Source organism: Ranitomeya variabilis, chromosome 6 (genome assembly GCF_051348905.1).
Source record: "Ranitomeya variabilis isolate aRanVar5 chromosome 6, aRanVar5.hap1, whole genome shotgun sequence".
NCBI classification, from domain to species: Eukaryota; Metazoa; Chordata; class Amphibia; order Anura; family Dendrobatidae; genus Ranitomeya; species Ranitomeya variabilis.
The window spans coordinates 401,981,008-402,053,096 of record NC_135237.1 but is presented as its reverse complement, the minus strand read 5'-3'; the positions used below and the strand labels follow the sequence as shown (position 1 = coordinate 402,053,096).

The following is a 72,089-nucleotide window of genomic DNA, read 5'->3' as shown; positions in this document are numbered from 1 at the left end:
GCCTCCTGCTCCGGTGTTGGTTGAGGGCGAGTTGGAGTACGTGGTGGAGAAGATCTTGGATTCTCGCCTCTCCAGGCGGAGGCTTCAGTACCTGGTCAAGTGGAAGGGCTATGGTCAGGAGGATAATTCCTGGGTGGTCGCCTCTGATGTTCATGCGGCCGATTTAGTTCGTGCCTTTCATGCCGCTCATCCTGATCGCCCTGGTGGTCGTGGTGAGGGTTCGGTGACCCCTCACTAAGGGGGGGGTACTGTTGTGAATTTGCTTTTTGCTCCCTCTAGTGGTTACTAGTTTTTTGACTCTGGTTTTTCTGTCATTCCTTTTATCCGCACCTGGGTCGTTAGTTAGGGGTGTTGCTATATAAGCTCCCTGGACCTTCAGTTCAATGCCTGGCAACGTAGTTATCAGAGCTAGTCTGCTGTGCTCTTGTCTACTGATCCTGGTTCCAGTTATATCAGCTAAGTCTGCCTTTTGCTTTTTGCTATTTGTTTTGGTTTTGTATTTTTGTCCAGCTTGTTCCAAATCTATATCCTGACCTTTGCTGGAAGCTCTAGGGGGGCTGGTGTTCTCCCCCCGGACCGTTAGACGGTTCGGGGGTTCTTGAATTTCCAGTGTGGATTTTGATAGGGTTTTTGTTGACCATATAAGTTACCTTTCTTTATTCTGCTATCAGTAAGCGGGCCTCTCTGTGCTAAACCTGGTTCATTTCTGTGTTTGTCATTTCCTCTTACCTCACCGTCATTATTTGTGGGGGGCTTCTATCCAGCTTTGGGGTCCCCTTCTCTGGAGGCAAGAAAGGTCTTTGTTTTCCTCTACTAGGGGTAGCTAGATTCTCCGGCTGGCGCGTGTCATCTAGAATCAACGTAGGAATGATCCCCGGCTACTTCTAGTGTTGGCGTTAGGAGTAGATATATGGTCAACCCAGTTACCACTGCCCTATGAGCTGGATTTTTGTATTCTGCAGACTTCCACGTTCCTCTGAGACCCTCGCCATTGGGGTCATAACAAGGTCTGAATGAGTCTATGACAATGGCTATTCAGATTGATCGGCGTTTACGGGAACGCAAACCTGTACACCAGTTGGCAGTGTCTACTGAACAGGCACCTGAGACTATGCAATGTAATAGAATTCTGTCCAGAAGCGAACGGCAAAACTATAGACGGAAAAATGGGTTGTGTTTTTATTGTGGTGATTCAGCTCATGTTATATCAGCATGCTCTAAACGCACAAAAAAGGTTGATAAGTCTTTTGCCATTGGCACTTTGCAGTCTAGGTTCATTTTGTCTGTGACTCTGATTTGTTCATTGTCATCCATTTCCGTAGATACCTATGTAGATTCGGGCGCTGCCCTGAGTCTTATGGATTGGTCATTTGCCAAGCGCTGTGGTTTTTGTCTGGAGCCTCTGGAGGTCCCTATCCCCTTGAAGGGAATTGACTCTACACCATTGGCTAGGAATAAACCACAATATTGGACAAATGTGACTATGCGTATGACTCCCGTTCATCAGGAGGTGATTCGCTTCCTTGTACTGTATAATCTACATGATGTCCTAGTGCTTGGTCTGCCATGGTTACAAGCTCATAATCCAGTCCTTGACTGGAAAACAATGTCTGTGTTAAGCTGGGGATGTCAGGGGGTTCATGATGATGCACCTCCGATTTCCATCGCTTCGTCTACTCCCTCTGAGGTCCCTGCGTTTTTGTCTGACTATCGAGATGTTTTTGAGGAGCCTAAGCTCAATTCGCTCCCTCCTCATAGGGATTGCGATTGCGCTATAGATTTAATTCCTGGCAGTAAATTTCCTAAAGGTCGTTTGTTTAATCTGTCTGTGCCAGAGCATACTGCTATGCGGGATTATATTAAGGAGTCCTTGGAAAAGGGACATATCCGTCCATCTTCATCCCCTTTAGGAGCAGGGTTTTTTTTTGTGGCCAAAAAAGATGGTTCCCTGAGGCCTTGTATAGATTATCGTATTTTGAATAAAATTACAGTCAAATATCAGTACCCTTTGCCATTATTGACTGATTTGTTTGCTCGCATTAAGGGGGCTAAATGGTTTACTAAGATAGATCTTCGGGGTGCGTATAATCTTGTGCGAATAAAGCAAGGGGATGAGTGGAAAACCGCATTTAATACACCTGAGGGCCATTTTGAGTATTTGGTAATGCCTTTTGGACTTTCTAATGCTCCTTCAGTCTTCCAGTCCTTTATGCACAATATTTTCCGTGAATATCTGGATAAATTTATGATTGTGTATTTGGATGATGTTTTGATTTTTTCTGATGATTGGGAGTCTGTCATGGTTCTCAATGGCAAGAGACCATAGTAAAGCATACACAAGGACTAGCTCTTGGAAGATGGGAACTCGAGCTGACTGTGAGCTAAACCTACCGCACAACTAACAGTGGCCGGGTAGCGTGCCTACGTTTTATCCCTAGACGCCCAGCGCCAGCCGGAGGACTGACTGACCGTAGCAGAGGAAAATACAGACCTGGCTTACCTCTAGAGAAATTTTCCCCAAAAGGCAGACAGTAGCCCCCACATATATTGTCGGTGATTTTAGAGGAAATTGACATACGAAGTATGAAGATAGGTTTAGCAAATTGAGGTCCGCTTACTAGATAGTAGGAAGACAGAAAAGGGAACTTCACAGTCAGCTGAAAACCCTTTCAAAACACCATCCTGAAATTACTTTAAGACTCTAATATCAACTCATGACACCAGAGTGGCAATTTCAGCTCACAAGAGCTTCCAGCCTCAGAAATATTCAAACACAGAGAACTGGAACAAAAATGCAAAACAATCTTAGGACTACAAGTCCAACTTAGCTGATAGTAGTCTAGGAGCAGGAACATGCAACAGAAAGGCTTCTGGTAACATTGTTGGCCGGCATAGAAATGACTGAGGAGCAAGGCTAAATAGAAACTCCCACATCCTGATGGAAACAGGTGAACAGAGGAGATGAAGCACACAAGTTCAGTACCACCAGTAACCACCGGGGGAGCCCAGAAACCAAATTCACAACAGGAGTCCCACGTCCAACAGGTCAGGAAGGTATTTCAGATTTTGCGGGCCAATTCTTTGTTTGTAAAGGGCTCAAAATGTCTTTTTGGGGTCCAGAAGATTTCTTTTTTGGGGTACATCTTTTCCCCTTCTACTATTGAGATGGATCCTGTCAAGGTTCAGGCTATTTGTGACTGGACGCAACCTACTTCTCTTAAGAGTCTTCAGAAATTCTTGGGCTTTGCTAATTTCTACCGTCGCTTCATAACTAATTTTTCTAGTGTGGTTAAACCTTTGACTGATTTGACTAAGAAGGGTGCTGATGTTGCTGATTGGTCTCCTGCGGCTGCGGAGGCCTTTCGGGAACTTAAGCGCCGATTTTCTTCTGCTCCTGTGTTGCGCCAGCCAGATGTTTCACTTCCTTTTCAGGTTGAGGTTGATGCTTCCGAGATTGGTGCGGGGGCGGTTTTGTCGCAGAGAAGTTCCGATGGCTCGGTGATGAGGCCATGTGCGTACTTTTCTAGAAAATTTTCGCCCGCCGAGCGGAATTATGATGTTGGTAATCGGGAGCTTTTGGCCATGAAGTGGGCATTTGAGGAGTGGCGTCATTGGCTGGAGGGTGCTAAACATCGTGTGGTGGTCTTGACTGATCACAAGAATCTGATTTACCTTGAGTCTGCCAGGCGTCTGAATCCTAGACAGGCTCGTTGGGCGTTGTTTTTCTCCCGTTTCAATTTTGTGGTCTCATACCTGCCAGGTTCAAAGAATGTTAAGGCGGATGCTCTTTCTAGGAGTTTTGCACCTGACTCCCCAGGAGATTCTGAGCCCACTGGTATCCTTAAGGATGGGGTGATATTATCTGCTGTCTCCCCAGACTTGCGTCGTGCTTTGCAGGAGTTTCAGGCGGATAGACCTGATCGTTGTCCGCCTGAAAGACTGTTTGTTCCGGATGATTGGACCAGTAGAGTCATCTCTGAGGTCCATTCTTCTGCGTTGGCGGGCCACCCTGGAATATTTGGTACTAGAGACTTGGTGGCCAGGTCCTTTTGGTGGCCTTCTTTGTCAAGGGATGTGCGTTCTTTTGTGCAGTCTTGTGAGGTTTGTGCTCGGGCTAAGCCTTGCTGTTCTCGGGCCAGTGGACTGTTGTTATCTTTGCCTATCCCGAAGAGGCCTTGGACGCACATTTCCATGGACTTTATTTCAGATCTCCCTGTCTCTCAGAAAATGTCCGTCATCTGGGTTGTGTGTGACCGTTTTTCTAAAATGGTTCATCTGGTACCCTTGCCTAAGTTGCCTTCCTCCTCTGAGTTGGTCCCTCTGTTTTTTCAGAACGTGGTTTGTTTGCATGGGATTCCGGAAAACATCGTTTCTGACAGGGGATCCCAGTTTGTGTCTAGATTTTGGCGGGCGTTCTGTGCTAGGATGGGCATTGAATTGTCTTTTTCGTCTGCATTCCATCCTCAAACGAATGGCCAGACGGAACGAACTAATCAGACCTTGGAAACTTATTTAAGGTGTTTTGTGTCTGCTGATCAGGACGACTGGGTTGCCTTTTTGCCCCTGGCTGAATTTGCCCTCAATAATCGGGCTAGCTCTGCTACCTTGGTTTCTCCTTTCTTTTGTAATTCGGGGTTTCATCCTCGTTTTTCCTCTGGTCAGGTTGAGACTTCTGATTGTCCTGGAGTGGACATGGTGGTGGATAGGCTGCACCAGATTTGGAGTCATGTGGTGGACAATTTGAAGTTGTCCCAGGAGAAGACTCAGCAGTTCGCTAATCGCCGTCGTCGTGCGGGTCCTCGACTTCGTGTTGGGGACTTGGTATGGTTGTCTTCTCGTTTTGTTCCTATGAAGGTCTCCTCTCCTAAGTTTAAGCCTCGGTTTATCGGTCCTTATAAGATCTTGGAGATTCTTAACCCTGTATCTTTTCGTTTGGACCTCCCAGCATCGTTTGCTATCCATAACGTCTTCCATCGGTCGTTATTGCGGAGGTATGAGGTACCGGTTGTTCCTTCGGTGGAGCCTCCTGCTCCGGTGCTGGTGGAGGGTGAATTGGAGTATGTTGTTGAGAAGATCTTGGATTCTCGTGTTTCCAGACGGAGACTCCAATATTTGGTTAAGTGGAAGGGTTATGGTCAGGAGGATAATTCTTGGGTAGTCGCCTCTGATGTTCATGCCACTGATTTAGTCCGTGCCTTCCATAGGACTCATCCTGATCGCCCTGGTGGTTCTCGTGAGGGTTCGGTGACCCCTCCTCAAGGGGGGGGGTACTGTTGTGAATTCTGTTTTTGGGCTCCCTCTGGTGGCTGCAGATGGTACTGGGTGACTTGCGTTCCCTACGGTCTCTGGCATCCACCTGTTCCATCAGGAAGTGGGAGTTCCTATTTAACCTGGCTTCTCTGTCATTCCCTCGCCGGCTATCAATGTATCAGTGTGTCTCTGTTACCTTTGCTACCTGCTCCTAAAGCCTACAGGACAAGCTAAGTCTGGATTTCCCTGTTTCATGTTTGCTTTCATGTTTTTAGTCCAGCTTGCAGATATGTAAATCTCTGCTGCTGGTTGCTCTAGTGGGCTGAAATTACCACTCATGTACCATGAGTTGGCACATACATGAGTTCAAGTAATTTCAGGATGGTATTTTGAAGGGTTTTAAGCTGACCGCGCAGTTCACCTTTTGTATCCTCTGCTATCTAGCTTTAGCGGGCCTCATTTTGCTGAATCTGTTTTCATAACTACGTTTGTGCCTTCCTCTCATTTCACCGTCATTACATGTGGGGGGCTGCCAGTTCTGTGGGAATATTTCTCTGGAGGCAAGAGAGGTCTGTGATTCTTCTGATAGGGGAAGCTAGATCTCCGGCTGGCGCGAGACGTCTAGAGCCCCCCCAGGAACGTTCCCCGGCTGCTGCTAGTTGTGTGTTGAGGTTCAGGATCGCCGTCAGCTCAGGTTCCATCACCCTAGAGCTCGTCCTGTTTTTGCCCGTGTTCTTTTGTTAATTCCCTGCCATTGGGAACATGACACCTAACTCTGTAGAGCATGCTGAGAAAACACTGTTGGCCCTGTGTCAGGGTCAGTAAAGCGGCAGAATTATACTGCCAGAAATTTAGAAAATGGTCTGTGCTCACTAAATGGAATGAGGATGCTCTGGCAGCAATTTTCAGAAAGGGTCTTTCTGAAGCCCTTAAGGATGTTATGGTGGGGTTCCCCACGCCTGTTGGTTTGAGCGAGTCTATGTCTCAGGCCATTAAAATTGATCGGCGCCTGCGCGAACGCAAAGTGGTGCACCATATGGCAGCGTCCTCTGAGCAGAGTCCTGAGCCTATGCAATGTGATAGGATTTTGACTAGAGCGGAACAGAGGGGATACAGACGTCAGAATGGGCTGTGTTTTTACTGTGGGGATTCTGCTCATGCTATTTCTGATTGCCCTAAGCGTATTAAGAGGGTCACTAGATCTGTTACCATTAGTACTGTGCAGCCTAAGTTTCTCCTGTCTGTGACCCTGATTTGCTCATTGTCATCTTTTTCTGTCATGGCATTTGTGGATTCGGGCTCTGCTCTGAACTTAATGGACTTAGAATTCGCTAGGCACTGTGGTTTTTCTTTGCAGCCTTTGCAGAGTCCCATACCCTTAAGGGGTATTGATGCTACACCGTTGGCCAATAATAAACCTCAGTATTGGACTCAGCTGACTATGTGCATGGCTCCAGCACATCAGGAAGATTGTCGTTTTCTGGTGTTGCATAATTTACATGATGTTGTTGTACTGGGTTTTCCATGGTTACAAGTACACAATCCAGTGCTGGATTGGAAATCAATGTCTGTGACTAGTTGGGGGTTGTCAAGGGGTACATAGTGACGTTCCTTTAATGTCAATTTCCTCTTCCCCCTCTTCTGATGTTCCTGAATTTCTGTCAGATTTCCAGGATGTATTTGATGAGCCCAAGTCCAGTTCCCTTCCTCCACATAGGGACTGTGATTGTGCTATTGACTTGATTCCTGGCTGTAAGTTCCCTAAGGGCCGACTTTTCAATCTGTCTGTGCCAGAGCATGCAGCCATGCGGAGCTATGTAAAGGAGTCTTTAGAGAAGGGGCATATTCGGCCATCTTCGTCACCATTGAGAGCGGGATTCTTTTTTGTTGCCAAGAAGGATGGCTCCTTGAGACCCTGTATTGATTTTCGTCTTCTTAATAAGATCACGGTCAAATTCCAATACCCTTTACCTTTGCTCTCTGATTTGATGGCTCGGATTAAGGGGGCTAGTTGGTTTACCAAGATTGACCTTCGAGGGGCATATAATCTTGTTCGTATTAAACAGGGTGACGAATGGAAAACTGCATTTAATACGCCCGAAGGCCATTTTGAATACCTGGTGATGCCTTTCGGGCTTTCTAATGCTCCTTCTGTATTTCAGTCCTTTATGCATGATATTTTCCGCAATTATCTTGACAAATTCTTGATTGTGTATTTGGATGATATTTTGATTTTTTCCAATGATTGGGAGTCTCATGTGAAGCAGGTCAGGATGGTATTCCAGATCCTTCGTGATAATGCTCTATTTGTGAAGGGGTCTAAGTGCCTATTTGGAGTTCAGAAGGTCTCTTTTTTGGGGTTTATTTTTTCTCCTTCGTCTATAGAAATGGATCCTGTTAAGGTCCAAGCCATTCATGACTGGATTCAAACCACATCTGTGAAGAGCCTTCAGAAATGTTTGGGCTTTGCTAATTTTTATCACCGTTTCATTGCCAACTTCTCTAGTGTGGTTAAACCCCTGACCGATTTGACGAAGAAAGGCGCTGATGTGACTAATTGGTCCTCTGAGGCTGTTGAGGCCTTTCAGGAGCTTAAACTCCGATTTACTTCTGCCCCTGTGTTGCGTCAGCCGGATGTTTCTCTTCCTTTTCAGGTTGAGGTTGACGCTTCTGAGATTGGGGCAGGGGCTGTTTTGTCATAGAGGAATTCTGATGGTTCCTTGATGAAGCCATGTGCCTTCTTTTCCCGAAAGTTTTCGCCTGCGGAACGCAATTATGATGTCGGCAATCGGGAGTTGTTGGCTATGAAGTGGGCATTTGAGGAATGGCGACATTGGCTTGAGGGAGCCAAGCACCGCATTGTGGTCTTGACCGATCATAAGAATCTGATTTACCTCGAGTCGGCCAAGCGGCTGAACCCTAGACAGGCTCGGTGGTCCCTGTTTTTCTCCCGTTTTGATTTTGTGGTCTCATATCTTCCAGGATCTAAGAATGTTAAGGCGGATGCCTTCTCTAGGAGTTTTTTGCCTGATTCTCCTGGAGTCCTTGAGCCGGTTGGCATTCTTAGGGAAGGGGTGATTCTGTCTGCCATCTCCCCTGATTTGCGGCGGGCGCTCCAGGAATTTCAGGCTGATAAACCTGACCGCTGTCCTGTGGGGAAGCTGTTTGTTCCTGATAGATGGACAAGTAAGGTAATTTCTGAGGTCCATTGTTCTGTGTTGGCCGGTCATCCTGGGATTTTTGGTACCAGAGATTTGGTTGCTAGGTCCTTTTGGTGGCCTTCCTTGTCGCAGGATGTGCGTTCTTTTGTGCAGTCCTGTGGGACTTGTGCCCGAGCTAAGCCTTGCTGTTCCCGCGCTAGTGGGTTGCTTTTGCCTTTGCCTGTCCCGGAGAGGCCTTGGACGCATATTTCCATGGATTTTATTTCGGATCTTCCTGTGTCCCAGAGGATGTCTGTTATCTGGGTGGTTTGTGACCGGTTCTCTAAAATGGTCCATTTGGTACCTTTGCCTAAATTGCCTTCCTCCGCTGATTTGGTTCCATTATTTTTTCAGCATGTGGTTCGTTTGCATGGCATTCCAGAGAATATTGTGTCTGACAGAGGTTCCCAGTTTGTTTCCAGGTTTTGGCGGGCCTTTTGTGCTAAGATGGGCATTAATTTGTCTTTTTCTTCGGCGTTCCATCCTCAGGCCAATGGCCAAACTGAGCGAACTAATCAAACCTTGGAAACCTATTTGAGATGCTTTGTGTCTGCTGATCAGGATGATTGGGTGGCTTTCTTGCCGTTGGCCGAGTTTGCCCTTAATAATCGGGCCAGTTCGGCTACTTTGGTTTCGCCTTTCTTTTGTAATTTTGGTTTCCATCCTCGTTTTTCTTCAGGGCAGGTTGAACCTTCTGATTGTCCTGGTGTTGATTCTGTGATGGACAGGTTGCAGCAGATTTGGACTCATGTGGTAGACAATTTGACATTGTCCCAGGAAAAGGCTCAGCGTTTTGCTAACCGCCGTCGGTGTGTTGGTCCTCGGCTTCGTGTGGGGGATTTGGTCTGGTTATCCTCTCGTCATGTTCCTATGAAGGTTTCTTCCTCTAAGTTCAAGCCTCGGTTTATTGGTCCTTATAAGATTTCTGAGATCATCAATCCAGTGTCTTTTCGTTTGGCCCTTCCAGCCTCTTTTGCCATCCACAATGTTTTCCATAGATCTTTGTTGTGGAGATATGTGGTACCCGTTGTTCCATCTGTTGATCCTCCTGCCCCGGTGTTGGTTGAGGGGGAGTTGGAATATGTGGTTGAGAAAATTTTGGATTCTCGTTTTTCGAGGCGGAGGCTTCAGTATCTTGTCAAGTGGAAGGGTTATGGCCAGGAGGATAATTCTTGGGTGGTTGCCTCCGATGTCCATGCCGCCGATTTGGTTCGTGCTTTCCATTTGGCTCGTCCTGATCGGCCTGGGGGCTCTGGTGAGGGTTCAGTGACCCCTCCTCAAGGGGGGGGTACTGTTGTGAATTCCGCTCTTGGGCTCCCTCCGGTGGTTATAAGTAGCATTTTTGTGAATTCTGCTCTTGGGCTCCCTCCTGTGGTTTTGAGTGGTGTGGCTGCTTCTTGGATTTAGCATCAGCAGCTGTTCTCACTGATCGTCTTTCTGGCTCAGCTATATTAGTCTGGCTTTATCCCTAATTCAATGCCAGTTGTCAATTGTTGAGCTTGGAGTCATGGCTCTCTGAGGATTTCCCTGCCACTCTGACCATTTCAGCAAAGCTAAGTCCTTGCTTGTCTTTTTGCAGTTCACTTGTTGTGGACTTTGTTGTTGGGCATTTTATATGTTTTGCTCATTTGTCCAGCTTATCAGTATGGATCTATTTAGCTAAGCTGGAAGATCTGGGCAGCAGAGTTTGCCCTCCACACCTTTAGTCAGGTGTGGAGATTTTTGCATTTCTCTGCGGTGGACTTTTTCTAGTTTTTATTACTGACCGCACAGTTTTCTGTTCTGTACTAATTCTGTCTAGCTAGTAGTGGCCTCCTTTGCAAAATCTTGTTTCATACTACGTATGTCATTTCCTTCTCCTCTCACAGTCATTATTTGTGGGGGGCTGTCCTATCCTTTGGGGATTTTCTCTGAGGCAAGATAGCTTTCCTGTTTCTACCTTTAGGGGTAGCTAGTTCTCCGGCTGTGACGAGGTGTCCAGGGAGTGACAGGAACATCCCACGGCTACTGCTAGTGTCTGTGTTAAGATTAGGAACTGCGGTCGGTATAGTTACCACCTGCTCAGAGCTAGTCGCATGTCGCTCCTTAATCACCAGACCATAACACATATCCCTGTTAAAAAAAAAGAATTTAAATAAAAAATAGTTATATACTCACCTTCCGTTGGCCCTCGGATCCAGGCGAAGCGGTTACCGACGCTCCTCACGCTCCGGTCTCAAGAGTGCATTGCGGTCTTTGAAGGTATCAGTGTACTGTTTTTTAGTGATCTATTCATTTAAGGCTGGTTTCACACTTGCGTTGGGCCAAGCTGCGGAGGGCTGCGTAGTTCCTCAGTTAAGCCCCACCCACTACCGAACCTCTTCCATTCAGCTCCACCTACATCGGCATGCGTCCTGCGTACCTATCTTTTTAGGGAACCTGTCACCCCCAAAATCGAAGGTGAGCTAAGCCCACCGGCATCAGGGGCTTATCTACAGCATTCTGTAATGCTGTAGATAAGCCCCCGATGTATCCTGAAAGATGAGAAAAAGAGGTTACATTATACTCACCTGGGCGGGCTGTCCGATCCGATGGGTGTCGCGGTCCGGTCCGGCGCCTCCCGTCTTCTTACGATGACATCCTCTTCTTGTCTTCACGCTGCGGATCCGGCGCAGGCGTACTTTGTCTGCCCTGTTGAGGGCAGTGTAAACTACTCCAGTGCGCAGGCGCTGGGCTTCTCTGACCTTTCCTGGCACCTGCGCACTGCAGTACTTTGCTCTGCTTTCAACAGGACAGACAAAGGACGCCTGCGCTGGACCTGCAGCGTGAAGACAAGAAGAGGACGTCATCGTAAGAAGATGTGAGGCGCTGGACCAGACCGTGACACCAATCGGACCGGACCGCAGCGGGACCACCCCTGGGTGAGTATAATCTAACCTCTTTTTCTTATCTTATAGGATACATCGGGGGCTTATCTACAGCATTACAGAATGCTGTAGATAAGCCCCTGATGCCGGTGGGCTTAGCTCACCTTCGATTTTGGGGGTGACAGGTTCCCTAAAAAGTTAGGTACGCAGGACGCATGCCGATGTAGGCGGAGCTGAATGGAAGAGGTTCGGCAGTGGGTGGGGCTTAACTGGGGAACTACGCAGCCCTCCGCAGCTTGGCCCAACGCAAGTGTGAAACCAGCCTTAAATGAATATATCACTAAAAAACAGTACACTGATACCTTCAAAGATTAATTTGTGGTCTGTCCGAATCCTCCCGCAGCTGTACCAGTTTGACTAGCTGCTACTTATATTATGAGCCCACTGTAGAAAGGAGCTGATATGTGACATGAGAATCACTCCATAGGACTGAGAAATATGTTGGTGCTACAAAAGCAGCAGATATAATAATCTCGTACTTAGGCATTTAGATTCCTTTTTCACCAGCCTTTTATGCTGACATCTAGTGTTCACAATAAAAACTGAAATGTATTACTAAATATTTAAATTGATATACGTATAAAAAAACACAGCAGCACATTTTACAAATAACTAAGTACTGTATATTTAATTGAAAATGTTCTGATGTTATATACGGTATTTATACATAAAAAAATTTTTTTGCATCTTAAAGACTGGTTATAACAATCCCAAATGATGAGCTTTTATTTTAGTTGTCTAATTTTGTTTATAGTCTAACCTAGGCTAAGACCAGACATGCATAGCAGGGGTTTAATGTGGCGGTGTATAATCTTTTGATACGATTAACAATGCCACGTTAAGTCTTGACCTCATGAGAAGCTGAGTGTTTTCTAAGATTTATATAGTACTAAGACCAACCCGGATGCTGCTTTGTGTGAAAACAGATGGTAATTGCTGGTTTTGTTCATGTGATCATAATAGTTGGGAGATAATGCTAGAAATAAAGCCACAGGTTCCTTACTTTGTAGTGTGCGACAGAAAATGATTTCTATCCCAGTATTCCAAAATGACTTTATATTTTTACAGAATCTAAATATTTATGTATTTATCTCTATTATTCTCTAGATTGTATAATAATAATCTTTATTTTTATATAGCGCTAACATATTCTGCAGTGCTTTACAGTTTGCAGACATTATCATCACTGTCCCCAATGGGGCTCACAATCTAAATTCCCTATCAGTATGTCTTTGGAATGTGGGAGGAAACCGGAGTACCCGGAGGAAACCCACGCAAACACAGAGAGAACATACATATGTTGACCTTGGTGGGGTTTGAACCTAGGACTCCAGTGCTGCAAGGCTGCTGTGCTAACCACTGCGCCACCGTGCTGCCCATTGTATGACCCTTCCCAAGCCTAGAATCAATGAAATTACATGTATTTACCTATCCACATTCACTATATTAAACATACAAATTATTAACTTAAAGGACCCAACTCATCAAAGCTTTTATGCAAGAATTCTGTCTTGATAAGCTTTGAAAAGTTGCAAAACTTTGTTGCAACACAAGGCCACGCTTATGACTTATGGCGTTCTCACTCTATTTTCACCCAGCTATGACAAAGTGGATGGAGATGGATCGATAGAGGGTCGGGATACTCTTGGTTTTCAAATTCATGACGAGCGTGGCATTCCTTACACCACAGATCTTACTCGAGTCCCCAACTGGAGTTAGATTAGTGGTGAGGCACACATGGAGGAGCACACCACTTGTCTGACTCTCCTGACTCATTAAGAGGTCTTAGTAATCAGGAACATCTGCCTCCAATACACTCTCTCATCAAGACAGGCATAAACATCACTGGTCTTGAGGAATGGGGGCCATACATTTGTATAAACATTGTCTGCACTAGGAGGCGCTTTTACAGACCAGCAGGCTTCAAGGGGTGTAGTTTTCCAAAGACCAGGAGGTGGGTGATGCTGAAGAAGAGCTGTTGCGTGTACAGTGTGCATAACCGAGGCAAGTGTGGCAAAGGTTATCGATGTGGAGCAAAAACAGAATACTGGCTACAGAACCTCCAAATTGGTTGATTCCATATCAGTTGTTTCAGAGCCGGAGTAGGTAAGGGAACCAGAGACATCTGACAGCAATAGGAATAGGAAGAACCTGCTGTACTGATATGCTTAACTAAAAGATATCAGTAAGATATTAAAGTGATTATCCAGGACTAAATTATTTGTTACTATGAGACAAAAATCTTGACAGGTAGTTGGTAATTAGTTAGCAACTACCGTCTGTTCTAACTGGTGCTGACCACTCCTGCTGGCGATTCAGCTGCTCCACATCAACAGAGCAGCTCTTCTTCCGGCCTGCTCTACTGACAAGCTGTGACTTCCAACGTCATGCTAATCGACAGCCATCTTCACGTAGTTATGCAGCTGGAAGCCAGCTGTCGATCAACATGACTTCCGCAGTCACTCCCTGTTAATAGAGCAGAGTGGAAGAATGGCCGCTCACTTTGTTGAAATGTGACAGCAGAAGCCTCAGAGTAGCCTGCAGAGCATTCACAGAGTCTATACCAAGTATTGTCTTGGAACAAGTACCTTCTGGAACTAGACATTCAGTAGATTAAGGCTACATTATCATTATTTGGACAGTATTTTACATCAGTATTTGTAAGCCAAAACCAGAAGTTGAACAGTCAGAGGAAAAATATAATATAATCGAAACATGTCACCACTTCTGTATTTTTCACCCACTCTTCGTTTTGACCATAGCCTAAAAAGGTTCTGAAGTATAGCCCTGAATGAAGTGAGTCTGTTGAATTCAGATCTCCTAAAAGTCTATTGTGAAGATCAGCTGGCTATATTCTTCTGAGGCGTTGCTGGTGAACAGGATGGTCCAGCCAGTAGTGTTCCTGGAGCCTACAAAATAAAACATATTATCATTCATTAAAGAAAATCTGTTATGGAGAAAGCATAAGTTACAGCAGATAAAGTTATAAAACTTTTGTAAAATATGTATCCTTTGAAAATCAGGTGATTCCCTTCAGCATTACAAGAACACAGGTTTTATTTTCACTTCACCAGTGTGAGCGTAAAATCTGGAGAGCTTCTTTTCTCTGAAAGGTTCCAATGGGAAGAGGGGAGTTGATTATATGTAGTATCTCAATGGCAAAGTGGAGTCTCCTGTTTAAACTTGGCAGGAATTGGTATGTTTTCTCAACTTGCTAGTACATACTACATGATGGGAGAATTGATTCACCTACAATTTTTTTGTATAATTTCCCCAAAAGGGAACCATTTCACCTTTGCATCCTATTGGGCAGTGAATTGGCAAAACGCAATTTAGATGACAATTTTCCTCACTTCTCACAAGGAGCCAGCACCTGACACTATACAGAATATTGGTGTTACATACCTGTCCAGCTCCAGTGCGGAATTCTGCTTACTTCCCATTTGGTCAGCTTCCTCTGTGCTAGTCCATGCTCCTCTGATGGCATCATCCAAGGCCTTTTAAGGCCAGCTCAGGCTACCTGAGGATTCAGGAAGTAGTGCAAGCTAGTACTAAGCACTTTCCAGGAGTCAAGCCACATTTCTCACTTGGTCCTGCATCAGCTAGGTACTGGATAATCTTCTCATCTGCTCCTAAGTGCTATCCAGAAACCAACTCAGTCCTACTATTCCTCGTGTTATCCACACCCTAAACTGTGTTTTCAAGGTTCTTGATAACCAACTCCTCTCTTCTATTTTTGGTGCTGTCCACAACTTCAACTCTGCTATTAAGATACCTGATAAGATAACCAAATCATCTTTGCAATTCCTGGTGCTGTCTTCACCTTCAACTATGCGAAATCAAAACACTTGATTACCTTCTAAGGCTACGTTCACATTTGCGGTCAGCGCCGCAGCGTCGGGCGCCGCAGCGGCGCCGCATGCGTCATGCGCCCCTATATTTAACATGGGGGCGCATGGACATGCGTTGTGCTGCGTTTTGCGCCGCATGGCCGCAAGCGTTGGACGCAAGAAACGCATCAAGTTGCATTTTTTTTGCGTCCAACTTTCGGCCAAAAACGACGCATGCGGCGCAAAACGCAGCGTTTTAGCGTGCGTTTTGCCGCGTTTTGTTTGCGTTGTGCGCTGCGGCGCCGACGCTGCGGCGCACAACGCAAATGTGAACGTAGCCTAATGTATTTTGGTACAATGTGCACCTTCATCTCTGCGTAATTAAAGTATCTGCCAAACGGGATGCACTGGAACTAAAATTCAGCTCTAGCATTTAAAAGCACACAAGGCCATGCCGACTCCATACCCTTCCTCAGATTGTTGTCTCTATTACTTAACCCTTTCACGACAGAGCCCGTTTTGTGACCAGGCAGATTTTTTCAATTCTGACCAGTGTCTCTTTGTGAGATAATAACTCTGGAAATAATGTTACACTATTAACATTTAAATGTATTTCCACTTTTGTATCAATTTTGTTTTCATCTTGACACGATTATGCCAGTTGTCATGTGTTACAATCTGTGTAAAATCATTTGATGGTTTTAGGATTATTCACACGTTACTTAACTAATCATCTAGTTAATTTCCACCTGTTTCTCACATTAAGGCCATGTTCACACTATTAGTATTTGTTCTGTATTTTAACTTAGTATTTGTAAGCCAAAACCAGAAGTGGGTGATAAATGCCGAAGTGGTGATGTGATTCTATTATACTTTTCCTCTGATTGTTCCTCTCCTGGTGGCTTACAAATACTGTTGGCTTACAAATACTGAGGTAAAATACTGACCAAATAATGAGCGTGTGAACGTGGCCTAATACTTCCTTCTTGTTGCTCATTCATGTCAAACTGAGTCTAAGAACACACGCCGTGTTTGAAACTCGTTCAGTTTTTCTATTGGCACCCTTCCCCTGGTTGATTCTGTTTGAGTATGTCATAGCAGCTATGTAATATTTTAATGGATACGAATAAAAGTTTATTATTTTACGTGACAAAGCTGGATCTTTTACTTTTTCTACAAGCAATTACCCCAGCGTCTGGCAGAGACACAATCCCTTGCTTCCTCTTCCAAGTTCATAAAGAACCAACTAAGGGTGAGCTGAATTACTGATGAGGGAAGGGATGTGGGAGACAGAGTATTTTGGGGGAATTTAGGCCATTCTATAATCAGTTATATTCTTTGGGATTGGGGGACTCATTGGGAGACATTTTCTTCAGGAAGCAGGGCTTCTGAGTATTAAAGACAGTGATAGGGGGAAACTGTGGAGGTGCCCATAACAAAAGAAGAGATTGAAATGGCTGTTATATCTATGGCTAACAATAGGGCCCCGGGGCAAATGGTATCCCGAGTGAAATTTACAAACAATTAATTGAGATGGTAAAACCCAGATTGCAAAAGGTTTTTGAAGAGGCTCTTCGGGAGGGTGAATTACCGGCGTCCATGAGGGAGGCAGTGTTGGTGGCCATTCCGAAAGAGGGAAGAGATCCAGGGTTGGCGGAATCTTATAGGCCCATCTCGTTGCTGACGGTAGATGTAAAGATTTTGGCTAAAATTTTGGCTAGCTGTTTGGCAAGTGTGGTTCAGAATCTTGTTCATCCTGATGAATCCAGATTTATGCCAAATAAGATTTATGCCAAATAAGTCTACTTATTCTGAATAAGACTTTTTCTGAATTTGCAGCTGCCGTCGGACAATAGGGGCAGTAGGGTTGTGGTATCATTGGACACTCGAAAGCGTTTGATAGTGTTGAGTGGCAGTATATTTGGAGGGTGTTGGAACGCTTTGGTTTTGGGCCGAGTTAACGGGCAAATGTCTGGGTGTTTTGCACTTCATAGGGGGAGTAGGCAGGGGTGTCCACTGTCCCCACTGCTTTTTGCTTTGGCAGTGGAGCCTTTGGTGCAAACAATTAGGAGGGCGGCTTCGGTTAAAGGGTTCAGATATGGCTTGGTATTAGAAAAAGTATCTTTGTATGCAGATGATGTGTTGGTTTTTTTTGAGGATTCTGGAGAGTCGTTGTTGAGAGCAATGGATATTATTAAAACATTTGGGTCTATATCGGGATTAAAAATTAACTGGGAAAAATCCACTGTCATGCCTGTAGATGATTGTGTTGTTGATTTGCCAGTATCGGGGAAGGGTAATAGGTTGGCAGTGGTGCGACAGTTTAAATACCTGGGCATTCAGGTGTCACTCCCGATTTCGAGCTATGCAGATTTGAATCTAATTCCACTGCTGAGTAAGTTTAGGAGTAAAGTAGGGGCATGGTGTAAACTGTATGTTTCAGTAGTGGGAAGAATTAATTTGATTAAGATGATTTTGATGCCCCAACTGTTGCATGTCTTGCACAATGCCCCTATCTGGTTCCCTAGGCGGTGGTTTCGTACTATTGACTCTATATTTAGGGAACTTGTGTGGGGGAAAAAGCAGCCGAGGATCAGACTTGAGATACTGCAGAGGCCTAAGGATGGAGGGGGACTGGCACTTCCGAACCCTTGGATTTATTACTTAGCTGCTCAGGGCCAACAGATGAGGGGGTGGAGGGATGTGTCTGGGGCTGGTTCAATACAAAGGGTCTTGGTCCAGGTGATGGGGAGGGATCCCTTGGTTTAGGGGTTGGAGGCAGGAAGTTTCAGGAAGATGGGTTTGGGGTATCCTACTTTAGCGCTGATACATAAAGTCTGGGAGGCAATTAAAAAGATTAGGGGTTTGGAGCACTTGACAAATTTTTCCCCGATATGGCAAAACGAGACTCTACCGGAATTTGTTAAAATGGGAGAATTTAAAAATTGTATGAGACTGGGAATACAGTACATGGTTCAGGGGCAGGATGCGCAGGGACTGGTGCCCTTTGGAAAGTTGCAGAAGGATTATGGGCTACCGGAGGTCTGCAGATTTAAATATGGGCAGTTTCGGCATGCTTATGTTACGCAGAGCAAGACGATGAATATGGAGATTCACAAGGATATATTGATTGATTATGTATGCGCAGAGGGGGGACAAAAGGGGTAGTATCGGGCATTTATATGGATCTAATGCATACTTTTATAAATAATTATCCTATTAGAGCACTGGGGAAATGGGAGGAGTAATTGGGTAGGATAGAGGAAGATAAATGGGAAGACTCTCACAGATTTATGTACTCCATAGAGTATATAGGACTCCTGTACTGCTCTATAGAGCGGGTCTTAGACAGACTTCTGAGTGTCCTTGGTGCCGGGTGGAGGGGTCTGAAATTCTCCATATGTTATGGCAGTGTCCATATCTGAACCCATATTGGACAGCAGTGCTTAATGCCATAGCAGGTGCATATAGTTGTAGGATTGAGAGAGATCCTGTGGTGTGAATACTGGGATATGTGGAGGAGGTCCGGGTACATAATAAATATAAGGCGGCAATAGCTAAATTATTATATATTGCGTGGAAACTAATCGCCAGATACTGGATAAATGAAGATCCGCCGACTTTGAGGGAATTTTTCAGACCGTTTGACTCTATTGTGAATATGGAAAAAAGCATTTATGTTAAGAGAAAAGGCATAAGAACATTTGAGACACTATGGACACCTTGGGTGGAGAGAAGATGACCCTGATCTTAGGTTATACCATGCATTATTCGCTGCTCTTGTATGTAATGGGGGGGGGGGAGGGCGAGGGGAAGGGAGGAAGGGAATTTCTGAACCTAATGACCATTGTTAATGTTGTCCTCATTGCGATTTTTGTTTAATTGCTTTGTACCTTGAATTTAGTTAAATAAAAATGTATCTGATTTAAAAAAAAATAAAAAGGTGAGCTGAATTCCATTTTTTCTTCCATGAATAACTGTGAAATGCTTCAACATATCCCAGTGATTCTGAGATTGTTTTTTCGTGACATATTGTATTATAACTTGTGTTTATTTCTGAAAATATTGACAATTTTTAAACATTTTGAAACTTTCGCAATTTTCAAACTTTTCGTTTTTATGCCCTTAAACCAGAAAGTTATGTAACACAAAATAGTTAATAAATAACATTTACTTTACATTTGCACAATTTTTGAAACATAATTTTTTTGTTACAAAGTTAGAAGTTAACCAGCAATTTATAATTTTTCCCGAAAATTAACAAAAACATTTTTTTTTTTAGACCACATCCCATTTGAAGTAACTTTGAGGGGACTGCATGACAGAAAATGACAGCGTTCTAAAAACTGCACCCTCAAGGAGTTCAAAACCGCATTCAAGTTTATTAACCCTTCAGGTGCTTCACATGAATTAAAGGTAACCTGTCAGCAGGATTGTGCACAGTAACCTACAGTGTCAGGTTGGCGCTGTTATACTGATTAACATGATACCTTGGTTGATTAAATCCGTCTTGTGGTTGTTGTTTAAACTTTAGTTGCAGTCTTGAGTTAATGATATGCCCGTGCTCTGAGGCAGCCTGTGGCGGGGGGTCTTCATGTGGTGCTCTGATAATGTATTCATGTGTTTGGCTTCTGCCCCCTAGATTACTATATATATATATATATATATATATATATATATATATATATATATATATATATATATATATATATATATATCTCTTGAAAAAAAATCTCCTTCTGCAGGCAGGTGCCAGCAGCGGCACCTGCACTGCAGCCAGATCGCATGTGTAATGTGCAGATAATTATTTTTTTTATGGTATACATTAATACATAAAAAAAATCTGTCTGACAATGGCACCGCCTGCACAGTAGCACCTATCGGCGATCAAATAGCTGCTACTGCGAAGGCGCCGGTGGCACCATCTTGGATGAGTAATTTTTTTTAACTCAAGTAAATTTTTATTAAGAATATCAGCACAATTTACATTTTATATTCTTGTTTTCAATACAAACTTTGCCCCCTAACCAAACCCCATCATTCCCAACTTTTCCCACCCCGCCCAAGAAGATATTGGGAGCCCATCTCTCCCAATATCACCACCAACAATAATACCGAATGGATATCATCCCTTGTAGGACCGCAGACCTCTTATTTTGTTCTTGCCAAGTCAGGCCTTAGACTCTCCCATCCCACATATCTACCTATCCCATTTCTAGCCACGGAGACCACAGCTTATCAAACATTTCTATTTTCCCTCTTTTCTTATAGATCCCTTTTTCCAATGTCAGACCCTGCTTCACATATTGGAGAAATTCTCTTCTTGTAGGCAGTTCAACCTTAATCCAGTTTCGTGCTATTACCTCTCGGGCCATATACAACAATCTGGCAACTGCTATCTTCTGGGTGTTATCCACTCCAATCTCATCCACATACCTCAACAAACACACTAATGGATCCCTTGGTACCTTGCATCTATACGCACCTTCCATACGACTCAAAACCACCAACCAAAAGGCAGCCAGTCTCGGACACGTCCTCATCATATGAAATATACCAGCATCTGCAGACCCACACCTTGGACACTCAGAGTCAGCACGAAGACCTGCTTTATACAATACCTCCGGGGATTTGTAGACCCTATGTACTATATAGAGCTGTGACAGCCTATACGGTTCGCTCAGGGATAGCCGTGGAACCCACTCCAGCACCGACTCCTAAGTTTCATTCTCCAATGGGCCCAAGTCCCTCTCCCACTTAGCTCTCGCATTAATTGGAAATCCCAAAAGGTATGCATGCAGCAAATCTTTATAAAGAGTGGAGATAACCCCCCTAGTAGTCCCTTCACCGCACACATATTCCAGTACTATATCTCTTTGTACTCTCATGCATCCATCCTTATTCTGAGCTCCAAATGCGTGTCTCATCCGCAAATACTGATACCCCCCCCGAAGACCCAAGATCAAACTCCCCCTGCAGTTGGGAAAAGGATTTCAGCTCCTGCTGCTCAATTATTTGATACACATATTGAATTCCCTTGGCCTGCCACTCTGGTAATACTCCCAATGCCTCAAACTCAGGTAGATTGTTATTATGCCATAGCTGGGAGAACCTGGTCAGAACCGTAAGGCCACGATTTTGTTTCAATCTACCCCACAGCTTACCTATCAAAGATATAGAAAAACATCACAGACTTGCAGTCAAAAATCCCATAAAATCAACAAGTTTATTAGATATGCAATATCTGCACCCCTCACTGCGACATCACCAGGTAGCTATGATTTATACAAGGGCGCTTTGGCCATGATTGATGTGGTGTTACTATTAAGTGTGATATGGGGTTACTTATTATTGTATTTAGATGGCCATAGGTCTTGCATGTGCTAAATAACAATTAGTGTTGTTGCAGTGATGGGGCTACGAGTCCTTGGGCATTATGTACCGCCACATAGTGTTTGATCTTTTTTCCCTCTGTTTGCCATTTATCTGTTCCCTTTTTTTGTTATTTTATTGCATATCTAATAAACTTGTTGGTTTGATGGGATTTTTGACTGCAAGTCTGTGATGTTTTTCTACATGTAGTTTTGGCAGTTTCCCGTATTTAGGGTCCTGACGCACATGCATGCGACATATTCTGGGCGATTATTACATGATTAACTTTTCGTCGGTGCATGAAAATGTGTGTAACCACCCTGTTATTCTCTATCAAAGATATAGTTGGATACAATTTCCCCAATGCCCCCAAGGACCCATCTTCTAGACACTGTACTACTGGCCTCCTTTTCGTCACCTTTTCCATCAATTGCTGTACCGCGCTGGACGATCCCTCCCGCGCCCAGCCCTTTAAATGCTGACACTGGGCTGCAAGAAAGTATAATTCAGGATTAGGCAAAGCCAATCCTCCATCCTCCTTGGGTCGCTGAAGCGTCTCCAGTCTGATACGTGGATAATTTCTCCCCCATACCATCTTCCTAAACATGGAATTAATCTGCCTAAATTTTTCACGCGGTATCCACACTGGCGCGTTATGGAGAATATATAGTATTTTCGGCATCAAAATCATTTTAATAAGATTAACCCTGCCCACCACCGATAAATGCAGCTTAATCCAAGCGTCCACTTTTGCCTTAAGATCACCTAAAACCGGAGTCAGATTTCTAGGTATGTAGTCCGTAACAGGCAAAGAGATCCATATCCCCAAGTATTTAAATTGACTTACCACCTTAAGTCGCCCATCCTCAGGAAGCTCACTCCCATCCTCCCCCACGTCATCAACTCTAAACAGAGTCGACTTACTCCAATTTATCGTCAGTCCCGACAAAGCCAAATCTTTCAATAAGTCTAACAGCACCCCCCAAAGAAGCGGCCGGGTCAACCAGAAACAGTAGAATATCATCCGCGTATAGCGCTATCTTCTCTACAATTGTCGAAAATTTGAACCCAGACACCTCATCAGACTGTCGAATTTTGGCGGCCAACGGTTCCACAGCCAGGGCAAACAAAAGAGGAGAGAGCGGACACCCCTGCCTCATCCCTCTAGCTAGATGTATAGTCTGAGACAGCTCCCCATTCACTCTAACTCTAGCTACCGGCTGCGAATACAACAGCCGAATCCAGGACACAAACTGCGAGCCAAACCCCATACATTGCAACACCTGCCAGAGATATCCCCATTCCACACTGTCGAACGCCTTATGAGCATCTAAGGATGCGATAACTCTCTGGCCACAGTTGTCAGACCTAAGCTGCAAATTCATATACAGCCTCCGCAGGTTAACCGCTGTGGATCTATCAGGCATAAAACCAGCCTGATCTGGGTGTACCAGGCTGGAGATAACACCAGTCAAACAAGTCGCCAACACCTTGGCCAGGAGCTTGACATCCACAGTTAGTAGAGAAATTGGCCGGTATGATTTAGGTTGCCTCAAATCTTTACCTTCCTTAGGAATTACCAATATTATGGCTTCTCTCATTGATGCTGGCGGACACCCTCTACTCTTAGCCTCATCTAAAACCGCTTTTAATCTGGGAATCAGCACCTCATCCATATTTTTATATATTTCAGCGGGGAACCCATCCACCCCAGGAGCCTTCCCATTAGCCATAGACTGTAATGCCCGACTCAACTCCTCCTCCGTGATGGGAGCCTCCAAGCCTTCTCTGTCTACATCACTCAGCTTCGGGAGTCCCAGTCCCTCCAAGAAGGCCACTGTGTCTCCCGCCAGCGCGTCCACACGAGAGGAATATAGGTCCGCGTAAAAGTCCGCGAAGACCTTCACAATCTCTGAGCTTTCGGAGACTCTAGTGCCACTCCCAGAAACCAGAGAATGGACAAACGAAGGACTCCTCTGGGCAGAAGCCACCAGCGACAGCATGTGTCCAACAGTTTCACCCTCCTGATAATAAGCCAATCTCTGAAACTCCCGCTTCCTTTCCGCCTTTCCTAACAAAATTTCTTCAAGATGATTTTGAGCTGTTTTCAATCTGTTCCCGGCCTCAAGAGTGCCCTTTATTACCATCTCGTCTTCCGCCACCCTCAGCCCATCAGTCGCCACCTTCTCTGCCTCTCTTGTCTTCCGCTTACATCTACTGATCTCTCTGAACAGCAGCCCTCTTAAGTACGCCTTCATGGCTTCCCATACAGTAAGAGCATCTGTACTCCCATCATTCAACAAAAAGAATTACGTCACCTCCTGTTTTATTTTATCTAAATCTATACTGTTCAACCAGTTACGGTGAATCTTCCACTCTCTCTTGTTCGCGGCCTGTGTCCCCAGCAACCGGAACTCCACCTCAATTGGACTAAGGTCCAAGAGGGCCCTAGGCAAGTACCGCATATCCCCCACCATCGTATCCAATAGACGATTGCCCAGAGCCAGATCAATTCTGGATAGAGCACTATGAGCCGGCGAATAACATGAGTATCCCCTTTCCCCAACATGTCTAACTCTCCATAGGTCAATCATACCAATTTCACGAATATAAGTCCCAAACGTAGTAATGTGTCCCACCGTCCTATTCTGAGGGGTTTTATTTTTGTCCCAAAAGTCATCACATATATTTTTAAGATCCCCAATGATTAGAAATGGTGTCGGGCTCCAACGTTCCACCTCTCTAATTTTTTTACTTGAATATGGGGGCGGAATATACATTGCCGCTATACACATCACCACTCCATTTATTTTGCATTTTACAACCACATATTGACCATCCACATCCACCTTCACTTTTACCTCTTCGTAATGCACTCCTACGGGTACCAACATTAACACACCCCTAGAATACGTGGAAAAGGTAGAGTGGTATGCCCTCTGTATCCAGCGAGTATTTAATACATCCACTTTCTCCCGCACCAAGTGCGTCTCCAGCAGGCATATCATTGAGGCTCTCTGATCTCGAACATAACAGTACATTTCAACGTATATTAACATGTGGAAAAACTACAAACTTGCAGTACCCCACATAACTCTCCTCTCCCATACTAATTAACCATTACTGCCCCAGCCGACCCTTCCCTCAATACGACCCAGCTCAGCCCTCAACAGTTGCCCATTCCTTTAGCAATTATGCTGTTAAACCATTATGCTATTAAACACGGGTCCCTCCTCCATCGCCAGGGAGATATCTCCTATCCGAATCTCCCCTGAAAGTCAATCGCCTTTTCCTTTAAGTTTTTTAGCATTAATGTCAATCCACTGGGTAGCGTCCTCAGGTGTCAGGAAAAAGTGGGTTTTGTCAAAAGCCACCACTCTTAACTTTGCAGGGAACAACATAGAGTATTGTACTCCCAGTTCCCTTAGTCGTCTCTTGACCCCAGTGAACTTCATCCTCTGTTTCGGAACTGCAGCAGAATAATCCGGGTAGATAGCAATCCTTTGACCTCCAGTCGTCAGATCCTCCGTTTCTCTGGCCTTTCTAAGGATAATGTCTCTGTCCCTGTAGTTTAGTATTTTGGCAAGCATGGTACTGGGATTCGCTCCAGGGGCAGGGGGCTGCTGCGGGACCCTATGAGCTCTCTCAACAGCAAATACCTTCGTCAACACTGTGCCACCAATTTTCTCCATCAGCCAGCTTTCAATAAACTCAGTGGGGTTTCTCCCCTCAGTTTTTTCAGGCAGACCCACTATACGTATATTGTTCCTTCTGGATCTGTTTTCCAAATCCTCATTTTTGGCGGTCAGTTCTGATATTGCTTGGGCGAACTTTTTCTCCGCTTTTTGCAGTTTTACTATGTGGTCTTCTGTAGTGCTCACCCTGTCCTCCATCACCCCCATGCGTCTGTCCATTTTTTGCAGGGCTGCATTTATCTGTGCTGTTTCCCCTTTTACCTCCTGCATCTGAAGGGTCAGAGTATTTAGGGACTGCTTGCATGAGGAGACCAGTGCAAAAACATCTCTGAGGGTCGGCTCCTCTTCCTGTGTCATATCTTCAGGTCCCCCTATTGCCCCCGCCATGCTGCTCTTCTCCCTCCCCTTCTGTATGGAGCGGCCCCCAAACGCAGGGCAGTGGGGTACTCGGTACCTGGTCCCTTCAGTCTCGGTTCTGGGGATGTCACAGTGGCCCAACCCGGTCCGTGGCCCTGCTAAGGGGCGCCCAATTAAAGGTGTAGGTGAGAGTTTGTCAAGTGTTCGTGACGCCACCTGTGGTGTTCGGTCAGGGTGACCGACGCTGCTAGGGGTCCGCTGGGGTGATGGAATGGCAGCTAGATGGTGTAACTTCCCACAGGTGAAGTATGTCCCCAGGGCTTCCCTTGATGAGTAGGTGGTGATGGTGTAGGTCGCAGTAAATGACGAGGACACAGGATAGCAGTCTCTTTACCTTTTTACTGAAGGCTTCGGCATCCACAATCCAGAGCACTGCTAACAGGGCTGGCTGAGACCGGCCGGTCCGAAGGCACATCCAGAGTTCCCTTTGCAGGTGGAAATCAGTAGCTCTCCTTCCAGGTCCTGGGTGTTGTAGTACCTCCCTGCTGAGCACCACGAGATAGTCCTCACAACTGTCGTGTATGTTTCTGTTCTCTCTCTCTCCGTCCCCCAGATGGTTTGGATAGGACGCACCCGTATGACGGGGTAGGCCTGGAGTTATTTTATAGGGACCCTAGAGACGCCCCTCTCCCACAATTGCCTCCGTTGTCTTCATTAGGTGTAAAGGTGAGACAGCCAACCTAGAGTTAACTGCCCTGCCGTAGTTCAGAGTAATGTGTAGAGCCTATTACTCCCTCGGCGTTCCGGCCGCCGGCTACGCGCCTCAGAAGGATGTTGCCGATCTCGGGGCACGACTCCTTCTGGTTCTATCTCCTTTGTGCTGTGATCTCGTTTCTCACTTTTCCACAAAATACTTCGCTTCTTGTCCTTTCTTAGGATGCTGCCGCAAGGAAGTGCAGGCGCAGCTCCGTAACGATCTGTCTCGTGCTAGGCCACTGTCAGGATCCCACCCCTGACAGGGACCTCCCTGAGTCTTCCCAAGCAACGCTCTCCTTTCACTAGATGTTACCTGGGCAAAACCCAGTCAGCTTCTCTCTAACTTCCTATCCGACCCCCCAGTTTTACCAGAGTGTGAGGAGTGGCCTAATACATAGAACCTTTTGCTCCCCCTGGTGGCCGGAGTGTGAAGTGTAGTGTGTGACTGTGATACCTGGTCAGGTGAACTCCTTTAGTGCCATCAGACGTACCATCACTCCCCCTTGTGGAAGAGCAACAATACTGCAACGACCAGGACTCTGGGGCGCTGCATGTACCTCATGCTTCCCTGCCGGGATCACATCCTCCTCCTCCATATCATCTCCAGCTCCGGTTCCCTTCTCTGCCTCCTCCGCTCCTTCCACTCTGGCAAACTGCTGCAGCTTCGCCGCCACCTCCATGCGTCTCTGACATGCGGCGTTCACCTTATCAGCGTCCTCTCTGGCCTCGACGCCATCTTGGCTGGCTCCTGCATCGCCAGCTCCTGCGTCCCTCTGCCGCCTTCTGGTCATTTCCTCCAACATCGGGACCACCACTCAGCACAGCCGCACTCCTCAGACCCTCAGCCAGCCGGTATGTGGCAGAAAATTGGCAGCAGTGTCTGCACAGGATTTTAGCAGGTTAGCAGCAGGAGCGCTCTTCTATGCGTCCGCTCACATAGGCAGTCAGGCCACGCCCCCTTGGATGAGTAATTTTATTTTCTCTAGCAAAATGGCATCACCATTTTCAGAGTTTTTTTTATGAATTAATGTATACTATAAAAAAAAATTAACTGCACATTTCACATGCGATCAGGCTGCAGTGAAATTGGCTGGAATCGATAGCGGATGCCATGTCTGGTGAGAAACTTCAACCCTCAGGGGCTTTACAGAATTTCATAATGTTGAGCCATGAAAATGAAAATAACAAAAACAAATTTTTCACACAAAAGGAAAATATGTACCCCAAAATTTCTTGTGCAATTTCTCGTGAGTACGCCGATACCACATATGTGTAGGAATACTAGTGTTTGGGCGAAGGCCAGGGCTCGTAAGATAAGTAGCGCGATTTGACTTTTGGAATGCAAAGTTGGCTGGAATTGAAAGCGAACGCCATGTAGCATTTGGAGAGCAGAAAGAAAGATATGTTCAGCTCACCCTTTAGATGAATTTCCTTATGAGTCCAGGAAATCTTGCGAATTCGCGTCTCTGACAGAAGCTCTCACTTTAAAGCCATTTCAAATATTATACATCGCAATTTGAATATTCTCAGAAATGATGCTATTGACAGTGTTTAAAAAAAATGGCATTAAAATATTGGCTAGACGTGCACCGACTTTAGGGAGTTATTTGTCTCCAAGCTTTTACAAACCATACAGGAATTCCAAACCATCTCATTGGTTGACCATGACAGGTTTTTATAAGTGTGGACAATTTCCATGTAAAACATGTTCACATTCTAGAAAAAACTTCGACTTTGGCCGGGGTCACACTAGAGAGTTTTACGGACGTATGAGAGGCGCAAAAACAACGCATTGCACACGGACCAATGATTCTCTATGGGGCAGCTTCTATCTGGCGTATATTACGCAATCCTATTTTACGGCCGTACAAAATTGCAGCATGCTGCGTTTGTCAGCGTATTGCACAAAAAAATACGCCAATGAAAGTCTATGGGTGCGAGAAAACTACGGATTACACACGGACCAACAGTGTGACTTGCGTAAAATACGCAAGAGTACAGCAGGTGACAGGAAATCTTTCAAGCCTTCAATCAGGAAGCTCATACATGCTAATTAGCTGAAAAAGCCAGACAGACATCCCGGAAGTCTGCCGCACGCCTCCACGGAGTCTTCAGCATCATAGCCAATATTATAAATGTGGAAATGCTGCTGGTCCTGGTGCAAGAGAAACCCGAAATTTGGGATCAGAGAGATGCCCATTACCCCAACCGGGCCAGAAAAGAGGCGGCATGGAGGAGCATATATGGGATCCTTTTCCCAGAATATGAGCAGCGGCCACATGAGGTCCAGAGGCAGTTAAGTAAGTACACTCATGTTTCTCACACTCTGAATAATATTGCAAACTGCATTACCAACAGGAATGTGGTCATAATGTTCTTTAAATTAAGATTAATCTCATTTATTTATATAGCACCATTAATTACATGGTTCTGGACATGAGAAAGGGGTTCCGTTCATATTTGTTTACATGCCGTTTACATTTTACAAATTTACAATCACATACAGCTACAGAGGGGAGAGGACCCTGTCCTTATGGCAAGAAAATATATGTATTTTACATTATATCATATTGTACTGTTGGAGGTTACAATATTTATGTTGATGATCTTTTTTGAAAAATGCAGGTTATTAGGCCACATTAAAATCTGTAATATCAATGACACATTGTGGTACCACTGTGCACAATGGCCTTATACATTTTTTTTGCCCTTTCATTGCAGTGGAAGATGTTATGACATGATGGCGCAGCATACGCAACCAATATAGGCGCGAAAGACAGCAGAGGGCCAGGAGTGGGTCAGCAGCGCCTTCCAAGAGGAGAAAATATATATATTATGACCAACTTTCCTTTTTGGACCCCAGTATGGATCTGAGACCGTAAGTAAAAACATCATAAAACATAACACATATCTTTAATAAAGGTAAAATTGTAAATTTAAAATGTGAGCCGAGCCTTACTGCGATCTTTGGGAGGCAGAAAGAACAAATCAACCGCAGGTGAAGAATTGGTTTATTGATTTTTTACATCATTCTTCGTACAGTATAAGCAATTAGACAACTTTATTCTTCAGGTCAGTGCAATTACAGCGATACCAGATTTATATTGTTTTTTAAAAAAAAAACAAGTTGTTGATCGCCATATTTAGATGGCTATAATTTTTCCGTATTTCAGCTGACAGTCATGTCATGGCTTGTTTTTTGAGGGGCGAGTTGACCCTTTTATTGGTACCATTTTTGGTCACACAACATTTCTTGATCACTCTCTATTTAGATTTTTTGGAGGCAGAATGAACAAAAAACAGCAATTCAGGAATTTATTTATTTAGTTTTTTTTATTGTCATTCTGCCATGGGCGGACATATCGCATGTGCAGCCTGTGCGGCTGCACTGGAACCCGGAGGTGGAGGGGGGCCCCTGAAGGGTGGCTAATAATGAGAGAACCCTGTAGCTCCACTGCCTACAAGAGAAAATAGCAGCGGAGCTGCAGCAATCTGTCATGCTTCCTGCCCGCACTTCCTCTCACACAGTGCCGCTGGATGATGTCATCACTCAGTATGTTTTTGGGGTGCAGTTGGGCCCAAATGGTTCTGTACACTGTGGCCTCTGTTCACACAGGATGCATTATAGTTAGCACTGGGAAGCCCGCCATAGGGCGTCATTAATAGGCTGAGAACCAGATGCTCTGCATTCCTTGTGTGAACACGCCACATACAGAGTATATATATATTTTTTTGCATTGGTGTACCACACGGCCAATCCCTGATTGAAGGCTGGCTGTTTCATTTGGTATTGCACCTGTGCAGCTGCCATTTTACTTGGGTCCGCTGCACCCTGTCAGTGCAATTGTATTGAGGCCCATTTAGACAGGTAAGCATCTCTGCCTGATTTTGGTTTGTTTTCTTGAAGCTTTTTGTAAAGCATTTATTTCACTGAATTATGTTATACAGGGCTGGTTAGGGAGGTAGTGTAATCACACATAGCTGAATGCTTCTGTATTGGAGGGCATGGGGGACCTGACAGTTTCCCTTTAAAGAATAGGCAGCACAAGGACAAAATATTGCTCTTGGAACTTCCTCTGGAATTTGGACCCTTAGGGTATGGCTCCACGGTCCGGAGGGGCGGCGGTATCGCCGCTCGGCGCTAAGCCCCGCCCCCTTTCTGGGACGCGATGGTGCCGGATGTGTACAGTACACATCCGGGATCATCGCACCCCTCGCCATAGGGCCCTGTTATATGCCTTGCGGGGACGCTGCGTCCCCGCAAGGTGTACGGACATGCTGCGTTCTGAAAAGACGCGCAGCATGTCCGGAGTCGCAGGGCCGCCGCGTGCGGGTTTCCACGCATAGTGGAGACGGGATTTCATAAAATCCCCTCCACTATGCTGGAATATCTGGACGCTGCTTGTTTGACGCTGCAGCGTCAAACAAGCAGCGTTTACTGACCGTGGAAACATACCCTAAGGGTATGTTTCCACGTTCAGTTTTGCTTCAGGCTTTGGTCAGGATTTTATGCAAGTAAAATCCTGACCAAAACTGCACCTGAGGTCACTGGCAGGTCACCTGCGGTGTTCCTGCGTGTTTTGCTCATTGTAGCAACATGCTGCGTTTTGAAAAAACGCACCACGCATGCGTTTTCGCGGCAAAAACGCATGCGTTTTTTAACGCATAGTGGAGTCGGGATTTCATGAAATCCCCTCCACTATGCTGTAACATCTGGACGCTGCGTTTTTGACGCTGCGGAAAAACGCAGCGTCAAAAACGCAGCGTTTCCTGAACGTGGAAACATACCCTTATACCTATAATCCTATCAGACATGTTTGCTCCATTATCACTTCCTTGGCCTCTGCAGTCTTAGGGTATGTCTCCACGGTACGGTTTGCCGGCGGGATCGCCGCAGCGGCGAAGCCGCTCGGCGCTAAGCCCCGCCCCCTTTCTGGGACGCGATGGTGCCGGATGTGTACAGTACACATCCGGGATCATCGCACCCCTCGCCATAGGGCCCTGTGATATGCCTTGCGGGGACGCTGCGTTCCCGCAAGGTGTACGGACATGCTGCGATCTGAAAAGACGCGCAGCATGTCCGGAGTCGCAGGGCCGCCGCGTGCGGGTTTCCACGCATAGTGGAGACGGGATTTCAAAAAATCCCCTCCACTATGCTGGAACATCTGGACGCTGCTTGTTTGACGCTGCAGCGTCAAACAAGCAGCGTTTACGTACCGTGGAAACATACCCTTAGAGGTTTATGGTATGCTCATTAGTTATTGATATACCGTAATCATGTTCGGAATTTGTTTTCCCGTCTTCTGTACGGTGTTCAAGACATCTGGGGTAGTATCTAAAATAGCAGAAAAATAAATAGTGTCTTTACTTTCTAAGAGTATGGCATCCAGGACATGTTTTACACATATATTTATAAATTAATTTTGTGTTTCCTAAGTTAGATTATGAGCTGTATTTTTTTTCCATTTCCTTGACTAACCTTGACCTTTTCTAGGTGATCTTTTAGTACTTTTTGTGACAAGATTTCCAAGGTTCTGAGAAAATTACCGTTATATAGCTCTCGCATTCTCTGCGATGTTTCCTGAAAGCCATGCTGTGTGAAGCTAAATGCAGTGTCACATCCAAAAGTCTTTCTAGAAGAGAAACAAGCTTCTCCGCTTCCCTCGCTAAACTTCTTTTGCATCTCAAAGTCAACACCATGGCCACATAGGGCAAGAGAAAACAAGAGCAGCATGCTGCGAGTCACAGCGAGAATCGGATCGCATGCACCCATTTTACTTCTCACAGGTGAATTATTAAAAAGGATGATGGGTCTACAAGGGTTGTCTGAGGTTTTCTGGCATCAGCTCAGAAGGAGGTCATGTGAGAAAGCTGCTCAATTTCACCAGATCCAACAACTCCATTATCAAAGATTGTTTTTCCTTCACTACAGGGAAATTGAGGCGTAAATATAAAATGGCACTCAACCCCAAAATAATAAAAGGTGAAAATATAACAGTAAGTGCTAAATCGATCTACAGGTGCTTCTCACAAAATTAGAATGTCATCAAAAAGTTAATTTGTTTCAGTTCTTCAATACATAAAGTGAAACTCATATATTATATATAGTCATTACAGAGTGATCTATTTCAAGTGTTTATTTCTGTTAATGTTGATGATTATGGCTTACAACCAATGAAACCCCAAAAGTCATTATCTTAGTAAATTAGAATAATTAACAAAAAATACATGCAAAGGCTTCCTAAGTGTTTAAAAAGGTCCCTTAGTCTGTTTCAGTAGGCTCCACAATCATGGGGAAGACTGTAGACTTGACAGATGTCCAGAAGGCAGTCATTGACACACTCCACAAGGAGGGTAAGCCACAAAAGGTTACTGCTAAAGAAGCTGGCTGTTCACAGAGTGCTGTATCCAAGCATATACTGTAAATGGAAAGTTGAGCAGTAGGAAAAAAAGTGTGGTAGAAAAAGGTGCACAAGCAACTGGTATAACTGCAGCCTTGAAAGGATTGTTAAAAAAAGGCCATTAAAAAATTTGGGGGCGATTCACAAGGAGTGGACTGCTGGCTTCATAAGCCACCACACACAGATGTATCCATGACATGGGCTACAAGTGTCGCATTCCTTGTGTCAAACCACTCATGACCAATAGACAACGCCAGAAGCGTCTTAGGGTATGTGTCCAGGAGCGGGTGATAAATGTAGAAGTGATGCATATGTTTCTATTATACTTTTCCTCTAATTGTTCCACTCCTGGTTTTGGCTTACAAATACTGATGTAAAATCCTGACCAAATCCTGATACAATCCTGAACGTGGACACATACCCTTAGGCTTCTTTCACATTTCTGTCGGTACGGGGTCGTCACGAAGTGTCAGCGTGGCGTACCGACGGAAGTGTGTGCTTTCACATTTCCGTCAGACTGCAGGGTGAGGAAAGATCGTGAGAGCCATATTTCCTGCCGGGCATGTGCAGTCTGAAACACTGGATGCGACGTACAGAAAAACGTTCCCTTGAACGTTTTTCAGTGACGACGGTCCGCCAAAACCCGACGCAACCAGTGCACGACGGACGCAACATGTGGCCATACGTCGCGATCCGTCGGCAATACAAGTCTATGGGAAAATGCAGGATCCTGCAAAATTTTTTGCAGGATCCTGCATTTTTAAAAATCGACATATTGCGACGGTAGCAGAAAGACGGAAATGTGAAAGAAGCCTTACCTGGGCCAAGGAGAAAAAGAACTGGACTGTTGCTCAGTGGTCCAAGGTGTTGTTTTCAGATGAAAGTAAATTTTGCATTTCATTTGGAAATCAAGGTCCGCAGCATGTGCACAGCGTTTTTGAAATTCCCATTCATTAACATTGTGTGCACACTGCACTGCAGATTTGAGGCAATTCCGCGCATCAAAAAACGCATCAAAATTCGCAACGTGTGCACACACCCTAAAGCTCTTAAAATATGATGATGAAGAAATTACAAAAATATATTACTTTTTGGGGGTGTTAAAAAACGGGCATGTCGGTGTCTTTTCCCACAGATACATGGTCTTTGGAAACACACTGACATGTGTATGTGTATAAGTGTCTCCGGTACGTGTAAAAACTGTCACCACACATACTGGACACACTTACATCTGAAACAGGCCTAAGACTGGTTTCACATTTGCGTCTGTTCGCGCAGCGTACGATCTGCATAGGTTCTCATGCGTACCTATCTTTAACATTGTGTACGCATGGACATGTGTTTGTATGCGTTCGCATGCTTTTGCATACGCATGCGTTTTTTCGCAGTGCGCGGCGGGGCGAGGCGAACGCAACATGTTGCATTTTTGGAAGCGTCAAAAATCAGTCAAATATGTGCAGGCATGCGCATGTGGATGAGTGTGTTAAAAAACTACATTACTGTCTATGGAAACGCATGCGTACTTCGGACTGCGCATGTCCAGGAACTGTTTTGAGACATGCCTATTGAGACACGCCCTCCTGGAAATATCAAACGCATGCGCATAAAAAGCGCAAATGCGAGCAAAAACGCATGCAAACGCTGCGTTTTTTGTCATCATGCGTAAGCTGATGCGGGTAAAAAACGCTGCGTTTTGCATGCGTTTGCGGTTGCGGATGATATGCTGCAGACTCAACATCAAATGTGAAACTAGCCCAAGACAGGCAACTGTACCTTATTGCAGGCAGGCAGCAGTCAGTAGGGTTCAACTTAGCAGCATTTAGCAGTTTGCAGGCAGCAGACAGAGACGGGGGGCACAAGAAGAGCAGCGGACGGATGGGCAAACAGGAGGTCAGATGGGCCAGCTGGCGGGCGCACGCACCTCATCACTTCCAGGCCCTCAACTCCTGCATATAATGTGCACTAAGGGCTTGGGGACCAAGAGTGAGGTACCAGAACCCGAACTTCCACCGGTCTGCCCATCCCTAGTCACCTCTCCAAACTAGGCACTGTTCAATGAAAAAGATGAAAAAAACACTTCATGAAAAAAACTTCCAAAACCATTACAGGAAAAGAAAAAGTTCTCCAAAAACTCACTCTAAGGGTATGTGTCCACGTTCAGGAAACGCTGCGTGTTTGACGCTGCGTGGGGCCGCAGCGTCAAACACGCAGCGTCCAGATGTTCCAGCATAGTGGAGGGGATTTTTTGAAATCCCATGTCCACTATGCGTGGAAACACGCATCCGTCGGCCCTGCGACTCCGGACATGCTGCGCGTCTTTTAAGATCGCAGCATGTCCGTGTTCCTGCCCTATGCGAGGGGTGCGATGATCCCGGATGTGTACAGTTAACACATCCGGCATCATCGCGTCCCAGAAGGGGGCGGGGCTTAGTGCCGAGCGGGTTTGCCGCTCCGACGATACCGCTGGCCATCCTGATCGTGGACACATACCCTTAGGGTATGTTTCCACGTTCAGGAAACGCTGCGTGTTTGGTGCTGCGTAGAGCTGCAGTGTCAAACACGCAGCGTCCAGATGTTACAGCATAGTGGAGAGGATTTCATGAAATCCCGTCTCCACTATGCATTAAAAGACGCATGCGGCAGACCCCTGGAAACGGACATGCGGCATGTCTTTTCAGAACGCAGCATGTCCTTACATTGCTGAAACAACGCAAGAACAACGCAGGTGACCTGCCAGTGACCTCAGGTGCAGATTTGGTCAGGATTTTACCTGCATAAAATCCTGATCAAATCCTGAACGTGGACACATACCCTGAGGGTATGTGTCCACGTTCAGGAAACGCTGCGTTTTTGACGCAGCGCTGAGCCGCAGCGTCAAAAATGCAGCGTCCAGATGTTACAGCATAGTGGAGGGGATTTAATGAAATCCCGTCTCCACTGTGCATTAAAAAACGCATGCGTTTTTCAGCAAAAACGCACATGCGGTGCGTTTTTTCAGAACGCAGCATGTTGCTACAATGAGCAAAACACGCAGGAACACCGCAGGTGACCTGCCAGTGACCTCAGGTGCATTTTTGGTCAGGATTTTACCTGTATAAAATCCTGACCAAAGCCTGAAGCAATCCTGACCGTGGACACATACCCTAAGGGTATGTGTCCACGTTCAGGATTGCATCAGGATTTGGTCAGTATTTTACAACAGTATTTGGGTATGTTTCCACGTTCAGGAAACGCTGCTTGTTTGACGCTGCGCAGCGCTGCAGCGTCAAACAAGCAGCGTCCAGATGTTCCTGCATAGTGGAGGGGATTTGATGAAATCCTGTCTCCACTATGCGTGGAAACCCGCACGCGGCGGCCCTGCGACTACGGACATGCTGCGCGTCTTTTCAGATCGCAGCATGCCCGTACACCTTGCGTGGACGCAGCGTCCCCGCAAGGCATATCACAGGGCCCTATGGGAGAGAGCGATCATCCCGGATGTGAAGAGTTAACACATCCGGCATGATCGCGTCCCATTAAGGGGGCGGGGCTTAGCGCCGAGCGGCTTCGCCGCTGCGGCGATACCGCCGCCCATCCGTACCGTGGAGACATACCCTTTGTAAGCCAAAACCAGGGTTGGAACAATTAGAGGAAAAGTATAAGGGTATGTTTCCACGGTAAGTAAACGCTGCTTGTTTGACGCTGCAGCGTCAAACAAGCAGCGTCCAGATGTTCCAGCATAGTGGAGGGGATTTTATGAAATCCCGTCTCCACTATGCGTGGAAACCCGCACGCGGCGGCCCTGCGACTCCGGACATGCTGCGCGTCTTTTCAGATCGCAGCATGTCCGTACACCTTGCGGGGACGCAGCGTCCCCGCAAGGCATATCACAGGGCCCTATGGCGAGGGGTGCGATGATCCCGGATGTGTACTGTACACATCGGGCACCATCGCGTCCCAGAAAGGGGGCGGGGCTTAGCGCCGAGCGGCTTTGCCGCTGCGGCGATAACGCTGCCCCTCCGGACCGTGGAGCCATACCCTAAGGGTATGTGTCCACGTTCAGGATTGCATCAGGATTTTTCATCAGTATTTGTAAGCCAAAACCAGGAGTGGGTGATAAATGCAGAAGTGATGCATATGTTTCTATTATACTTTTCCTCTAATTGTTCCACTCCTGGTTTTGGCTTACAAATACTCATGGAAAATCCTGACCAAATCCTGATGCAATCCTGAATGTGGACACATACCCTTAAGGCATTTTCCAATGCTTCAAGACACTCCATGAGCACACTACTAAGGCTGAACTGCAGGGGGCGCCAGCCTTTATTAACCTGCCACCCTGTTTGTACATTCAACAGTTATAAAATCTGCTGTGACAAAAAGTTGAAGCAGAAGAACCAATCAGATCACTCCTTTCATTTGGTAGTCTGCGCTTGGCAAACAAAGCTGCAGTTTGATTGGCTGATCGGGTAAGTCCTCTGTGTGCCCGTGACCTGCCCTTAGATGACCATTCCATGACCCGGAGAGACAGCTGGACACGCTAGGGGGCGCTGTTACAGGGCGGCGCTGGAGGGCGGTCTCGGGCACACGGGAGGATCCGCGCGCTGCTGCTGCTGAGGATGAGCACTGCAGGCAACTAGGAGGGGGAGGAGAGGCTGGTAATAACAGGATAACGCTCAGCCCCATGACAGCTGCTGCCCCGCTCAGTCACCACTGCGAGCTCCGGCCGTGAGAGCGGCTGCCATTACCGAGCAGTGTTCAGAGCCGTCAGAGTGAGGAGAGCAGACATGAAGGCGTGTGAAGGAGCCGGGAACCGGCAGCAGCAGCACCGTGTGCAGGAACAGGGGGGCGGCAGGAGCGCGGCTCAGTGTGCGGGGCAGTGCTGCGAGGGGCACGGGGACCCCTGGAAGGAGTGCATGGACACCGCCGTGCAGCTGGCGCTCCGGGCCGGCCAGGTGAGCGGACTACAGCCCCCATCATCCAGCAGGCTGCACTGACTACGTGAGAGGGGGCTTCACCAAAATGTCCTCCTCATCCCTGTGAGATGAGGCCGGAAGAGTTGTCATAGTGCCCGGCATTGTCTCCTGCCTGGGAAGGAGCACAGGTCCCGGCAGTCCTGTCAGCACGACTCAGCCATTGGCTCTTCTGGCAATTCTCTATTTCGGTTGCTTTATTAGCTGCTGAAAATGGAGGACAAGGTGCCGCCAGGTGTTGGCTCCCTCTGTCTGCCATGGGGCCAGTGACCAATAGGCCTGTGTAGCAGGTGTGTGCCAGGGAGCCTCCATATTGGGTAAAGATGGCCATCGCTGGCGGTTTTGCCCACTCCTTTTTGTTTTCAGCCATAACTTAGAAGCCGCCTGTAGTGTGAACGCGTCCTTATATCTGCTGCACGGTGTGAGACGTGACGCCAGGCCGAGGTGTGCACAGCAGTCTGGTTGTTACATTGCTGCACAGTGCCTGCTTTGTGACGGCACTTCTCCATTCAGATTTCCAGGCGCATCCGCCAGCTGTAGATGCCGTGCACACCTCACGGGGCACCATTGTGGCTTCTAGGCCTCGGGGTATGTGCACACGTAGGTGGGATGTCTGCAGATTTTTCCACACCTGTTTTTGTAAATCCACAGGTAAACCGCACTGCGGATTTACTGTGGAATTACCGCTGTTTTTGTGCAGATTCCACCTGCGGTTTTACACCTGCGGATTCCTATTATGGAGCAGGTGTAAACCGCAGCGGAATCCGCACAAAGAATTGACATGCTGCGGAATAAACAACACTACGATTCAGCGTGTTTTTTTTCCACAGCTTGTGCGCTGCGGATTTTGTTTTCCATAGGTTTACATGGTACTGTAAACTCATGGAAAACAGCTGCAGATCCGCAGAGTCGAAACCGCTGCGGGACCGCAGCAAAATCGGCAACGTGTGCACATTCCTTCACCCTCCGTATACAGTGGGAATGGGGGCACCTAGGTGGCCTCTTCATGCGTTTCCTGGAATAATAAGAGTAACAGCTCCAGCATTATTGCATGGAAACGACAGGTCTGAATTAAACCCCACATGTCAGGAGAACTAACGGGTCTTTAGCTCCTTCACAACCTTTTTTTTTTTTTTTTTTTTTTTTTTAACTTTTATTTTTTTTCTGTCCCTTCTTCTAAGGGACATAATTTTAGTTATTGTTCTGTCCCGATAGCCATATGAGGGATTGTTCCATTCCTTTTACCATATCATGTACTTAAAAACAAATTAAATCCATTTGTGGTGAAATGGACAAAGAAATCACCATTCTGTCATTGTTTTTTGGCTTTTATTTTTTATGACAGAGTGGTAGAAATAACCTGCAGCAAAATTTGTGGCTATTTTCTGAGACAAGTAATGTACTTATTTATTCCTTTCGAGTTGTGTGGGGGTTTGTTTGTTTTTTTGCGTGTGGACCTGACATTTTTATTGATGCCATTCTGAAGTACATGCAACCTTTTCATTGCTTTATTGCTTTTTTATATTTAGGTGAAGTACGGTAATTGGGGGGGAAAAAAAAGGCAATTCTGGAATTTCAAGCGTTATTCGTTTACCATGTAGCTTAATCTTCTGTTTAACCTGGACTTTTTGCAAACGTGGCCTTACCAAATATTGATTTTAGTTCTATATTTTTAAATAAAAAGGGGTCATTCAAGTGTTGTTTTTTTTTCTTTAAATATCTCATTAGTGGAACTCAACCTGTAATTTTTTATTTTTTTTGTTCCATCTGCTGCTTTTCCACAGTATTGTAGTTTGTAGACAAAATGACTGTTTCCTATGAAGCCCAGCCACCGACCTGGCCTTCATTAGCACCCAAATGCAACTCAGTGGTACCCTACAAGTATGTTTCAGGGTGCTGATGGCAGGACTACATTGTGTATGTGACTAGGAACTAAAATAATTTGTTCTGGCACAAACAAGCCGAATATTGGCGTATCTTGAGACCCTGTGTTCCTGAAAGCTGAAGCACTCCTTCTGTATTCTGTTATTGCTAAGGAACCCCATGACCTCTGTAATGCCATCACATGGATTTCCTTTGTAGAGGGGGCTGGGAGGCAGGTGTAGAAGATGCAGTCTACTATGTCATCTGTATATGGGGACCGCAGGAAATGCACAGATCATAAGTTCCCAGCAAACCAATGGTCCAATAGTAAAATAATGAATCAACAGATATTTTAAAAAAGAGAAGTTATTAAAAAATCTTTTTTTGGTGGCAAAAATAGTGCATACTTAAAACTTGTCCTAACCATTTATCACCCATAGTGATAGGGATAATTAAGGCATTGGGCATCGGGTGGCACAGTCACACAGCAATGAGCCATAAAAATGCCATTGCTTAGTAATGAACTCTTTATATCAATGGGTGCTGGCATGGAGGAAATGTAGCATATGACGTCTGTCTGGCATGGAGGAAATGTAGCATATGACGTCTGTCTGAATCTTCCTTTTGATGCTTTTATTACATCCTGACCCATATAAGTGATTGAACACTTATGTCTGCCGCCATAGTAGCGATATGCATTTACTGTGAACAGTTGTCCTCCAGGAAGCGAAGGTCACAATGAAACTGCCAGACACTGGTTTAGGATGCAGGACCATTTGCCTTTACAATTTCCTCAGGTTAGCACAATTGTGGCTTTTTGCTGTAATATGTATCCAGCGTTGTGCTGCACAGACCTATGTAATACTAAGGCTGCTGGATATTATCCGTTGCTTTTCTTTGTTACTACGTTGATACATATGATTTTGCTGTTGCAGTGTTGTCTGACACAGATTCTCAGTATCTTTCCACTGCCTGGCAGAAAAGCTATTTTCGTACTACAGAAACATAGCTGCACACTGTCATTGTCTTTGTGCAATGGCCCCTTTCACACATCAGTTTTTTGCCATCAGTCGCAATCCGTCGAATTTTGAAAAAAACCGGATCCGGCGACTGATGCCGCCGGATCTGTTTTTTTTTCTTTTAGACTTGTATTAGCGACGGATTGCGACAGATGGCCTCACGTTTCATCCATCGTTCGCCGGATCTGTTGAAAATTGTTTGTCCGGAGACAACGGACAAAGTAACGTTTTTTGTGCACGTCGGATCCGTCGCCGTCCGTCCGTCGTTTGCTAGAATGGAAGCCTATAGTGCCGGATCCTTCAAATGACGGAAACCGGCAACGAATTCCGTTTTTTTTTTAATTGAGCATGCTCAGATCCAATTAGCCAGATACGCTAGTCGGATCCATCAAAAAAACGGATTTGTCGCATCAGTTTTTCACAATCTGCAACGAATCCTTCGAGCCAATGGATTGTGACTGACGGCAAAAAACTGATGTGAGGGTATGTGCACACGTTGCGGATTTTGCTGCTGATTCCGCAGCGGTTTACACCTGCTCCATAATAGGAATCCGCACAAATTCCACACAAAAATCACAGTAAATCGGTGTGGTTTACCTGCGGATTTAACGAAAACAGTCTGGAAAAATCCACACCACTTTCTGCAACATGTGCACGTGGCCTGAAAGGGCCTAAGGGTATGTGTCCACGTTCAGGATTGCATCAGGATTTTACGCAGATAAAATCCTGACCAAATTTGCACCTGAGGTCACTGGCAGGTTACCTGCGTTGTTCTTGCGTTGTTTCAGCAATGTAAGGACATGCTGCGTTCTTAAAAGACGCGCCGCATGTCCGTTTCCGGGGGTCTGCCGCATGCGTCTTTTAATGCATAGTGGAGACGGGATTTCATGAAATCCCCTCCACTATGCTGTAACATCTGGACGCTGCGGCTATACACAGCGTCAAACACACAGCGTTTCCTGAATGTGGAAACATACAGTAGGTGCAGAAAATCTGCTACATCAAATGCTTATTGTGGGAACTTAGCTTAACCCCTTCACGCCACAGCCCTTTTTTGTTTTTGCGTTTGTTTTTCGCTCCCCTTCTTCCCAGAGCCATAACGTTTTGCATGACGAGCTGTACTTTTGAACGACACCATTTGTTTTACCATATAGTGTACTGGAAAAATGCCACAACTGTTTTTTTTTTTTTTTCTTACCATGTTCACCAAATGCTAAAACTGACCTGCCACTACAGTTATATGAAAACGTTTGGGCACCCCTATTAATCTTAAGCTTAATGTTTTATAAAAATTGTTTTTTAAAACGGCTATTTCAGTTTCATATATCTAATAACTGTTGGACACAGTAATGTGTCTGCCTTGAAATGAGGTTTATTGTACTAACAGAAAATGTGCAATCTGCATTCAAACAACATTTGACAGGTGCATAAATATGGGCACCTCGCCAGAAAAGTGACATTAATATTTAGTAGATCCTCCTTTTGCAAAAATAACAGCCTCTAGTTGCTTCCTGTAGCTTTTAGGCTGTGTGCACACGTTCAGGAATTCTTGCAGAAAATTCCTGAGAAAAACCTGAAATTTTCTGCAAGAAATCTGCATGCGTTTTTTGCGCATTTTTGCTGCGTTTTTTATGCGTTTTTTTTCCGGACATTTCCCAATGCATTTTATAGTGGGAAATCCGCCAAAAAAATGCAAAATTAATGAACAAGCTGCGTTTTTTACCGCGATGCGTTTTTTTTCGCAGAAAAAAACGCATCATGTGCACAAAACATGCGGAATTCATTCTAAATGATGGGATGTATATTGTATGCTGTTTTTTTGCGGTTTTATAGTGTTTTTATCTGGAAAAAAACCGCGAAAAATCAGCAACGTGTGCACACAGCCTAAGGGTACCGTCACATTAAGCGACGCTGCAGCGATATCGACAACGATGCCGATCGCTGCAGCGTCGCTGTGTGGTCGCTGGAGAGCTGTCACACAGACAGCTCTCCAGCGACCAACGATGCCGGTCCCCGGGTAACCAGGGTAAACATCGGGTTACTAAGCGCAGGGCCGCGCTTAGTAACCCGATGTTTACCCTGGTTACCATTGTAAATGTAAAAAAAAAGCAGTACATACTCACCTTCTGATGTCCGTCAGGTCCCTGGCTGTCTGCTTCCCGCACTGACTGTGAGCGCCGGCCGGCCGTAAAGTAAAAGCAGAGCACAGCGGTGACGTCACCGCTGTGCTGTGCTTTACGGCCGGTGCTCAGTCAGTGTGGAAAGCAGACGGCCAGGGACCTGACGGACATCAGAAGGTGAGTATGTACTGTTTGTTTTTTTTTGTTTTTTTACATTTACAATGGTAAACATCGGGTTACTAAGCACGGCCCTGCGCTTAGTAACCCGATATTTACCCTGGTTACCATTGTAAAACATTGCTGGCACCGTTGCTTTTGCTGTCAAACACGACGATACACGCCGATCTGATGACCAAATAAAGTTCTGGACTTTCAGCAACGACCAGCGATATCACAGCAGGATCCAGATCGCTGCTGCGTGTCAAACACAACGATATCGCTATCCAGGACGCTGCAACGTCACGGATCGCTATCGTTATCGTTGCAAAGTCGTTTAGTGTGAAGGTACCTTAAGGCTATGTGCACACGTGGGAAATGTGGTGCAGAATTTTCTGCTCTAAATCTGCATCTCCTGGCAGAATCCGCAGGTGTGTTTTTTGTGCAGATTTTATTTCTATAATGGAGGGGTGCAGAAATGCTTCAGAACTGCACAAAAGAAGTGACATGCACTTCTTTGAAATCTGCAGCGTTTCTGCGCAGATTTTTCTGCACCATGTGCACAGCTTTTTTTTTCACATTGATTTACATTGTACTGTAAATCACAGTGCAGTTCTGCAGCGTTTCTGCTGCAGAAAAATCTGCTGCAGATCTGCACCAATTCTGCATCGTGTGCACATACCCTTAATGAGTTCCTGGATGAAGGTATTTTTGACCATTCCTCTTTACAAAACAATTCCAGTTCAGTTAAGGTTGATGGTCGCCGAGCATGGACAGCCCTCTTCAAATGATCCCTCAGATATTCAATGATGTTCAGGTCTGGGGACTGGGATGGCCATTCCAGAACAGTGTAATTGTTCCTCTGCATGAATACCTGAGTAGATTTGGAGCGGTGTTTTGGATCATTGTCTTGCTGAAAGATCCATCCCCTGCGTAACTTCAACTTTGTCACTGATTCATGAACATTATTGTCAAGAATTTGCTGATACTGAGAGGAATCCATGCATCCCTCAACTTTAACAAGATTCCCGGTGCCGGCATTGGCCACACAGCCCCAAAGCATGATGGAACCTGCACCAAATTTTACTGTGGGTAGCAAGTGTTTTTCTTGGAATGCTGTTTTTTTTTTGCCGCCATGCATAACACCTTTTTGCATGACCAAACAACTCAATCTTGGTTTCATCAGTCCACAGGACCTTCTTCCAAAAAGAAATTGGCTTCTCCAAATGTGCTTTTGCATACCTCAGCCGACTCTGTTTGTGGCGTGCTTGCAGAAACGGCTTCTTTCGCATCACTCTCCCATGCAGCTTCTCCTTGTGCAAAGTGCGTTGTATAGTTGACCGATGCACAGTGACACCATCTGCAGCAAGTTCATGCTGCAGCTCTCTGGAGGTGGTCTGAGGATTGTCCTTGACTGATCTCACCATTCTTCTTCTCTGCCTTTCTGATGTTTTTCTTGGCCTGCCACTTCTGGCCTTAACAAGAACTGTACCTGTGTTCTTCCATTTCCTTACTATGTTCCTCACAGTGGAAATTGGCAGGTTAAATCTCTTAGACAGCTTTTTGTATCCTTCCCCTGAACAACTATGTTGAATAATCTTTGTTTTCAGATTATTTGACAGTTGTTTTGAGGAGCCCATGATGCCACTCTTCAGAGGAGATTCAAACAGGAGAAAAACTTGCAAGTGGCCACTTTAAGTAGCTTTTCTCATGATTGCATACACCTGGCTATGAAGTTCAAAGCTCAATGAGGTTACAAAACCCCAAAAAAGTGCTTTAGTAAGCCAGTAAAAAGTAGGTAGGAGTATTTAAAACAAGAAAATGATAAGGGTGCCTATACTTATGCACCTGTCAAATGTTGTTTGAATGCAGATTGCACATTTTCTGTTAGTACAATAAACCTCATTTCAAGGCAGAAACATTACTGTGTCCAACACTTAGTAGATATATGAAACTGAAATAGCTGTTGCAAAAAAAACAATTTTTATAAAACATTAAGCTTATGATAAATAGGGGTGCCCAAACTTTTTCATATAACTGTATGAGGTATGTGCACATGTTGCGGATCCGCAGCGGATTTGCAGCAGTTTTCCCTGAGTTTAGGCTACTTTCACACTTGCGTTTTTCGGCGGACGTCGCAATGCGTCGTTTAGAAGAAAAAACCGCATCCTGCAAAGTTGTCTGCAGGATGCGTTTTTTCCCCATAGACTTACATTACCGACGCATTGCAACGTATCGCCACACGTCGCAACCGTCGTGCGATGGTTGCGTCGTGTTTTGGCGGACCGCCAGCACAAAAAGTTACATGTAACCTTTTTTTGTGCGTCTAGTCCGCCATTTTCGACTGCACATGCGCAGACGAAACTCCGCCGCCTCCTCCCCGGACCTTACAATGGGGCAGCGGAAGCGTCGTAAGACTGCTTCCACTGCCCCCGTTGTGCTTTTCTTTCACAGCATGCGTCGGTATGTCGGCTAGACGCACTGCGACGGGGCCCGTACAGACGCTAGTGTGAAAGCAGCCTTACAGTACTATGTAAACCTATGGAAAACAAAATGCAGTGCACATGCTGCGGAAAAAAAGCACGGAAACGTAGCATTCTTTATTCTGCAGCATGTCAATTCTTTGTGTGGATTCCGCAGCGGTTTACACCTGCTCCATAATAGGAATCCGCAGGTGTAAAACCGCACAAAATTCGCAAAAAAATCGCGGCAAATCCCCAGTAATTCCGCAGGAAATCCACAGTACGGGTTACCTGCGGATTTACCAAAATCAGTCCAGAAAAATCCGCAGAGTAATCTGCAACGTGTGCACGTGGCCTTATTCTCCAGGTCATTACGAGTTTGTAGATCCCAAACATGTCTAGGTTCTTTTTTTATTTAAGTGGTTAAAAAAAAAAAATTGTCATTTTCCGAGACCCTTAGTGTCTCCATTTTTTAGGATCTGGTGCTGTGTTGAGGGCTTATTTTTTTGCATGTCGAGCTGATGTTTTTAATTATATCATCTTGGTGTGTATACGATCTTTTGATCCTACTTTATTGCATTTTAATGCAATGTTACGGTGACCCAAAAAATGTAATTCTGGCGTTTTGACTTTTTTTTTTTTTTTTTTTTACTTTTACTTTCTTCAATAGTCTCCATGTGAGACTAGAAGCTGCGATCATTCGATCGCCTCTATTGCACACAGACGATTAACAGATCGCTTTTGTGTAGCAGAAATGCTCACTTGCAATGAGCGCAGACCGGTGGGCGGCTCACATTGCAATCTGGCAATGACTACTACAGGGGTCTCCTGTCCCCAAGTTTAGAAGCAGCATAGAGGAGATTATTCAGCAGCATTGAGTAGAGTGTTAGTGAATTAATTTCCACTGTAGTTGGATCAGCCTGTAATTTGATTTTCTACTTTGATTTTGAGTATTGTTCCAATTACAAACCTCTACGGGATATTAATTTTGATGTACATTGATAATTTTTGTTTTATTTTTCTCAAGGCATTCCACTATGTAATGAAATTTGCAACTGGTATATATAATTCAGTTATATCTAGGGTAAGGTATTTTAGTGTTCCCTTTATTTTTTGAGCTGTGTATTTTCTTGTAATAGTATGTAAAAATAGTTGATAAATGATGACTATGTAACCCCGTGTACTGACTTTCAGGTGAGGCTGTCCACCATTGTTATGCTTGTGCGTACAGGGTACAATAAGGATTGCAGACTGAAACATTTACTGAGATGTGTTAGGCTACTTTCACACTAGCGTCGTACTCGGCCCGTCGCAGTGCGTCGGGCCGACGTACCGATTCTAGCAGTGAATGCGCCGCACAACGGGGGCAGCGGATGCGGTTTTTCCACGCATCCGCTGCCCCATTGTGAGGTAGGGGGCGGAGTTCCGGCCGCGCATGCGCGGTCGGAAATGGCGGACCGTCGGCACAAAAAAAGTTACATGTAACGTTTTTGCTGCCGGCGGTCCGCCAAAACACGACGCAACCGTCGCACGACGGTTGCAACGTGTGTGCATACGTCGCAATGCGTCGCCAATGTAAATCTATGGGGAAAAAACGCATCCTGCAGACAACTTTGCAGGATGCGTTTTTTCGCCAAAACGACGCATTGCCACGTATGCAAAAAAACGCTAGTGTGAAAGTAGCCTTAAGATTCAGCATCTTGCATATTAATTTCAATGTGTTGCAAAGTATTTCCTGAGTGGTTACTGTGAAACTCTTTCATCTTGTGTTACAAGTCTGTAATGTATGGCGCAATACATTGCTAAACGCTGGTTGCTAACTGTGTTAGAAACCTATGTGAGCCCACTCTACATGTTCCAGCATGCAAGCTATAAAGGTGTACTTGTGCATGGCTTATTTTGTTTCTGCACATTCATACAGTGGAAATACAATTACTTACATAAGCTTTGTTTTCTTGGCAGGTGGTCAGAAAAGCTCTAACAGAAGAAAAAAGGGTGTCTACTAAAACCTCAGTGGTGGACCTGGTGACAGAAACCGACCATTATGTGGAAGAGTTAATTATTTCTGCTCTGAGGGAAAAGTTTCCTTCTCACAGGTGAATTATTAAAAAGAATGATGGGCCTACAAGGGTTGTCTGAGGTCTTCTGGCATCAGCTCAGAAGGAGGTCATGTGAGAAAGCTGCTCAATTTTACCAGATCCAACATCTCCATTATTAAAGATTGGTTTTCCTTCACTGCAGGGAAATTGAGGCATAAAAATAAAATAGCACTCCACCACAAAATTATAAAATGATAAAATATAGCAGTAAGTGATAAATCGATCTACAGGTGCTTCTCACAAAATTAGAATATCATCAAAAAGTTAATTTGTTTGTTCTTCAGTACAAAAAGTGAAACTCGTATATTAGGCCTATTTCACACGTCAGTGGCTCCGGTATGTGTGGTGACAGTTTTCTCACGTACCGGAGACACTGACTCATGTAGACACATTAAAATCAATGTGTCTCTGCACATGTCAGCGTGTTTTCACGGACCGTGTGTCCGTTTGAAAAACACGGAGACATGTGAGTGTTCGTGGGAGCGCACGGATCACACGGACCCATTAAAGTCAAGGGAAGTTTATTTTAACCACAAAAAAATAAAAAAACATTAATTTTTCATTCCTTCTCTCCAGCGAACGCTGCTGGAGAGAAGGGATGAATGGCGGCTTCAGCACCACGCTGGGGACAGCGCTTACTGTAGCGCTGTCTCCTGCACGGACCGTGTGGTACACGGGCGGCACACGGCTGCCACATGTGTGCCACACTGATGTGCCACGTGAGCTCACGGATAACTCCGGTACCGATTTTTTCCAGTACCGGAATTATCTGGACATGTGAGACTGGCCTTATATTGAGTAATTACAAACAGAATGATCTATTTCACGTGTTTCTCTGTTAATGTTGATGATTATGGCTTACAGCCAATGAAAACCCAAGTCATTATCTCAGTAAATTAGAATAATTAACAAAAAACACCTGCAAAGGCTTACTAAGCGTTTAACACCTTTCTGACATCGTGCGTAATAGTACGCCGATGTCAGACTTCCCCCTGACTCCGGAGCCCATACCTTTCCGGGCACATGTCAGGATGGTCCTACTCAAAACGCGTCTGAACCATGACCATTCGGAACACTGGAGTGTTCCCTGATGTTTTGGGGTTGTTTTGCTGTCTCTGGCACTGGACTGCTTGACCGTGTGCATGGCATTATGAAGTCTGAAGACTACCAACAAATTTTGCAGCATAATGTAGGGCCCAGTGTGAGAAAGCTGGGTCTCCCTCAGAGGTCATGGGTCTTCCAGCAGGACAATGACCCAAAACACACTTCAAAAAGCACTAGAAAATGGTTTGAGAGAAAGCACTGGAGACTTCTAAGGTGGCCAGCAATGAGTCCAGACCTGAATCCCATAGAACACCTGTGGAGAGATCTAAAAATGGCAGTTTGGAGAAGGCACCCTTCAAATATCAGGGACCTGGAGCAGTTTGCCAAAGAAGAATGGTCTAAAATTCCAGCAGAGCATTGTAAGAAACTCATTGATGGTTACCGGAAGCGGTTGGTCGCAGTTATTTTGGCTAAAGGTTGTGCAACCAAGTATTAGGCTGAGGGTGCCAATACTTTTGTCTGGCCCATTTTTGGAGTTTTGTGTGAAATGATCAATGTTTTGCTTCATTCTGTTTTGTGTTTTTTCATTGACGACAAATTAAATGAAGATAATACCAAAGAATTTGTGATTGCAATCATTTTCAGGAAGAAACTGAGTACTATCTGATAGAATTGCAGGGGTGTCAATACTTTTGGCCACAACTGTAGGTGTGCTGGTTACTCATAGATGACCAATCAGTGTTAATAGTCGTACAACAGCGAAACAATAACACAATAAATTCCAGACATATGCAATACACAAAAGAATCTTACTTTCAAATGTTATTTCGCTGAGTTTTCGGTGCTGTGTATTCTCTGCCTCGAAGTATGCCGGCAAAGAAGGTCAGTAGCCTGATTCCAAATGAACAGAAGCAGCTAGTATTTTGAGAGAGCTTAATATGTGCGCCAGTTCATGGAGCGCTAGCATACCATGTTTCCGTGAGTTCTGTTTGGGGGGTCCGTGCGGTGAAGAGCGGTGGAAATCCGGGGAGCGTCCTCCCCTATTGGGAGTGCACCGTTATGCTCACCAAGGATCCCGTCAGGCGGCGTGCCTCGGCCGAAGGCGCCGCTAGACTGTAGCGGTGTGTGAGGGGGGGTGGTCGGGGTGACGTCACCTAGAGCTACGGCTTGGAGCAGGGTGACGGAAACTGAACAGGGCCAATTGCCAACGCGTTTCGAAGATCCACGGACCTTCTTCGTCAGGGCTATTGGGCCCAGCTGTCATCTGCTCCTTAAATACAAGACCTAAAGCCCACCCACCGCTACTAGTCATAAACCAAACTCAAAGAGCTAACAGAGAAAAGGGCTACCACTCTGGCTATGAATTAAATAGATTTACAATAAGATTCCAATAGCTTGTATTAAAAAGCCCCTTTGGGATAAACATAACAATAATGTATATAATGATGTGTAAAAGCTAAAAACATGCATATATGCAACCTTTAATACAGTAAGTTAAAAAGTGTGTATAACGACACTAAAAATTTAAAATTTTTAAAAATGCTCGCCCCATAGAAGTCAACCACACTCTTTTGTGTAAGAGAGGCCTAATAAATAGTAAAAGAAGTCAGGGGGAGAAAATACGCAATTACAAACTATAAAACTATAGTTTATCTAATAAAATAAACCCTAAATTTTTAATTATTATTTATTAAAAGCATATAATTCCAACTCGTGGTTTAGGCCTCTAGGGGCTAAACTATCTAAAATCAAAATTCACTTGGATTCTGTACGTGACATCAACTTTAGATAGTCCCCTCCCCTCCAGTTTTTATGTACCACCTGAATGCCACAGAACGTTATCCCTTTTGCCTGCGTTTAGTGCGGCCTACATAAATTTTATTACTCTCACATACTAAGCTTTCTCAAAATACTAGCTGCTTCTGTTCATTTGGAATCAGGCTACTGACCTTCTTTGCCGGCATACTTCGAGGCAGAGAATACACCGCACCGAAAACTCAGCGACATAACATCTGAAAGTAAGATTCTTTTGTGTATTGCATATGTCTGGAATTTATTGTGTTATTGTTTCCCTGTTGTACGACTATTAATTGGTTATCTATCAGTAACCAGCACACCTATATTGATTGGCCATAGATCAGCAACCGACATATATATATATATATATATAGATAGATAGATAGAGTATTAAAGGGAAATACTTTCTTTTCTTTTCATTCATTTATCTACTTTTAGCGCGGTGACCTTCTACAAATTTTAATATTAAAAATTACAAAATCTGATATACTATCTACAGACCTTTTATGCAGAAAACGAAAGATTCAACTGTACCAATAGCATTAACTCCTGGTAGCAAAACCTAATATTGTGATTGAACATGCTAAAGTCGTTTATTTATTTTTATCTCCAATGTCTAGATTTATTGGTGAAGAATCTACCTCCGCAGGTTCCAAATGTGTTTTAACGGAGAGCCCAACATGGATTATTGACCCCATAGATGGAACCTGCAACTTTGTACACAGGTATAATTCATTGAGATTATTACTTAGGATTCCTACTCGTGTTTGTTGTGAGTACAGCACTTCGCCATTTCTGGCAGTCCCTTAGGAGTGGGTGGAGGTGCACGTGCACCATTGAGACAGGGCTCTGCAGAGGGCAGTTCTCAAAATCAGTGGGGGTCTCAGAACTTGAATATCCAGCAGTTGGGAAGTTTTGTGCTTGTTCCTATGGATAAGGAATAACTTCTAACCTAGCCGAAATGTTGCACTTTTTTTCATCTTTAACTGGTGTGCTGCCTCAATTTTTTGTGTTTTCTATATTGAAGGTTTGGTATTTGCCTGGGGGGCACGGCACACAGTAACATATTTGCATATAGTAATAATATATATATATATATATTTTTTCAACTGTTTGGAACTTATTGTAGGGTTCATACAAAGTTCTGTCACAAACTGACTCCTATTTCCACTAATTTTTTTTTTTATTTTTTATGCATTTTAATTTTGAACGCTTATTGCTTAAATTGTATTTGAAGATGGGTTTACAGCATTCAACTTGCGGCATTAAGTGACTGCCTAACAGTAAGTATTGGGCCTGACTGTAGTATCTTGCAAGGTTCTTTTCTGTATTGGTCTTCAGGGCACACCACTCCCCTGCTTGCTGGTTGCAGTGCCTCCTGATGACTGACAGTTTAGACCAGCAGCACAGCAAACCCACTGCCCAGTACTGTGCATTCTGAAGAAAACATATAGATAAACTAAGGTCCTAATAATTAATTACACAACTTTAAAAAGACTCTCCTACTATATACAAAACCTTTGTTAAATATATTCTTTAAAAAGGGGGACTTATCCTCACTGTAACTATTAGAGAAGTTCCCCTTTTTAAGAATATATTAAATAAAAAAAAGACCCTCCTATATACGGAACTTAAGTTGCAGAACTGTGCATTCTCCCATGCTGGGAGCAGGGGCAACTTATCTCTGCAGCCTGGAATAAGCGCAGAGAGACTGAAGCTGGCGAAATGCTGCAATCTAACCAGATTCAGAGCAGCACTTACAAGCTCTATAGCAAAGAGCTTGATGTCAGCCCTGTACTTCCAGCCTTGGAGGCCGCAGTTAGATTGCAATGGTGGCCAGAAACCTAGGCAATGTGCCGTAAACTATAGAATTAAAATTCTTGAGAACAGTGGATTCCAAAAAGGAGGCACATTGCAAACTTGTTTGTTTTACAGACACTTTGTAATTTTACTTACCAAGTTTACACAACCAACTTAAATTCTTTATAGGTCAATTAAAGTAATGGGTGAAATCCAAAAATGTTCACCTTTGCCTTTACTACTTTGCAAAATGCTACACTTCATTTTGCTTTTTGGCTTGTATGAAGTATTGATTCCCACACCGGCGATTTGATGCCATCATTTGCTTGTACCACTGAAATCAGGTTCTTTCCTTCCACAGGTTTCCACTGGTGGCTGTCAGCATTGGATTTGCTGTCAATCGAGAGGTATAAAAAGTGTACTGTAAGTTGGTAACCTGAGATTCCTAATGGTATCTCATAGGGGAAGGGTAAGAGGTTGTTTTCTTCCTAAATGACTGTAAAGGGTTGTTATGACAATTATACAAAGTAAATCCAATAATTTGAGTTTCTAAAGACACCAGGTATCTGGTATTTGTTCCTTTTGTTTTGGATTAGTGATATTGGGGTTGGTGCATACCAATAACTATAATACATTTCCAAGATATCCATGGTTTGGATGCTGATTAGTGATGAGCGAATATACTCATTTCTCGAGCACGCTCGGGTGTCCTCTGAGTATTTTTTTTAGTGCTCGGAGATTTAGTTTTTCTTGCCACAGCTGAATGATTTACATCTGTTAGCCAGCATAAGTACATGTGGGGATTCCCTAGCAACCGGGCAACCCCCACATGTACTTATGCTGGATAACAGATGTAAATCATTCAGCTGCGGCAAGAAAAACTAAATCTGCGAGCACTAAAAAATATTTGGAGGCCCCCAGTGCATGCTCATCACTAATGCTGATGGTTCAGCTCTGTTCTCATGTTCGTTTGGGCATTCTATTTGTTTCGTTTTAGGAATAAGCAAACTGAATAAGAGATCCGTTGCATCAGTTGTGGAAACAAATATGGGGCCCCATTGATTACTACAGGGTCCCTATGGATTTTTATTTATTTTTTTTTAAAGGAAAAGTTTTGCATGTTCTAAATATGGACAACAAATGACCTCACCATAATCAATTGGGCCCCATGCTTCTGTTTGTGTAACTGATGAAACAGATCACTTATTCTTTGTCTGTTCCAAAATTGGACCAAATAATGTCTGGGTTCACACAAATGTGATCAGAACCTTAGATGGCTTGCAGAAATTTTTTTATACCAGTTGATACAGGCTCCCTCGAAATATTGGTAGTGAATTTATTTTAAGAAAATATATGTAGAATATTTTACATTTTGTGCTACTGCTTACATAAATGTAACATCCAAGCCAAGGGGTAAGCACAGACAAAATGAGAGATCCATATACTATTATTAAATGGATGTAGATCAGCACTAGCACAAACAAGGTTAGCATCTTGTGTTAACATGCCATGATTAACTCTTCTATAGGACCACAATCACATATCCTTTATAATTTTGATCCATCAAATAACACAATCCCAGTCATGGACTTCAGGTGTTTCATATAATCTGTTGAATGCACTAAAGTGTGTTCTTCTCCACCTGCCGGTGTTACATATATACAAGGTACAATGCATTCAAGGGATTCTACACAGTAGGATCAACACTGCTAAGCTAGCTATATGGGCACGTGATCATAGGTAGTAGAATAAAATACCTAGAGATCTGCAATCCGATTTCTTATTCCAGAAAAATCCACAATTTTCTTAATATATAAATTAGCTATTAAGATCTGTGGGCCGGACACTGATCTGCATGAGAATCTGCCTCCAGAGATTATTTTAAATGAAAGGGAGAGTTACCAGTGTGAGACATGTAGATGAGCAGACTGTCATTCAGAACATCTCACACTGGTAACTCTTGCTTTCATTTAAAATAATCCCTGGAGGCAGATTTCCTGCGAGGTCAGTGTCTGACCCATAGATTTTAACAGCTCATTTACATATTAAGAAAAATGTTGGGTTTTTTTGTTTTTTTTCCTGGAATAAGACATCACAGACATCAAGGTACCATTTTATTCAACTTCCTATGACCTGCATACCCATATAGATGGCTTAGGAAAATTGATCCTACTGACAGATTCCGTTTCAGGTTTGTGTCCCATGGCACAGCTGCTGAAGGCCTCACCCATGTTTGGGCACTAATGTGAGCATAACTTTCCCAGGAAAATCTGTGTTGCTGGAATTTTGTGTACTCCTTTCCCCTGCAGGTGTGCATAGTCTTTGGATGCATGTGACTTTATGTACATTTGGTGACTAGTATGCTACAATGTTTCTTGAATTTTGTAGTTATTCTATTATTAATCTTTATGCATCGCAGCAAAGAAAACACATTACCAGCTTCTTCTGCATGTTACATAGTCTGCACTACATCAAAAAAGCCCAGAAAGACTGAAGTCACTTAGTAAATGTCCAAAATGGTGAAATTGCATTGTAATTCAAGAAGTTTATGTATAATTTTTGCAGGCCGTTCCCGAAACTGGTGTAACAGTTTTTTGGGGTTTTTTTTCTTCCAGCTTGAATTTGGTGTAATATACCATTGTATCGATGAAAAATTATATACAGCGAGAAAAGGGCAAGGGGCATTCTGCAATCAAGAAAGGCTTCATGTTACAAAAGAAACAGGTCAGTTTAAGACATTTTCAAGGCTATCGACTGTGTCAAATAGACAGATGCCATAAAATTGACTTGTTTGAGGCAGATGAAAGAACATGGGGTCTGATTAAGACTGGCGTTTTCTACTCCAGTCTTAATGAATTTGGTGCATTTTAGTCCAGCAGTTCCTTCATGAAGAGGTGTCTGTCTCTTGAAGAATTAGGCACATCTTAAAACTGCCATGCACCTTTCCTAGAAATGTTACTTCCGCCAGGTGAATGGCATACATGTCTTGGGTAAATGATTAATTCACTACACCTTGTCCCACCTGAGCTCTGCCCACCTTTGCGGAGCGGTCTTGTACTGGTGTAAAGATTGTGACATTTAAAAATTTCACACCAGAATTCTGGTGTCTGTCTGGTGTCGTGTGCTAATAGCAGCATACCGCAGGAAGGCTCTGTGCAACTGGAGCATTGCACTACTGATGGCCCACCCTGCGACTTGGTGGTGAAATTGATGTGACGATCAAGACTACCCTCAGCAGAGAGCAACATGCTAACCTCAAGGACCAGGACCATAGGACAATGCAAATTTAGGCAATATGTTCTGCTTTTATTTCTCAAAATAATAACAGTTGCACTATGAAATGGTTCGGTTGAAAGTTTTCTTTTTCGTAAGTAACTTTTTTAGACCATTTTAACACATTTGAAAAATGCAGTTTAACCCCCCCCCCCACGTCCTTGAATAAGTAATTGTGGTTTTACCATGTTTTTTTCTCATGTGATTTTGGTGCCGATTTGACGCAGTGTTTTTTTTTGTTTTGTTTTTAGTGCACAATCGCTGGGATTCTGCATTACGATTCTATATCCTCACAAGGTCCCTGGCAGCCCAGCTCCACCTCCTCATCAACTCTTGACCAAGCTGATCTGTTCCACTCCCCTGCCAGGGACTTTGCAGTCACGTAGAATTGTAGTTCTAATGGTGACTTATGCAGGGAAAAGAGGCTTCCTGTTTCTGCATAGAATTTAGAAGGATTCAGCTAGTCTGCTTTAATCACGTGATTTCATACACCTAATGGAAAAGAGAAGCATTAACTGGGCAAAAGGGCAAAATTTGCAACTGTAAATACAGTTATATAATACTAGATGGTAGCCCGATTCTAACGCATCGGGTATTCTAGAATATGCATGTAGTTTATTTATGAAGATTTTAGAATAATACATTGAATACACAGGATTCGGCCGGCCGCGACCAATTAGCGAAGCGTGGTTCAAATCCCGCGCCAATTTGCGGCCGGACTGCGCGTGTCGCTGATTGTTCGTGGCCGGCCACGCAGTATATAGCACAGCCCACGCAGTATATAGCACAGCCCACGCAGTATATCGCAATGTGGGCATCATATCCCTGTTAAAAAAAAAAAAAAAAAAAAGAATTAAGATAAAAAATAGCCCCCGCAGTCCGATTTCCCCCCCCCCACCCCGCCATACTTATCGACCTCCGGTGTCCCTCCCAGTGTCCGTCCGTCTGCTCTATGGGTGCCGCCATCTTCCAAAATGGCACATTTTGATCGCTGTGATAGGTTCTATCACAGCGATCAAAATAAAAAAAATAATAAATAACCCCCCCCCCCCCTTTATCACCCCCATAGGTAGGGACAATAGTAAAATAAATAAATATATATTTTTTTCCCCACTAGGGTTAGGGCTGGGGTTAGGGTTAGCGTTAGGGCTAGAATTAGGGTTAGAACTAGGGTTAGGGTTAGAATTAGGCTATGTGCACACGGTGCGGATTTGGCTGCGGATCCGCAGCGGATTGGCCGCTGTGGTTTCGTAGCAGTTTTCCATCAGGTTTACAGTACCATGTAAACCTATGGAAAACCAAATCCGCTGTGCCCATGGTGCGGAAATTACCGTGCGGAAACGCTGTGCTGTATTTTCCGCAGCATGTCAATTCTTTGTGCGGATTCCGCAGCGTTTTACACCTGTTCCTCAATGGGAATCCGCAGGTGAAATCTGCACAAAAACACTGGAAATCCGCGGTAAATCCGCAGGTAAAATGCAGTGCCTTTTACCTGCGGATTTTTCAAAAATGGTGCTGAAAAATCTCACATGAATCCGCAATATGGGCACATAGCCTTATGGTTAGGGTTGGAATTAGGGCTAGGGTTGGAATTAGGGCTAGGGTTGGAATTAGGGCTAGGGTTGGAATTAGGGCTAGGGTTGGAAATAGGGCTAGGGTTGGAAATAGGGCTAGGGTTGGAAATAGGGTTAAGATTAGGCTAGGGTTAGGGGTCTGTTGGGGTTAGGGTTGGGATTAGGGTTGGGATTAGGGTTAGGGGTGTGTTGGGGTTAGTGTTGGAGTTAGAATTGAGGGGTTTCCACTGTTTAGGCACATCAGGGGTCTCCAAACGCAACATGGCGCCACCATTGATTCCAACCAATCTTGTATTCAAAAAGTCAAATGGTGCTCCCTCCCTTCCGAGCCCCGACGAGCGCCCAAACAGTGGTTTACCCCTACATATGGGGTACCAGCATACTCAGGAAACTGGGCAACAATTATTGGGGTCCAATTTATTCTGTTACCCTTGTGAAAATAAAAAATTGCTTGCTAAAACATAATTTTTGAGGAATGAAAAATGATTTTTTATTTTCACGGCTCTGCGTTGTAAACTTCTGTGAAGCATTTGGGGGTTTAAAGTGGTCACAGCACATCTAGATAAGTTCCATGGGAGGTCTAGTTTCCAAAATGGGGTCACATGTGGGGGAGCTCCAATGTTTAGGCACACAGGGGCTCTCCAAACGCGACATGGTGTAACGATTGGAGCTAATTTTTCATTCAAAAAGTCAAATGGCGCTCCTTCTCTTCCGAGCCCTGCCACGTGCCCAAACAGTGGTTTACCCCCACATGTGAGGTATCAGTGTACTCAGGAGAAATTGCCCAATGAATTTTAGGATCCATTTTTTGTCCTGTTGCCCATGTGGAAATGAACAAATTGAGGCTAAAAGAAATTTTTTGTGAAAAAAAAAAAAAAAAAAGTACTTTTTCATTTTTACGGCTCAATTTGTGAAGCACCTGGGGGTTCAAAGTGCTCACTATGCATCTAGATAAGTTCCTTGGGGGGTCTAGTTTCCAAAATGGGGTTACATGTGGGGGAGCTCCAATGTTTAGGCACACAGGGGCTCTCCAAACACTACATGGTGTCCGCTAACGATTGGAGCTAATTTTTCATTCATAAGTCAAATGGCGTTCCTTCCCTTCCGAGCCTTGCCGTGTGCACAAACAGTGGTTTGTGACCACATATGAGGTATCGGTGTACTCAGGAGAAATTGCCCAACACATTTTAGGATCCATTTTATCCTGTTGCCCTTGTGAAAATGAAAAAATTGAGGCTAAAATACATTTCTGGTGGGAAAAAGTACTTTCATTTTTACGGATCAATTTGTGAAGCACCTTGGGGTTCAAAGTGCTCAATATGCATCTAGATAAGTTCCTTGGGGGGTCTAGTTTCCAAAATGGGGTCACATGTGGGGGGAGCTCCAATGTTTAGGCACACAGGGGTTCTCCAAACGCGACATGGTGTCCGCTAAAGATTGGAGCCAATTTTTAATTGAAAAAGTCAAATGGCGCTCCTTCCCTTCCGAGCCCTGTCGTGCGCCCAGACAGTGGTTCCCCCCCACATATGAGGTATCGGCGTACTCAGGACAAATTATACAATAACTTTTGAGGTCCAGTTTCTCTTTTTACCCTTGGGAAAATAAAAAAAATTGTTGCTAAAACATCATTTTTGTGACTAAAAAGTTAAATGTTCATTTTTTCCTTCCATGTTGCTTCTGCTGCTGTGAAGCACCTGAAGGGTTAATAAACTTCAATGTGGTTTTGAGTACCTTGAGGGGTGCAGTTTTTAGAATGGTGTCACTTTTGGGTATTTTCAGCCATACAGACCCCTCAAACTGACTTCAAATGTGAGGTGGTCCCTAAAAAAATGGTTTTGTAAATTTCGTTGTAAAAATGAGAAATCGCTGGTCAAATTTTAACCCTTATAACTTCCTAGCAAAAAAAAATTTGTTTCCAAAATTGTGCTGATGTAAAGTAGTCATGTGGGAAATGTTATTTATTAACTATTTTGTGTCACATAACTCTCTCGTTTAACAGAATAAAAATTCAAAGTTTGAAAATTGCAAAATTTTCAACATTTTCGCCAAATTTCAATTTTTTTCACAAATAAACGCAAAAATTATCGACCTAAATTTAGCACTAACATGAAGCCCAATATGACACGAAAAAAAAACAGTCTCAGAACCGTTAGGATCCTATGAAGCGTTCCCGAGTTATTACCTCATAAAGGGACACTGGTCAGAATTGCAAAAAACGGCCAGGTCATTAAGGTCAAAATAGGCTGGGTCATGAAGGGGTTAAGGAAAATATTTCACAATTTTTTATTTATTTTTTTCAAACTAGGTATTTTAGAATAAAGTTTCTGAAGAGCTGAATAAGACATGATTTTCTTTATCTTTCTTTTCTTTTTTTTTTTTTTTATATTCCTCTGTTGCAGAAATATGGACTTCTAAACATTAGGGCGGGTGAGAATGAATCCCAGTGCTTACTGTAATGTCAAGTGCCACAGAAGGAGAGTTGAGAAGTAATGTCCTTACATACAACTCTCTGGATCGGGCAACAATCAAGAGTATTATGTGATAATGACCTCTGTCATTACAGCACCAGGAAATGAGAGCTGCAGTGATGTATATGATTGTGCTAGCAGTGTTTGTCACATACAGCACTCTGGATCTATCTCGGTTATCATGGAATTATTCCCACATACCTGGGATAGATCCAGAGCCGGTATGTAATGACATTTTCTCTCCTCCTCCTGGCGCTTGTAATTACAGTATGTGTTGGAAGGGATCAGTTCAGTGTGATAAGTATAGACACCTCAATCTAACCAGATCAGTGTAAAAGCTTACTTTGCTGCTTCATGATTGGGTAATGTTATACAGGGGAAAAAGTAAATGCCCTCAAAGAAGAATCTCTGTTAACGCCCTCTTGGGAGAAGGGAAATTTAGCATACTGGGCAATCTTAAAGGTTAGGAGCAAATAGTTACGCCACGCAGAGGGAAAAAAAGAAAAACTTTTGATTCAGCTCCTTTATCATAAGGTGACAAGTTTAACCTTGCTATTGTTTGTATTAGCTATACACTTGTACTGTTACAAGTCTTAATTTTAGAATTTAGCTACTCCTAAACATATTATTTTGAATACCAGTTGCATTATTTAACTGTATGTGAACATGGTTGGTCAAAAACAAAAGAAAAATTAAATCAAAACTTCAGTTTGCTTTATTTTCTTTAGAAAGAGATTCTTCAGGTTCACTTATTGCTATATTCAGAAACGTACATTCTACACAGAAATGGATATGTTTACTATTGCTGCTGCTCCTTCCATTCGGGGTTTTATTTTTCTTCCTAACATAGATGGCATAACAAGTGACTTTCCTAACTCTTTTAGAAAGTCTTTGTTTACGCAGTTTATTGGCATTCCAATTGGGATTTATTTCATGCCATAAAAAATGCATTGTAGGCAGATACATCAACAATGTTAAAGAATAGAACCATTAGCCACCGATTTGTTTTAAGTCTGGTTGTGTACGTATAATAAGAAAACCTGACCAGTACCTCCTTAGTGTGAATAGGAGGTATCTATCAGCACTCTGAGAGGGCCTAGACATACAGAAACATTAAGGCTAAGTGCACACATTGCAGAATTGCCGCGGAAATTTCCACGGCAATTCTGCAACTCCTGCAGCGGGTATATCGCATGCGGAATTGGCATGCATATTCCCGCAGAAAACTAGCGTTTTGCAAGCATAATTAGCTTGCAGAATGCTAGCGTTTTCCAAGCGATCTGTAGCATCGCTTGGAAAACTGATTGACAGGTTGGTCACACTTGTTAAACATAGTGTTTGACAAGAGTGACCAACTTTTTACTATTGATGCAGCATCAATAGTAAGATAGAATGTTAAAAATAACAAAAAAAGGTTATACTCACCTTCTGCAAACAGCCGATCTCCTCAGCGGCTTCCGTTCCTATAGATGGTGTGTGTGCAGGACCTTCGATGACGTCGCGGTCACGTGACTGCGATGTCATCGCGGTCATGTGACCGCGACGTCATCGCAGGTCCTTCACGCACACCATCTATAGGAACGGAAGCGGCCACGTGCACCGCTGAGAGGCGGGAGGACTCCGGGGCCATCAGAGGGTGAGTATATAACGATTTTTTATTTTAATTTTATTTTTTTAACAATTATATGGTGCCCAGTCCGTGGAGGAGAGTCTCCTCTCCTCCACCCTGGGTACCAACCGCACATGATCTGCTTACTTCCCGCATGGTGGGCATAGCCCCATGCGGGAAGTAAGCAGATCAATGCATTCCTAGGTGTGCGGAATCCCCGTGATTCCGCAAATTTAATGAACATGCAGCGTTTTTTTTCTGGAATGCGATTCCACTCAGGAAAAAAATGCAGCATGTGCACAAGAAATGCGGATTGCATTCTATTAAATAGGATGCTTAATGTGAGCATTTTTTTCGCGGTTTTATAGCGTTTTTATAGCGAAAAACCGCAAAAAATATGCTACGTGTGCACACAGCCTAACTCCAAGCTGTATTCATGTGTGCCCATCAACTACGGCAAGGTGACATTTGGTGGAGGTAGGATAGGACCCATCAGAGAAATGTCACCTTGCAATGGTTGATGGGCACACAGGAATTGACCAATTTTTGTGCTAAGAACCTTCATTTTTTTTGTAAGCACAGCTTACTGAGTAACAATACAGCTTGGAGTTAATATTTCCAGTGTTTCTGTATGTTTTGCCTCTGGTTCTGCTTTTGTTTTCTTTTTATATATTGGTTATGTACATAGCTATTAGTTGATCTAGTGTATCCACTGCCCATTTGGTGGAATTATAGTCTAAGGGTATGTGCACACGTTGCAGATTTGGGTGCAGAATTTTCTGCACAAAATTTGCATCTGCTGGCAGAAAACGCAGGTGCAGATTTGATGCGTTTTTCTTGCGGATTTTGTGCTTTTTTTACTGCAGATTCAGTACGGATTTCATGCGTTTTTTTACCCCTGCGGATTTCTATAATGTCCGCACGGCCCCCCGAAGAAGCCCGCAACGCGAAACACGCGTCGGGTCATTGCGGATACACGGCGATTGTGTCATCACCTCTCCACATGGGTAAGCTACTATTTTAACCTACCGCTGCTGTCTTGCACTATCTGCACTTTTTGCACTGGCACCTTTTTTTGGATGGTATTAGTGACTTTGTGCAATCAGCAGTGGCCAGATATCTGCAGACATCCGGGCTGCACACCCGGTCTGCGACATTTCTTACATCTGGTTCTCGGTTAGTTGTAACAGGTTCTGGGCCAACGCACTTTAGCGGCAAGATTTTTTCTGACCTGTTTTTAGGGTTGATTTTTATACAATTACCGTGTATTTTGCCTTTCTCTCCAATTTGCATACTCGTCCAACAGTAATTTTTTGTATGTTTACTGGGTCTTTTTCTTGGTATTAGATTCATGTATCGTTTTTTGTGTTAGACAAAATAAAAAATTGTTTGTTTTGATTCAACTCTAAATGTGTTTATTTGACCTTAGTTGTTTAATGGGTCTTGAGCTCCTTTCTCTTATGTAGGAAATATGGATTTCTATAATGGAATGGGTACAGAAATGCTGCAGATCCACACAAAAGAAGTGAGACATGCTGCTTCTTTCAATCTGTTGCGTTTTCCGTGCGGAATTTTCCGCACCATTAGCACAGCATATTTTTTTTCCTATTGATTTAAATTGTACTGTAAATCACGCTGCAGATCTGCGTCTCTGCGCGAAAAAAACCGCTGCGGATCCGCAGTAAATCCGCAACATGTGCACATAGCCTTATATCTGCAGCTTTTTTTTTGTCTCAAGTACTACTTACTGCATTGTCATGGCGCATCTCAAGTAAAGTAAAACGCTGAACTATGAACATCTTTTACCACAGACATCTTGCGGCAGTTCTGGCTTGCTTTTTCTTACAGTGCCCAGCATTGGAGGTTTTCATTTTAGTAACAGCTGCCCCAGTTGGTGCAATGTAAAATAAGTAACATTTTGTCCCCTTAGTCCATACATCAAATCTGAAAGGACTCGCACACCCTGATTCTTTTCAGGCTTTTCATCAGGCTTTTTTCCTGTGTGTACTATCTATAGTGTTATCTATAGATAGTGTTATCTATAGTGTTTAGATTGTATGACCTGCTGCTGTCAGTGTCCATATCTTTATGCCATAGTTTGCCGACTTACTTGGTATATCTTGTATGAACGGGCACCTACCTCGGAATGCCACAAGTTGTTAATCCTCAGTGACATTTCCTTCAGTATTGTATAATTTTGGAAGAATCTCTATCCATTTGTTCCATAGTTCTCTATTAGCGGCCAGTTATTAGAGAATTATCTGATGTTAACAGAGGACAGTTTTCCTACCTGGGCAGAAGGCTGCAAGTTCCAAATGACCTTTTTTTTTTTTTTAGACTGAATTGCTTGCATCGGACTAGTGTCTGGGTATCGTACCTCATCAGATTCAACTTCATAAATCTCGTAATCACTTTCCCCGCCAGTTATGTGGTCCTCATCTTTTGAACGCTTTCTCCAGTTGGATATCTTCTTCAGAATCTGAGACGTTGACAAGTTTTTCCAATTCAGTTTCGCTCAATGGACGTCTTCACCACAGTTTTATCCCACTTTCAAAGTAATGGACACTCGCGGCTTTCACAGAGTAATATCAGCATTGTGAAATAGACCCGAACAGTACAGCAGGGTTAAGATGCAAAAAGTAGTGTGTGTTGAAAAACCGTTTTTAAAAATAAGTTTAGGAATAGAAGCTCCTTTAGCCGGCTGTATGATGTTGATAACCCATCCACATGTAGGTCCTCGGTATCTGATCTGTAGGTGTCCAGCAACTCCAACGATCGGCTGCTGTCTGCTTCAGCTCAGCTGGATGTTATAGTGAATGGAGCCAGAAAAGTAGAGTTCCCGAGAACTGCAGCTCCGCTAATATGCAATTTAATAAGAAATCTGAATCCTAAGGCTGGACAACTGCTTTAAATTATCTTTATTTTCTGCAATTGTGTGACAAATTGTAATATGTAATATTCTGTTTTTACCATCATTCCACCAGGTATCAAGAACTCTTTAATTGTAACAGAAATTGGTCCTAAGCGTGATCCAGCAACTTTAAAATTGTTTTTGGGCAATATGGAGGGGTTTTTAAAATTTCAAGCCCATGGGTAAGTGGTGTATATCTCCTGAAATAAAGACTTGACTTGCAGTTGTCATAAATTGAGAATAACTTATTTTTACAAACAAATTATCAGTACATTATTATGATTTTCTCAAGGACAAGGTAGTGTACTTAATTTGAAAATGGCTGAATGATCCCTGCTTTTGTCTGATATTTAATTGTATTTGAAGTTCAGCTCTAGAAAATAAGCTAACCGAATTATTAATGTGTCCATTATTCTTTATTCACAGTGTTCGAGTGATTGGTAGTGCCACACTAGCCTTGTGTCACGTAGCATCAGGGGCAGCTGATGCCTATTACCAGTTTGGGCTGCACTGCTGGGACTTGGCAGCAGCCACTGTCATAATTCGGGAAGCTGGAGGCTTTGTGATAGATACATCAGGTAGGTGGTATACTGTCTGAAATGCTTCAAATGAATGTTATTAATAATGTAATTACTCTTATTGTATGAATGCAAGGAGATGATGCTATTCAGAAACAAGTGTAATAAATAAATCTGAATTATGTGTGACTTTACTAAAGCAATGTGGACAGATGCTTAAAGGAGTTACTGGGGTATATCTTTGCTAATACATAGTAGTCTGAGAAGTAAAGGCCCCGTCTCACATAGCGAGATCGCTAGCGAGATCGCTGCTGAGTCACAAGTTTTGTGACGCAACAGCGACCTCCATAGCGATCTCGCTATGTGTGACACGTACCAGCGATCAGGCCCCTGCTGCGAGATCGCTGGTCGTGTCGGAATGGCCTGGACCTTTTTTTGGTCGTTGAGGCCCCGCTGACATTGCTGAATCGGTGTGTGTGACACCGATCCAGCGATGTCTTCACTGGTAACCAGGGTAAACATCGGGTTACTAAGCGCAGGGCCGCGCTTAGTAACCCGATGTTTACCCTGGTTACCAGCGTAAATGTAAAAAAAAACAAACAGTACATACTCGCCTTCTGATGTCCGTCAGGTCCCTTGCCGTCTGCTTCCTGCTCTCACTGACTCCCGGCCGTACAGTGAGAAGTGAGAGCACAGCAGTGACGTCACCGCTGCGCTCTGCTCTCGCTGTACGGCGGCTCAGTCAGAGCAGGAAGCAGACGGCAAGGGACCTGGACACCGAAAGGCGAGTATGTAGTGTTTGTTTTTTTTGGTAACCAGGGTAAACATCGGGTTACTAAGCGCGGCCCTGCGCTTAGTAACCCGATGTTTACCCTGGTTACCGGGTGCTGCAGGGGGACTTCGGCATCGTTGATGACAGTTTCAACGATGCCGAAGTCGTTCCCCTGATCGTTGGTCGCTGGGGAGAGCGGTCTGTGTGACAGCTCCCCAGCGACCACACAGCGACTTACCAACGATCACGGCCAGGTAGTATCGCTGGTCGTGATCGTTGGTAAATCGCTAAGTGAGACGGGGCCTTTAGACCTCCACTTATCCCTAGCAATCTTTTAGCTTTTCTTCACACAGCACTGACCCCAACCAAGGTATGGCAAGGGCTGTGGAGTCAGTAAGCCATACCTCTGACTCAATTTCCATGACTCCGACTCCATCAAAATAAGCTCTGACTCCGATTCCACAGCCTTGGATATGGCAAAAAAATACAAATTCAAGGTGCTGATAGTTCCCCAGATAAGATGACTGCAGAGCAGATGGAAGTTTAATTGAAGAGCTGGCTGTTCCCTAAAAAAAACCAAACTCTATCCTTTTAGTTAGTGATACATTTCAATGAGTAAATCAGACAAATTTGGGAAAACCGTTCTGTCTCTGAATAGTCTGATGAAAGTTTACTACTCCCCAAAACACACGGAAAATCCAAAGAAACGAAAATATTTTACTACTTTGCTGTCTTTATTGAATCTTCCATCAACTCTGCAACGCTGACTTCTCCTGGTATCCAGTAAAGCTCTCGGTGTTTTCTTTTGTGTGTTTTTTTTTTTCTTCTTTTTTTTTCTTCTTCTTTTTCTCCCTACTATTGTACTACTGATGCACTTCCAGTGCCTCAAGTCTGACTCTGGACCCTGCACATGGGCAGCGGTGTCTGCAGCAGAATTCCCATTCCCTTCCCTTGTGTGGGATGTGTGAGATTATATTGCATATGGTAGAGGGTCCTTGATCCAAATGTATTACACAAGGCGCCATTCTTTCTGTTAGGAGTGGAATTTTAGAGTCACTGCAGACAGTGTCAGGGAACTGCTTGCCTAATAGTACAGCACAATTATAAACCTGTGTGTTTTGGTGTCTATGGAACGACAGGCCTGTAGCTGTAATATGCTGTTCTTACATAAGTCATCATATTAGACTGAAAGGTCCACTGGAAGTCATATACAATGTAAATATTTTGGGGAAATTAATGCTATGTAAGAACCTCTCCCGATGACACGCTGCCACTCTTGGCTCAGTCAGGTATAGCATCTGGTGATTGGCTCCCTGCGTGGAGTGCACACTATTTAAGACAGCCCTTGGCACTATTTTGTATGCTTGAAAAAGGCCGGATGTTCTGCCGAAACGTTGCTGTTTTACCATGGCTGGAATAAAGACTCTTTTGCTTGGATAATAACACCCGGTTGGAGCGCTGTTCTTTCTACTTTTAGGTATAGCATCTTAAAAGTGAATGGGGCTGAGCTGCCGTTCATGACATACCATAGATTAGACACTGCTTTTTATTTTTCTCTCAGAAAATGTTCCATGCATTTTTTTTTTCAAGATTTCTTTATTTTACAGCATTGTAAGCTTTTAATTAACTGAACAATACTCTCCTTACCAAACCACTAAAGCTTTCTTGCGATCTCTGCCCAATGAACTCCAGTGATGACTTCCGCAGTCTCGTGTCATATTGACAGGTCCTTGCTAGGACCTAAGAAGGGATGGGATGGGTAAGGAGATTGATTTCAAGGGGCTTTACAGCAGGGCTGTGGAGTCGGTAAGCCAAACCTCCAACTCCTCAATTTCCATGACTCCGACTTCACCAAAATGGACTGACTCCACAGCCCTGCTGTTCAGTACTATCCCTCTGAGCAATAATTATCTATTTTGTCCAGTTACAGACTGTGCCCTGGCCCATAGACTACAAAACTGTGTTTGCTGATTGAAATGTGTTTTTTTTTCCTCTAGGTGGACCTCTGGACCTCATGTCTTGTCGTGTGGTGGCTGCTGGTACAATGGAGTTGGCACAGAGCGTAGCTAAGGAGTTGAGAACTATTGACTATGGAAGAGATGATGACTGAAAAGCTTTTTTGGCGTATTCCAAGACTGTGGGCATACACACACTGGCTTCCTTTGGCATATATGTATACTCAGCAGCACAGCATTGTGTAAATGAATTGTGTGTATTGTCTTGTGTATTTCCAAGAAGGTTAGAGCATTGTAGGTTTTAGGATCCACTTGGGCTTCAGTCGCTATTATTTTCAGTCCCTTTTGATTTTATTAACAGGGAAATTTTCTTTATTTTAAACTGTGCTGGTAAATTACCAGAAGATAAAAGGATATTTTACATGTTATATCATCATTTTAATGCAAAATGTTATGTGGAATATACAACTCAACTTAATTAAACTATATTTTTTCACAAACATGTCGTCCGGTCACTGACCTACTACATGTCAGTGCGATGAACATTAATGGTGTGTGTTCAGCATCACAGGCAGGACTTAAATGACTGCTTGGGCCTGTTTATGCAAAATGCATTCCTTCCCTGCATATTGACCTCTGCACAGGGCACTGAGCATGTCTCAACCATAGTCCATGAACTGTTTCACTCTAATGGTTCTAATTCATGTGGCTGCTGTGAAATGTCTTTACACAAGCAGAGGCGCAGTTCAGGCAAGATAGCTGTCTGCATTATCAGATTATGTAATAAACATTACATTCCGAAAATACAGACCGACTATACAGCTCTGGTAAAAATTAAGAGATCACTGCAAAATTTTCAGTTTGTCTGATTTTTCTCTTTCTAGGTATATTTTTGAGTAAAATTTAAATTGTTCTTTTATTCTATAAACTGACATGTCTAAATTTTGTATTTATTTTCTGAAAATGAGAAATGGTCACAATAACAAAGAATGCATTGCTTGCAGACCTCAAGTAATGCAAAAAAAACAAAAAACAAGGTCATAATCATTTAGAAACAACAATACTATTATTTTAAATCGGGAAGAGTTCAGAAATTTTTAATCACAGCTTTCATGCGTCTTGGCATGCTTTTCACCAGTCTTCACACACTGCTTTTGGGTGACCTTATGCCACTCCTGGTACAAAAATGTAAGCAGTTCTTCTTTGTTAGATGGCTTGTGACTATCCATCTTCCTCTTGATTACATTCCAGAGGTTTTCAATGGGGTTCAGGTCTGGAGATTGGGCTGGCCATGACAGGGATTTGATGTGGTGGTCCTTCATCCACACCTTGATTGACCTAACTGTGTGGCATGGTGCATTGTCTTGCTGGAAAAACCAGTCCTCAGAGTTGGGGAACATTGCCTGAGCAGAAGGAATTGACTGTTTTTCCAGGATAACCTTGTATGCGGCTTGGTTCATACGTCCTTCGCAAAGATTAACCTGCCCAATTCCAGCCTTGCTAAAGCATCCCCAGATCAACACCTGGTCGTCTAATGGTTAGACGGAGACCTGGAGAGGCGTGCAAGCCACATTGTCTTGTGAAATTTGGTGGAGGATCGGTGATGATCTGGGGATGCTTCATGCTGGTACTCGGGAGAAATTGTACAACAAATGTGAAGTAAAATTTTTGTGAAAAAAAGTTAAGTTCAGTTTTTCTTTCCACAATTCATTTAATTACTGTGAAGCACCTGAAGGGTTAATAAACTTCTTGAACGTGGTTTTGAGTACCTTGCGGAGTGTAGTTTTTAGAATGGTGCCTCATTTTTAGGTATGTTATGCTATATAGACTCCTCAAAGTCACGTCAAATGTGATGTGGTCCCTAAAAATATGGTTTTGTAAACTTTGTTGTAAAAATTAGACATCGCTGGTCAATTTTTAACCCTTCTAACTTCCTAAGGCTACTTTCACACTAGCGTTTTTTTCAATACGTCGCAATGCGTCGTTCTGGCAAAAAAACGCATCCTGCAAAAGTGCTTGCAGGATGCGTTTTTTTCCCATTGACTAACATTAGCGACGCATTTGCGACGCATTGACACACGTCGCAACCGTCGTGCGACGGTTGCGCCGTGTTGTGGCGGACCGTCGGCTGCCAAAAACGCTACATGTAACGTTTTTTGCTGCCGACGGTCCGCTTTTTCCGACCGCGCATGCCCGGCCGGAACTCCGCCCCCACCTCCCCGCACTTCCCCGCACCTCACAATGGGGCAGCGGATGCGCTAGAAAAATGCATCCGCTGCCCCCGTTGTACAGCGCAGAGAACGCTAGCGTCGGTAACCTCGGCCCGACGCACTGCGACGGGCCAGGCCCGACGCTAGTGTGAAAGTAGCCTAACAAAAAAAATTATATTTCCAAAATTGTTCTGATGTAAAGTAGGAATATGGGAAATGTTATTTAGTAACTATTTTGAGTGACATAACTCTCTGGTTTAAGGGCATAAAAATGAAAAGTAAATTGTGAAATTTTTGCCAAATTTCTGATATTTTTATGAATAAATGCAAGTCCTATCGAAGAAATGTTGCCTCTTCCATAAAGTACAATGTCACAAGAAAACAATCTCAGAATCACTGGGATTTGTTGAAGCGTTCCAGAGTTGTTATCTCATAAAGTGACACTGATCAGAATTGAAAAAATTGACCCGGTCAGGAGGGGAAAACAGACTTCAGGGTCAAGGGTAAACATGCACAAAATCTATTAATGTGCACTTAACTCTAGACCTGTGTTCCCCAACTCCGGTCCTCAAGAGCCACCAACAGGTCATGTTTTGAGGATTTCCTTAGTATTGCGCAGGTCATTGAATGCTTGCCTGTCCAGGTGATGCAATTGTCACCTGTGCAATACTAAGGAAATCCTGAAAACATGACCTGTTGGTGGCTCTTGAGGACCGGACTTGGGGAACACTGCTCTAGACTCTTCTATGAAACACAAGTCTTGATAAATTTCCCCCAACATGAGAAAAAAAAATGCTACTATCATAAACACCTTTTAAAGTAAAACTTTTCATGTTGATCCGAATTTCAAACAAGTGCTGTATCCTGAGTATCTATTTAGGCAATCATCTAATACATAGAGAATGTGCCTAGTGTTGAAGAATTGGCATGGCCACATAATAACTTACTTTAATACTAGCATTAAAAATATCAATATATTTGTATATCTTATTTTGTGTTTCTGTATGTTTATATTTTTTTCCCCCAGTACATGAAATTGTATTTCTGGTTACATTATAGGTGGAATTAAAGATCTAGAATATTCCACTTGGGGAACTATAAATTGTTACATGACTGCATGATAAATCTGCTTCTTCCAACTGAAAGGGAACCTGTCACATTCAGAAACATGACTTACTTGTAGAAATAGAAATCTGCAGGTAAATAGCCTTTAAACCTTATGTAGCCATCTTCCGGGATCAGCGACTGCAGAGTGAAAATTAAGTTTTATTCTCCCTGCCGCCATTAGCATACAGTCATTGGGGTGGTGCAGGGAGCTGTCACAGTCACCCCTCATTACTCAATCAGTATGGCAATGATCGGACCCATGGAAGTTTTGGGTTCAATCAAATTTTAGTCCAAAGTTTGGTTCAGGTACCAGAACCCAAACCCCATAGAAATCAACTAGAACAGACTTCCGGGAGAATCTGTGTTCGAAGTTCATCACTGGACACTTGGTGTCCTGTACGAACCCCGAACTTCACAGTTCGGATTTGCTCATCTCTCTACAAGGGAGTGATTACAGCCTCACTCTGTGTATAGTGAGCAGTGACTGTAAGCAGTCTCTTCACCATCCTGATGACTAGAGCGAGCAGCTCCAAGGAGAATAAAACTTCATTTTCCAGTTCACCACCTGACAGCACCATTGGAGGACGTCCTTCTTACCCTCAGTGGGACAGCGGTTAAAAGGACCCTCCCCACTCCACCCACCAGTGTTTTTCGTGTCCCACTGCGGATAGGAACGGCAAGCATATCCTCCGACGGTGCTGTGCAGATTGGGGGATCGGGGGGCCCGGCCTTTCCCTTCCCTACCACAAGAAATCTGCGGCTGATACCTGCGATGGGGGGGTCCCTCAGCCTCCCCAGTGTAGCGCTGCTCCTGGGGTTGGGTCCGCTTCCTCCGTATAGGGGGCTCTCGGTCCGGGTGCCTGTCTGCCGGGCGATGGCTGCTCAGCGCACGACCAGCTCCAGCATGCGGCCGCAGCTTCTCCAGAGACCGCTTCCAAGCGGCCACTTCCGGGTCCAGCGGCCACGTCACTTCCGGCCGCGTCACTTCCGGTCGCGGCCAGCGTGGGAGAATGGTGCCGGCGCCGGCCTCGGTGAGGGGTACAGCGCGGTCACCGCAGCGGCGGTAAGGAGGGCAGGATCAACCAGGTAAATCCTATATAAACTCACTAAGGGGGTCTGTATGCCGCCTGCCATCCTGACAAAGGAGCACTCGGCTATACGGCTAAGATTGTCCTCACTATGGAGGAGACTGCCAGACCTGAGGGGACTGACCAGCTTCAGGGGCACGTGAGTGGGCTATGTTAAGCCATACCACAAAGCTCACCCCTTCCCCTGCTTCCCTACCTACGTATTCCATATGTATCTCTATCTATCCTAGGCAGAGCCTCCCATTCCCACATCCGAAAGGAAAAAATCGGGGAAAAATAAATGCCCAATATGTGCTACTAAGTTTCCGGAAAATTGGCGGAAACCATTGTGCAAATCTTGCACATCCAAGATTGTGGTGATGAACAGACTGCGTTACTATCCAGTATGAGGACAATGATTCGGCAGGAGGTTCAGGCATCCATCTCAAGCTTGAATCTTCCCCAGGCAACTCAGAACCGCAAGCCTCACGGAAGAGACCGAGGGAGTCTAGCCCCTCTTCCGAGGGAGAGGTTTCAGAAGATTCT

General features: G+C 44.2%; 1 protein-coding gene across 2 annotated transcripts; it reads left to right on the top strand.

The window, feature by feature from the left end:
- The first annotated feature begins 37,331 nt into the window (after positions 1-37,331).
- IMPA2 (inositol monophosphatase 2) lies at positions 37,332-68,917 on the top strand. Of its 2 annotated transcripts, none has more exons than XM_077270171.1 (8): positions 37,332-37,701; positions 47,302-47,435; positions 50,900-51,004; positions 52,441-52,486; positions 54,695-54,803; positions 63,988-64,096; positions 64,341-64,492; positions 67,202-68,917. In XM_077270171.1, the coding sequence occupies exons 1-8, from the start codon at positions 37,534-37,536 to the stop codon at positions 67,312-67,314; spliced, it is 936 nt and encodes a 311-aa protein (XP_077126286.1). In that variant the 5' UTR covers positions 37,332-37,533; the 3' UTR covers positions 67,315-68,917. The 2 variants fall into 2 exon arrangements, with proteins under 2 accessions (XP_077126286.1, XP_077126287.1); XM_077270172.1 differs by lacking the exon at positions 37,332-37,701 and adding an exon at positions 46,371-46,423.
- Positions 68,918-72,089: the final 3,172 nt, after the last annotated feature.

Coding starts and splice junctions, on each gene's coding strand:
- IMPA2 (XM_077270171.1), top strand. CDS start 37,534: ATGAAGGCGTGTGAAGGAGCCGGGAACCGGCAGCAGCAGCACCGTGTG. Junction 47,436..50,899: donor GAAAAGTTTCCTTCTCACAG/GTGAATTATTAA, acceptor TCCAATGTCTAG/ATTTATTGGTGAAGAATCTA. Junction 51,005..52,440: donor ACCTGCAACTTTGTACACAG/GTATAATTCATT, acceptor TTCCTTCCACAG/GTTTCCACTGGTGGCTGTCA.